Below are 72,089 nucleotides of genomic sequence, written 5' to 3'. Positions count from 1 at the left end.
CAATCAAAGCGTAGACAGTTTGAGACACTACTCCCATGGAGAAAAGTCCGCATTTCACCTGTTGTATTGAACCCCGATGCAATTTCAGTGTTTCATCAATACTCTAAATGTCCACAGATTACAGAATGATTCCAGTTGTGCTACGGAACCTACGAGTGATCTCCCAGGAATCGACCAAAGTGTAGACAGTTTGAGACATAAATCCCATTGAGAGAAGTCCGCATGGTGCCTGTTGTATTCAATCCCGATGCAATTTCTGTGTTTCATCAACACACTGAACGCATAAAGACTACAGAATGCCTCCAGATGTGCATCGGAAACTACTACTGGTCTCCCAGGTATCGATTAAAGGGTAGAGAATTTGAGACATTACTCCCAATGACAAAAGTCTTCATGGTGTCTGTTGTATTCAATCCCGATTAAATTTCTATGTTTCATCAACACTCTGAACGTCCACAGGTTACAGGAAGCTTCCAGATGTACTGCGGAAGCTACCACGGGTCTCCCAGGATTCGATCAAAGCATTGACAGTTTGAGGAATAACTCCCATGGAGAAAATTCCGCATGGTGCCTATTATATTCAATCCCGATGCAATATCTGTGTTTCATCAATACTCTAAACGTCCACAGATTACAGAATGCCCCAAGATGTGCTTCGGAAACTACTACTGGTCTCCTGGGAATCGATCAGAGCGTAGACAGTTTGAGACATTACTCCCATTGTGCAAAGTCCGCATGGTGCTGTTGTATTCAATCCCGATGCAATTTCTGTGTTTCATCAACACACTGAACGTCCAAAGATTACAGAATGCCTCAACATGTGCATCGGAAACTACTACTGGTCTCCCAGGAATCGATTAAAGGGTAGAGACTTTGAGACATTACTCCCAATGACAAAAGTCTTCATGGTGTCTGTTGTATTCAATCCCGATTACATTTCTGTGTTTCATCAACACTCTGAACGTCCACAGATTACAGGAAGCTTCCAGATGTGCTGCGGAAATTACTACTGGTCTCCCAGGAATCGATAAAATCGTTGACAGTTTGAGGAACATTTCCCATGCATGGTGCCTGTTATATTCAATCCCGATGCAATTTCTGTGTTTGATTAACGCACTCAACGTCCATAGAATACAGACTGCCTCCAGATGTTCTTCGGAAACTACTACTGGTCTCCCAGGGAACAATCAAAGCGTAGACAGTTTGAGACATTACTCCCATGGAGATTAGTCCGCATGGTGACTGTTGTATTCAATCCCAATGCAATATCTGTGTTTCATCGACACTCAGAACGTCCACAGATTACAGGAAGCTTCCAGATGTGCTGCGGAAACTACTACTGGTCTTCCAGGAATCGATCAAAGTGTAGACAGTTTGGGACATTACTCCCATGCTAAACCTTCCGCATGTTGCCTGTTGTATTCAATCCCGATGCAATATCTGTGTTTCATCAACACACTAAACGTCCACAGATTACAGAATGCCCCAAGATGTGCTTCGGAAACTTCTACTGGTCTCCTGGGAATCGATCAGAGCGTAGACAGTTTGAGACATTACTATCATTGAACAAAGTCCGCATGGTGCTGTTGTATTAAATCCCAATGCAATTTCTGAGTTTCATCAACACTGTGAAGATCCGCAGATTACAGATTGCCTCCAGATATGCTTCGGAAACTACTTCTGGTCTCCCAGTAAACGATCAAAGCGTAGACATTTTGTGACATTACTCCCATGGAGAAAAGTCCGCATTTTGCCTGTTGAATTAAACCCCGATGCAATTTCAGTGTTTCATCAATACTCTGAATGTCCATAGAATACAGAATGATTCCAGTTGTGCTACGGAACCTACTAGTGATCTCCCAGGAATCGATCAAAGTGTAGAATGTTTGAGTAATAACTCCAACTGAGAAATGTTGGCATGGTGCCTGTTATATTCAATCCCGATGCAATTTCTGTGTTTCATCAACACACTGAACGTCCATAGAATACAGAATCCCTCCAGATGTACTTCGGAAACTACTACTGGTCTCCCAGGGAACGATCAAAGCGTAGACTGTTAGAGACATTGCTCCCATGAAGAAATGTCCGCATGGTGCCTGTTGTATTCAATCCCGATGCAATTTCTGTGTATCATCAACACTCTGAAGGTCCACAGATTACAGAAAGCCTTCAGATGTGCTTCGGAAACTACTACTGGTCTCCCAGGGAACGATCAAATCGTAGACAGTTTAAGTCATTACTCTCATAGAGAAAAGTCCGCTTGGTGCCTGTTGTAATCAATGCCGATGCCATTTCTGTGTTTCATCAACGCTCTGAATGTTCACAAATTACAGATTGCCTCCAGATGTGCTTCGGAACCTACTAATGGTCTCCCAGGAGTCGACCGAAGTGTAGAATGTTTGAGACATTACTCCCGATGACAAAAGTCTTCTTGGTGTCTGTTGTATTCAATCCCGATTAAATTTCTATGTTTCACCAACACTCACAACGTTCACAGATTACAGGAAGCTTCCAGATGTGCTGCGGAAACTACTACTGGTCTCCCAGGAATCGATCAAAGCGTAGACAGTTTGGGACATAACTCCCATGTTGAAACTTCCACATGTTGCCTGTTGTATTCAATCCCGATGCAATTTCTGTGTTTCATCAACGCTCTGAACGTCTACAGATTACAGGATGCCTCCAGATGTGCTTCGGAAACTACTACTGGTCTCCCAGCAAACGATCAAAGCGTAGACAGTTAGAGACATTACTCCCATGGAGAAAAGTCCGCATGGTGCCTGTTGTATTCAATCCCGATGCAATTTCTGTGTTTCATCAACACTCTGAACGTCCACAGATTACAGGAAACCTTCAGATGTGCTTCGGAAACTACTACTGGTCTCCCAGAGAACAATCAAAGCGTAGACAGTTTGAGACACTACTCCCATGGAGAAAAGTCCGCATTTCGCCTCTTGTATTGAACCCCGATGCAATTTCAGTGTTTCATCAACACACTGAACATATAAAGACTACAGAATGCCTCCAGATGTGCATCGGAAACTACTACTGGTCTCCCAGGTATCGATTAAAAGGTAGAGAATTTGAGACATTTCTCCCAATGACAAAAGTCTTCATGGTGTCTGTTGTATTCAATCCCGATTAAATTTCTATGTTTCATCAACACTCTGAACGTCCACAGATTACAGGAAGCTTCCAGATGTGCTGCGGAAACTACCACGTGTCTCCCAGGATTCGATCAAAGCATTGACAGTTTGAGGAATAACTCCCATGGAGAAAATTCCGCATGGTGCCTATTATATTCAATCCCGATACAATTTTTGTGTTTCATCAAGGCTCTGAACGTCGACAGATTACAGGATGCCTTTAGATGTGCTTCGGAAACTACTACTGGTCTCCCAGGGAACAATCAAAGCGTAGAAAGTATGAGACATTACTCCCATGTAGAGAAGTCGGCATGGTGCCTGTTTTATTCAATCCCGATGCAATTTCATTGTTTCATTAACACTCTGAACGTCCACAGATTCAGGAAGCCTCCAGATGTGCTTCGGATTCCACTACTGGTCTCCCAGGAACCGATCAAAGCGTAGAGAGTTTTTGACATTACTCCCCATGGCAAACGATTTCATGATGCCTGTTGTATTCAATCCCGATGCAATATCTGTGTTTCATCAATACTCTAAACGTCCACAGATTACAGAATGCCCCAAGATGTGCTTCGGAAACTACTACTGGTCTCCTGGGAATCGATCAGAGCGTAGACAGTTTGGGACATTACTCCCATGCTAAAACTTCCGCATGTTGCCTTTTGTATTCAATCCCGATGCAATTTCTGTGTTTCATCAACGCTCTGAACGTCTACAGATTAGAGGATGCCTCCAGATGTGCTTCTGAAACTACTACTCGTCTCCCAGGGAACGATCAAAGCATAGACAGTTAGAGACATTACTCCCATGGAGAAAAGTCCGCATGGTGCCTGTTGTATTCAATCCCGATGCAATTTCTGTGTTTCATCAACACAGAACGTCCATAGATTACAGGAAGCCTTCAGATGTGCTTCGGAAACCACTACTGGTCTCCCAGAGAACAATCAAAGCGTAGACAGTTTGAGACATTACTCCCATGGAGAAAAGTCCGCATTTCGCCTGTTGGTTTGAACCCCGATCAATTTCAGTGTTTCATCAATACACTGAATGTCCACAGATTACAGAATGATTCCAGTTGTGCTACGGAAACTACTAGTGATCTCCCAGGAATCGACCAAAGTGTAGACAGTTTGAGACATAACTCCCATTGAGAGAAGTCCGCATGGTGCCTGTTGTATTCAATCCCGATGCAATTTCTGTGTTTCATCAACACTCAGAACGTCCAAAGATTACAGATTGCCTCCAGATGTGCTTCGGAAACTACTACTGGTCTCCCAGTAAACAATCAAAGCGTAGACAATTTGAGACATTACTCCCACGGAGAAAAGTCCGCATGGTGCCTGTTGTATTCAATCCCGATGCAAATTCTGTGTTTCATCAACACACTGAACGTATAAAGATTAAGAATGCCTCCAGATGTGCATCGGAAACTACTACTGGTCTCCCAGGAATCGATTTAAGGGTAAAAAATTTGAGACATTACTCCCAATGACAAAAGTCTTCTTGGTGTCTGTTGTATTCAATCCCGATTCAATTTCTGTGTTTCATCAACACTCAGAACGTCCACAGATTACAGGAAGCTTCCGGATGTGCTGCGGAAACTACTACAGGTTTCCCAGGAATCGATCAAAGCGTAGACAGTTTGGGACATTACTGGCATGCAAAAACTTCCGCATGGTGCCTATTATATTCAATCCCGATGCAATTTTTGTGTTTCATCAAGGCTCTGAACGTCGACAGATTACAGGATGCCTTTATATGTGCTTCGGAAACTACTACTGGTCTCCCAGGGAACAATCAAAGCGTAGAAGGTTTGAGACATTACTCCCATGTGGAGAAGTCGGCATAGTGCCTGTTTTATTCAGTCCCGGTGCAATTTCAGATTTTCATTAACACTCTGAACGTCCACAGATTACAGGAAGCCTCCAGATGTGCTTCGGATTCCACTACTGGTCTCCCAGGAATCGATCAAAGCGTAGAGAGTTTCTGACATTGCGCCCCTTGACAAACGTTTTCATGGTGCCTGTTGTATTCAATCCCGATGCAATTTCAGTGTTTCATTAACACTCTGAACGTCCACAGATTACAGGAAGACTCCAGATGTGCTCCGGATTCCACTACTGGTCTCCCACGGAACGATCAAAAACGTAGACAGTTTGAGATATTACTCCCATGGAGAAAAGTCTCCATGGTGCCTGTTGTAATCAGTGCCGATGCAATTTCTGTGTTTAATCAACGCTCTGAATGTCCACAAATTACAGAATGCCTCCAGATGTGCTTTGGAACCTACTAATGATCTCCCAGGAATCGAACAAATTATAGATAATTTGAGTAATAACTCCCACTGAGAAAAGTCCGCATGGTGCCTGTTATATTCAATCCCGATGCAATTTCTGTGTTTCATCAACACACTCAACGTCCATAGAATACAGACTGCCTCCAGATGTTCTTCGGAAACTACTACTGGTCTCCCAGGGAACAATCAAAGCGTACACAATTTGAGAAATTACTCCCATGGAGATTAGTCCGCATGGTGACTGTTGTATTCAATCCCGATGCAATATCTGTGTTTCATCAACACTCTGAACGACAGATTACGGGATGCCTCCAGATGTGATTCGGAAACTACTACTGGTCTCCCAGGGAACGATCAAAGCGTAGAAAGTTAGAGACATTACTCCCATGGAGAAAAGTCCGCATGGTGCCTGTTGTATTCAATCCCGATGCAATTTCTGTGTTTCATAAACACACTGAACGTCCATAGAATACAGAAAGCCTCCAGATGTGCTTCGGAAACTACTACTGCTCTCCCAGGAATCGATTAAAACGTAGAGATTTTGAGACATTATCCCTATGACAAAAGTCTTCTTGGTGTCTGTTGTATTCAATCCCGATTACATTTCTGTGTTTCATCAACACTCAGAACGTCCACAGGTTACAGGAAGCTTCCAGATGTTCTGCGGAAACTACTACAGGTCTCCCAGGAATCGATCAAAGCGTAGACAGTTTGGGACATTACTCCCATGCAAAAACTTCCGCATGTTGCCTGTTGTATTCAATCCCGATGCAATTTCTATGTTTCATCAATACTCTAAACGTCACCAGATTACAGAATGCCCCATGATGTGCTTCGGAAACTACTACTGGTCTCCTGGGAATCGATCAGAGCGTAGACAGTTTGAGACATTACTCCCATTGTGCAAAGTCCGCATGGTGCTGTTGTATTCAATCCCAATGCAATTTCTGAGTTTCATCAACACTGTGAAGATCCACAGATTACAGATTGCCTCCAGATGTGCTTCGGATTCCACTACTGGTCTCCCAGGAAACGATCAAAGCGTTTTTGACATTACTCCCCATGACAAACGTTTTCATGGTGCCTGTTGTATTCAATCCCGATGCAATATCTGTGATTCATCAATACTCTAAACGTCCACAGATTACAGAATGCCCCATGATGTGCTTCGGAAACTACTACTGGTCTCTTGGGAACCGATCAGAGCGTAGACAGTTTGAGACATTACTCCCATTGTGCAAAGTCCGCATGGTGCTGTTGTATTCAATCCCAATGCAATTTCTGAGTTTCATCAACACTGTGAAGATCCACAGACTACAGATTGCCTCCAGATGTGCTTCGGAAACTATTACTGGTCTCCCAGTAAACGATCAAATCGTAGACAGTTTGAGACATTACTCCCATGGAGAAAAGTCCGCATTTGGCCTGTTGTATTGAACCCCGATGCAATTTCAGTGTTTCATCAATACTCTGAATGTCCACAGATTACAGAATGATTCCAGTTGTGCTACGGAACTTACTAGTGATCTCCCAGGAATCGACAAAAGTGTACACAGTTTGAGACATAACTCCCATTGAGAAAAGTCCGCATGGTGCCTGTTGTATTCAATCCCGATGCAATTTCTGTGTTTCATCAACACACTGAACGTCCAAAGATTACAGAATGCCTCCAGATGTGCATCGGAAACTACTACTGGTCTCCCAGGGAACAATCAAAGCGTAGAAAGTTTGTGACATTACTCCCATGTGGAGAAGTCGGCATAGTGCCTGTTTTATTCAGTCCCGGTGCAATTTCAGTGTTTCATTAACACTCTGAACGTCCACAGATTACAGGAAGACTCCAGATGTGCTTCGGATTCCACTACTGGTCTCCCACGGAACGATCAAAAACGTAGACAGTTTGAGATATTACTCGCATGGAGAAAAGTCTCCATGGTGCCTGTTGTAATCAGTGCCGATGCAATTTCTGTGTTTAATCAACGCTCTGAATGTCCAGAGATTACAGAATCCCTCCAGATGTGCTTTGAAAACTACTAATGATCTCCCAGGAATCGAACAAAATATAGAAAGTTTGAGAAATAACTCGCACTGAGAAAAGTCCGCATGGTGCCGGTTATATTCAATCCCGATGCAATTTCTGTGTTTCATCAACACACTCAACGTCCATAGAATACAGACTGCCTACAGATGTTCTTCGGAAACCACTACTGGTCTCCCAGGGAACAATCAAAGCGTAGACAATTTGAGAAATTACTCCCATGGAGATTAGTTCGCATGGTGACTGTTGTATTCCATCCCGATGCAATATCTGTGTTTCATCAACACTCTGAACGTCGACAGATAACAGGATGCCTCCAGATGTGATTCGGAAACTACTACTGGTCTCCCAGGAAACGATCAAAGCGTAGAAAGTTAGAGACATTACTCCCACGGAGAATAGTCCGCATGGTGCCTGTTGTACTCAATCCCGATGCAATTTCTGCGTTTCACTAACACTCTGAACGTCCACAGATTACAGAAAGCCTTCAGATGTGCTTCGGAAACTACTACTGGTCTCCCAGGGAACGATCAAATCGTAGACAGTTTGAGACATTACTCCCATAGTGAAAAGTCAACTTGGAGCCTATTGTAATCAATGCCGATGCAATTTCTGTGTTTCATCAACACTCTGAATGTCCACAGATTACAGAATGCCTCCAGATGTGCTTCGGAACCTACTAATGGTCTCCCAGGAATCGACCAAAGTGTAGAATGTTTGAGACATTACTCCCTGTGACAATAGTTTTCTTGGTGTCTCTTGTATTCAATCTGGATTTAATTTCTGTGTTTCATCGACACTCAGGACGTCCACAGATTACAGGAAGCTTCCAGATGAGATGCGGAAACTACTACTGGTCTCCCAGGAATCGATCAAAGTGTAGACAGTTTGGGACATTACTCTCAAGCTAAAATTTCCGCATGTTGCCTGTTGTATTCAATCCCGAAGTAATTTCTGTGTTTCATCAACGCTCTGAACGTCTACAGATTAGAGGATGCCTCCAGATGTTCTTCGGAAACTACTACTCGTCTCCCAGGGAACGATCAAAGCGTAGACACTAAGAGACATTACTCCCATGGAGAAAAGTCCGCATGGTGCCTGTTGTATTCAATCCAGATGCAATTTCTGTGTTTCATCAACACACTGAACGTCCATAGACTACAGAAAGCCTCCAGATGTGCTTCGGAAACTACTACTGCTCTCCCAGGAATCGATTAAAATGTAGAGATTTTGAGACATTATCCCTATGACAAAAGTCTTTTGGTGTCTGTTGTATTCAATCCCGATTAAATTTCTGTGTTTCATCAACACTCAGAACGTCCACAGGTTACAGGAAGCTTCCAGATGTGCTGCGGAAACTACTACAGGTCTCCCAGGAATCGATCAAAGCGTAGACAGTTTGGGACATTACTCCCTTGCAAAAACTTCCGCATGTTCCCTGTTGTAATTAATCCCGATGCATTTTCTGTGTTTCATCAACATTCCGAACGTCCACAGATTACAGGAAGCCTTCAGATGTGCTTCGGAAAATACAACTGGTCTCCCAGAGAACAATCAAAGCGTAGACAGTTTGAGACATTAGTCCCATGGAGAAAAGTCCGCATTTGGCCTGTTGTATTGAACCCCGATGCAATTTCAGTGTTTCATCAATACTCTGAATGTCCACAGATTATAGAATGCCTCCAGATGTGCTTCGGAACCTACTAATGGTCTCCCAGGGAACATTGAAAGCGTAGACAGTTTCAGACAATACTCCCAGGGAGAAAAGTCCGCATGGTGCCTGGTGTATTCAATCCCGATGGAATTTCTGTGTTTCATCAACACACTGAACGTATAAAGATTACAGAATGCCTCCAGATGTGCATCGGAAACTACTACTGGTCTCCCAGGAATCGATTAAAGGGTAGAGAATTTGAGACATTACTCCCAATGACAAAAGTCTTCATGGTGTCTGTTGTATTCAATCCCGATCAAATTTCTGTGTTTCATCAACACTCTGAACGTCCACAGATTACAGGAAGCTTCCAGATGTGCTGCGGAAACTACCACTGGTCTCCCAGGAATCGATCAAAGCATTGACAGTTTGAGGAATAACTCCCATGGAGAAAATTCCGCATGGTGCCTATTATATTCAATCCCGATGCAATTTTTGTGTTTCATCGAGGCTCTGACGTCGACAGATTACAGGATGCCTTTAGATGTGCTTCGGAAACTACTACTTGTCTCTCAGGGAACAATCACAGCGTAGAAAGTTTGAGACATTACTCCCATATAGGGAAGTCGGCATGGTGCCTGTTTTATTCAATCCCGATGCAATTTCATTGTTTCATTAACACTCTGAACGTCCACAGATTACAGGAAGCCTCCAGTTGTGCTTCGGATTCCACTACTGGTCTCCTAGGAACCGATCAAAGCGTAGAGAGTTTTTGACATTACTCCCCACGACAAACGTTTTCATGGTGCCTGTTGTATTCAATCCCGATGCAATATCTGTGTTTCATCAATACTCTAAACGTCCACAGATTACAGAATGCCCCAAGATGTGCTTCGGAAACTACTACTGGTCTCCCAGTAAACAATCAAAGCGTAGACAATTTGAGACATTACTCCCATGGAGATTAGTCCGCATGGTGACTGTTGTATTCAATCCCGATGCAATATCTGTGTTTCATCAACACTCTGAACGTCGACAGATTACAGGATGCCTCCAGATGTGCTTCGGAAACTACTACTGTTCTCCCAGGGAACGATCAAAGCGTAGACAGTTAGAGACATTACTCCCACGGAGAAAAGTCCGCATGTTGCCTGTTGTATTCAATCCCGATGCAATTTCTGTGTTTCAACAACGCTCTGAACGTCGACAGATTACAGGATGCCTCCAGATGTGCTTCGGAAACTACTACTGGTCTCCCAGGGTACGGCCATGTCGTAGACAGTTAGAGATATTACTCCCATGTAGAAAAGTCCGCTTGGTGCCTGTTGTATTCAATCCAGATGCAATTTCTGTGTTTCATCAACACTCTGAACGTCCACAGATTACAGAAAGCCTTCAGATGTTCATCGGAAACTACTACTGGTCTCCACGGGAACGATCAAATCGTAGACAGTTTGAGACATTACTCCCATAGAGAAAAGTCCGCTTAGTGCCTGTTGTAATCAATGCCGATGCAATGTCTTTGTTTCACCAACACTCTGAATGTCCACAGATTATAGAATGCCTCCAGATGTGCTTCGGAACCTACTAATGGTCTCCCAGGGAACATTGAAAGCGTAGACAGTTTCAGACAATACTCCCAGGGAGAAAAGTCCGCATGGTGCCTGGTGTATTCAATCCCGATGGAATTTCTGTGTTTCATCAACACACTGAACTTATAAAGATTACAGAATGCCTCCAGATGTGCATCGGAAACTACTACTGGTCTCCCAGGAATCGATTAAAGGGTAGAGAATTTGAGACATTACTCCCAATGACAAAAGTCTTCATGGTGTCTGTTGTAATCAATCCCGATCAAATTTCTGTGTTTCATCAACACTCTGAACGTCCACAGATTACAGGAAGCTTCCAGATGTGCTGCGGAAACTACCACAGGTCTCCCAGGAATCGATCAAAGCATTGACAGTTTGAGGAATAACTCCCATGGAGGAAATTCCGCATGGTGCCTATTATATTCAATCCCGATGCAATTTTTGTGTTTCATCGAGGCTCTGACGTCGACAGATTACAGGATGCCTTTAGATGTGCTTCGGAAACTACTACTTGTCTCTCAGGGAACAATCACAACGTAGAAAGTTTGAGACATTACTCCCATATAGGGAAGTCGGCATGGTGCCTGTTTTATTCAATCCCGATGCAATTTCATTGTTTCATTAACACTCTGAACGTCCACAGATTACAGGAAGCCTCCAGTTGTGCTTCGGATTCCACTACTGGTCTCCTAGGAACCGATCAAAGCGTAGAGAGTTTATGACATTACTCCCCACGACAAACGTTTTCATGGTGCCTGTTGTATTCAATCCCGATGCAATATCTGTGTTTCATCAATACTCTAAACGTCCACAGATTACAGAATGCCCCAAGATGTGCTTCGGAAACTACTACTGGTCTCCTGCGAATCGATCAGAGCGTAGACAGTTTGAGACATTACTCCCATTGTGCAAAGTCGGCATGGTGCTGTTGTATTCAATCCCAATGCAATTTCTGAGTTTCAACAACACTGCGCAGATCCACAGATTACAGATTGCCTCCAGATGTGCTTCGGAAACTACTACTGGTCTCCCAGTAAACAATCAAAGCGTAGACAGTTTGAGAAATTACTCCCATGGAGAAAAGTCCGCATTTGGCGTGTTGTATTGAACACCGATGCAATTTCAGTGTTTCATCAATACTCTGAATGTCCACAGATTACAGAATGACTCCAGTTGTGCTACGGAACCTGTTAGTGATCTCCCAGGAATCGACTAAAATGTAGACAGTTTAAAACATAACTCCCATTGAGAGAAGTCCGCATGGTGCCTGTTGTATTCAATCCCGATGCAATTTCTGTGTTTCATCAACACTCAGAACGTCCACAGGTTACAGGAAGCTTCCAGATGTGCTGCGGAAACTACTACAGGTCTCCCAGGAATCGACCAAAGTGTAGACAGTTTGAGACATAACTCCCATTGAGAGAAGTCCGCATGGTGCCTGTTGTATTCAATCCCGATGCAATTTCTGTATTCCATCAACACTCAGAACGTCCAAAGATTACAGATTGCCTCCAGATGTGCTTCGGAAACTACTACTGGTCTCCCAGTAAACAATCAAAGCGTAGACAATTTGAGACATTACTCCCATGGAGATTAGTCCGCATGGTGACTGTTGTATTCAATCCCGATGCAATATCTGTGTTTCATCAACACTCTGAACGTCGACAGATTACAGGATGCCTCCAGATGTGCTTCGGAAACTACTACTGTTCTCCCAGGGAACGATCAAAGCGTAGACAGTTAGAGACATTACTCCCACGGAGAAAAGTCCACATGGTGCCTGTTGTACTCAATCCCGATGCAATTTCTGCGTTTCATCAACACTTTGAACATCCACAGATTACAGAAAGCCTTCAGATGTGCTTCGGAAACTACTACTGATCTCCCAGGGAACGATCAAATCGTAGACAGTTAGAGACATTACTCCCACGGAGAAAAGTCCGCATGGTGCCTGTTGTACTCAATCCCGATGCAATTTCTGTGTTTCATCAACACTCTGAGTGTCCACAGATTACAGAATGCCTCCAGATGTGCTTCAGAACCTACTAATGGTCTTACAGGAATCGACCAAATTGTAGATTATTTGAGACATTAATCCCTTTGACAAAAGTCTTCTTGGTGTCTCTTGTATTCAATCCCGATTAAATTTCTGTGTTTCATCAACACACTGAACGTCCATAGATTACAGAAAGCCTCCAGATGTGCATCGGAAACTACTACTGCTCTCCCAGGAATCGATTAAAAGGTAGAGATTTTGAGACATTACTCCCTATGACAAAAGTCTTCTTGATGTCTGTTGTATTCAATCCCGATTAAATTTCTGTGTTTCATCAACACTCAGAACGTAAACAGATTACAGGAAGCTTCCAGATGTGCTGCGGAAACTACTACAGGTCTCCCAGGAATCGATCAAAGCTTAGACAGTTTGGGACATTACTCCCATGCAAAAACTTCCGCATGTTGCCTGTTGTATTCAATCCCGATGCAATTTCTGTGTTTCAACAACGCTCTGAACGTCGACAGATTACAGGATGCCTCCAGATGTGCTTCGGAAACTACTACTGGTCTCCCAGGGTACGGCCATGGCGTAGACAGTTAGAGATATTACTCCCATGTAGAAAAGTCCGCTTGGTGCCTGTTGTATTCAATCCAGATGCAATTTCTGTGTTTCATCAACACTCTGAACGTCCACAGATTACAGAAAGCCTTCAGATGTTCATCGGAAACTACTACTGGTCTCCACGGGAACGATCAAATCGTAGACAGTTTGAGACATTACTCCCATAGAGAAAAGTCCGCTTAGTGCCTGTTGTAATCAATGCCGATGCAATGTCTTTGTTTCACCAACACTCTGAATGTCCACAGATTATAGAATGCCTCCAGATGTGCTTCGGAACCTACTAATGGTCTCCCAGGGAACATTGAAAGCGTAGACAGTTTCAGACAATACTCCCAGGGAGAAAAGTCCGCATGGTGCCTGGTGTATTCAATCCCGATGCAATTTCTGTGTTTCATTAACACTCTGAACGTCCACAGATTACATGAAGCCTCCAAATGTGCTTCAGAAACTACTACTGGTCTCCCAGGAATCGATCAATGAGTAGACAGTTTGAGACATAACTCCCAAGGAGAAAATTGCGCATGGTGCCTATTATATTCAATCCCGATGCAATTTTTGTGTTTCATCAACGCTCTGAACGTCGACAGATTACAGGATGCCTACAGATTTGCTTCGGAAACTACTACTGGTCTCCCAGGGAACAATCAAAGCGTAGACAGTTTGAGACATTACTCCTAGGGGGGAAAATCCGCATGGTGCCTTGTGTATTTAAGCCCGATGCAATTTCTGTGTTTCATCAACACTCGGAACTTCCACAAATTACATGAAGCCTCCAGATGTGCTTCGGAAACTAATACTGGTCTCCCGTGATTCGATCAAAGCATAGACAGTTTGAGACATTACTCCCATAGAGAAGAGTCCGCATTGTGCCTGCTGCATTCAATCGCGATGTAATTTCTGTGTTTCATCAACACTCAGAACGTCCACAGATTACAGGAAGTCTCCAGATGTGCTTCGGAAACTACTTCTGGTCTCAAAGGTAACGATCAAAAAGTAGACAGTTTGAGACATTACTCCCATGGAGAATATTCCGCATGGTGCCTGTTTTATTCAATACCGATGCAATTTTTGTGTTTCATCAACACTCTGAACGTCGACAGATTACATGATGCCTAAAGATGTGCTTCGGAAACTACTATTGGTCTCCCAGGGAACAATCAAAGCGTATACAGTTTGAGACATTACTCATATGGCGAAAATTCTTCATGGTTCCTGTTGCATTCAATCCAAAAGCAATATCTGTGTTTCATCAACACTCTGAACGTCAAAAGATTACAGAATGCCTCCAGATGTGCATCGGAAACTACTACTGGTCTCCCAGGAATCGATTAAAGGGTAGTCAGTTTGAGGCATTACTCCCTATGACGAAAGTCTCCTTGGTGTCTGTTGTATTCAATCCCGATTCAATTTCTGTGTTTCATCAACACTCAGAACGTCCACAGATTACAGGAAGCTTCCAGATGTGCTGTGGAAACTACTACTGGTCTCTCAAGAATCGATGAAAGCGTAGACAGTTTGAGACATTACTCTGATGTAAAGAAGTCCTCATGGTGCCTGTTGATTTCAATCCCATTGCAAATTCTGTGTTTCATTAACACTCTGAACGTCCATAGATTACATGAAACCTCCAGATGTGCTTCGGAAACTACTACTGGTCTCCCACGAATCTATCAAACCGTAGGTAATTTGGGACATTACTCCCATGCAGAAATTTCCGCATGGTGCCTGTTGTATTCAATCCCGATGCAATTTCGGTGTTTCATCAGCACTCTGAACGTCCACAGATTACATGAAGCCTCCAGATGTGCTTCGGAAACTACTACTTGTCACCCAGGAATCGATCAATGCGTAGACAGTTGGAAACATAACTCCCTTGGAGAAATTTCCGCATGGATCCTATTATATTCAATCCCGATTCAATTCTTGTGTTTCATCAACGCTCTGAACTTCGACAGGTTACAGGATGCCTCCAGATTTGCTTCGGAAACTACTACTGGTCTCCCAGGGAACAATCAAAGCGTAGACAGATTGAGACATTACTCCCAGGGAGAAAAGTCAATCCCGATGTAATTTCTGTGTTTCATCAACACTCTGAACGTCCACAGATCACAGGAAGACTCCAGATGCGCTTCGGAAACTACTTCTCGTCTTCCAGGTATCGACTAAAAAGTAGATAGTTTGAGACATTACTCCCATGAGGAATATTCCGCATGGTGCCTGTTTTATTCAATACCGATGCAATTTTTGTGTTTCATCAACACTCTGAAGGTCGACAGATTACATGATGCCTCCAGATGTGCTTCGGAAACTACTATTGGTCTCCCAGGGAACAATCAAAGCGTATACAATTTGAGACATTACTCATATGGCGAAAATTCTTTATGGTTCCTGTTGCATTCAATCCAAAAGCAATATCTGTGTTTCATCAACAATCTGAACGTCCAAAGATTACAGAATGCCTCCAGATGTGCATCGGAAACTACTTCTGGTCTCCCAGGAATCGATTAAAGGGTAGGGAGTTTGAGGCATTACTCCCTATGACGAAAGTCTCCTTGGTGTCTGTTGTATTCAATCCCGATTCAATTTCTGTGTTTCATCAACACTCAGAACGTCCACAGATTACATGAAGCCTCCAGATGTGCTTCGGAAACTACTACTTGTCACCCAGGAATCGATCAATGCGTAGACAGTTTGAAACATAACTCCCTTGGAGAAAATACCGCATGGTGCCTATTATATTCAATCCCGATGCAATTCTTGTGTTTCATCAACGCTCAAAACTTCGACAGGTTACAGGATGCCTTCAGATTTGCTTCGGAAGCTACTACTGGTCTCCCAGGGAACAATCAAAGCGTAGACGGATTGAGACATTACACCCAGGGAGAAAAGTTCGCATGGTGCCTGTTGTATTCAATCCCGATGTAATTTCTGAGTTTCATCAACGCTCTGAACGTCTACAGATCACTGGAAGACTCTACATGGGCTTCGGAAACTACTTCTGGTCTCCCAGGTATTTATCAAAAAGTAGACAGTTTGAGACATTAATCCCATGGAGAAAAGTCCGCATGGTGCCTGTTGTATTCAATCCCGATGCAATTTCTGTGTTTGATCAATACTCTGAACGTAAGCAGATTACAGGAAGCTTTCAGATGTGCTTCGGAAACTACTACTGGTCTCCCAGGATTCGACCAAAGTGTAGACAGTTTGAGAAATAACTTCCATTGGGAAAAGTCCGCATGGTGCTTGTTGTATTCAATCCCGATGCAATTTCTGTGTTTCATCAACACTCTGAACGTCCACAGATTACATGAAGCCTCCAGATGTGCTACGGAAACTAGTACTGCTCTGCCAGGAATCGATCAATGCGAAGACAGTTTGAGAAATAACTCCCGTGGAGATAATTCCGCATGGTGCCTATTATATTCAATCCGATGCAATTTTTGTGTTTCGTCAACGCTCTGAACGTCGACACATTACAGGATGCCTCCAGATGTGCTTCGGAAACTACTACTGGTCTCCCAGGGAACAATCAAAGCTTATACAGTTTGAGACATTAATCCCATGTAGAGAAGTCGGCATGGTGCCTGTTGTATTCAATCCCGATGCAATTTCTGTGTTTCGTTAACACTCTGAACGTCCATAGATTACATGAAGCCTCCAGATGTGCTTCGGAAACTACTACTGGTCTCCCAGGAAACAATCAATGCGTAGTCAGTTACAGAAATTACTCCCATTGAGAAAAGTCCGCATGGTGCCTATTATATACAAACAAGATGCAATCTTTGTGTTTAATCAACGCTCTGAACGTCGACAGATTACAGGATGCCTCCAGATGTGCTTCGGAAACTAATACTGGTCTCCCAGGGAACAATCAATGCGTAGACAGTTTGAGACATTACTCCCACAGAGAAAAGTCCGCATGGTGCCTTGTGTATTCAATCCCGATGCAATTTCTGTGTTTGATCAACACTCTGAACGTCCACAGATTACAGGAAGCTTTCAGATGTGCTTCGGAAACTACTACTGGTCTCCCAGGGACGATCAAAGCGTAGACAGTTCGAGACATTACTCCCATGGAGAAAAGTCCGCATGGTGCCTGTTGTATTCAATCCCGATGCAATTTCTGTGTTTCATCAACACTCAGAACGTCCACAGATTACAGGAAGCTTCCAGATGTGCTGCAGAAACTACTACTGGTCTCCCAGGAATCGACCAAAGCGTAGACAGTTTGAGACATTACTCCCATGTAGAGAAGTAAGCAGGGTGCCTGTTGTATTCATTCCTGATGCAATTTCTGTGTTTCATTAACACTCTGGACGTCCATAGATTACATGAAGCCTCCAGATGTGCTTCGGAAACTACTACTGGTCTCCCAGGAATCGACCAATGCGTAGACAGTTTGAGACATTACTCCCATGGAGAAAATTCAGCATGGTGCCTGTTTTATTCAATACCGATGCAATTTTTGCGTTTCATCAACACTCTGAACGTCGACAGATTACAGGATGCCTCCAGATGTGCTTCGGAATCGACTGCTGGTCTCCCAGTAAACGATCAAAGCGTACACAGTTTGAGACATTACTCCCATGGAGAAAAGTCCGCATTTCGCGTGTTGTATTGAATCCAGATGCAATTTCAGTGTTTGATCAACACCATGAATGTCCACAGATAACAGAATGATTCCAGTTGTGCATCGGAACCTACTACTGGTCTCCCAGGATTCGACCAAAGTGTAGACAGTTTGAGAAATAACTTCCATTGTGAAAAGTCCGCATGGTGCTTGTTGTATTCAATCCCGATGCAATTTCTGTGTTCATCAACACTCTGAACGTCCACAGATCACAGGAAGACTCCAGATGCGCTTCGGAAACTACTTCTGGTCTTCCAGGTATCGACCAAAAAGTAGATAGTTTGAGACATTACTCCCATGGAGAAAAGTCCGCATGGAGCCTGTTGTATGTAATCCCGATGCAATTTCTGTGTTTGATCAACACTCTGAACGTCAACAGATTACAGGAAGCCTTCAGATGTGCTTCGGAAACTACTACTGTTCTCCCAGGGACGATCAATGCGTAGACCGTTAGAGACATTACTCCCATGGAGAATATTCCGCATGGAGCCTGTTTTATTCAATACCGATGCAATTATTGTGTTTCATCAACACTCTGAACGTCGACAGATAACATGATGCCTCCAGATGCGCTTCGGAAACTACTATTGGTCTCCCAGGGAACAATCAAAGCGTATACACTTTGAGACATTACTCATATGGTGATAATTCTTCATGGTTCCTGTTGCATTCAATCCAAAAGCAATATCTGTTTTTCATCAACACTCTGAACGTCCAAAGATTACAGAATGCCTCCAGATGTCCATCGGAAACTACTACTTGTCACCCAGGAATCGATCAATGCGTAGACAGTTTGAAACATAACTCCCTTGGGGAAAATTCCGCATGGTGCCTATTATATTCAATCCCGATGCAATTCTTGTGTTTCATCAACGCTCTGAACTTCGACAGGTTACAGGATGCCTTCAGATTTGCTTCGGAAGCTACTACTGGTTTCCCAGGGAACAATCAAAGCGTAGACAGATTGAGACATTACTCCCAGGGAGAAAAGTCCGCATGGTGCCTGTTGTATTCAATCCCGATGTAATTTCTGAGTTTCATCAACACTCTGAACGTCTACAGATCACTGGAAGACTGCAGATGGGCTTCGGAAACTACTTCTGGTCTCCCAGGAATCGACCAATGCGTAGACAGTTTGAGACATTACTCCCATGGAGAAAATTCCGCATGGTGCCTGTTTTATTCAATACCGATGCAATTTTTGCGTTTCATCAACACTCTGAACGTCGACAGATTACAGGATGCCTCCAGATGTGCTTCGGAATCGACTGCTGGTCTCCCAGTAAAGGATCAAAGCGTACACAGTTTGAGACATTACTCCCATGGAGAAAAGTCCGCATTTCGCGTGTTGTATTGAATCCAGATGCAATTTCAGTGTTTGATCAACACTATGAATGTCCACAGATAACAGAATGATTCCAGTTGTGCATCGGAACCTACTACTGGTCTCCCAGGATTCGAGCAAAGTGTAGACAGTTTGAGAAATAACTTCCATTGAGAAAAGTCCGCATGGTGCTTGTTGTATTCAATCCCGATGCAATTTCTGTGTTTCATCAACACTCTGAACGTCCACAGATCACATGAAGACTCCAGATGCGCTTCGGAAACTACTTCTGGTCTTCCAGGTATCGACCAAAAAGTAGATAGTTTGAGACATTACTCCCATGGAGAAAATCCCGCATGGTGCCTGTTGTATGTAATCCCGATGCAATTTCTGTGTTTGATCAACACTCTGAACGTCAACAGATTACAGGAAGCCTTCAGATGTGCTTCGGAAACTACTACTGGTCTCCCAGGGATCAATCAAAGCTTATACAGTTTGAGACATTAATCCCATTAGAGAATTCGGCATGGTGCCTGTGGTATTCAATCCCGATGCAATATCTGTGTTTCATCAACACTCAGAACGTCCACAGATTACAGGAAGCCTCCAGATGTGCTGCAGAAACTACTACTGGTCTCCCAGGAATCGACTAAAGCGTAGACAGTTTGAGACATTACTCCCATGTAGAGAAGGAAGCAGGGTGCCTGTTGTATTCATTCCCGATGCAATTTCTGTGTTTCATTAACACTCTGGACGTCCATAGATTACATGAATCCTCCAGATGTGCTTCGGAAACTACTACTGGCATCCCAGGAATCGACCAATGCGTAGACAGTTAGAGACATTACTCCCATGGAGAATATTCCGCATGGAGCCTGTTCTATTCAATACCGATGCAATTTTTGTGTTTCATCAACACTCTGAACGTCGACAGATAACATGATGCCTCCAGATGTGCTTCGGAAACTACTCTTGGTCTCCCAGGGAACAATCAAAGCGTATACAGTTTGAGACATTACTCATATGGCGAAAATTCTTCATGGTTCCTGTTGCATTCAATCCAAAAGCAATATCTGTGTTTCATCAACACTCTGAACGTCCAAAGATTACAGAATGCCTCCAGATGTCCATCGGAAACTACTACTGGTCTCCCAGGAATCGATTAAAGGGTAGGGAGTTTGAGGCATTACTCCCTATGACGAAAGTCTCCTTGGTGTCTGTTGTATTCAATCCCGATTCAATTTCTGTGTTTCATCAACACTCAGAACGTCCACAAATTACATGAAGCCTCCAGATGTGCTTCGGAAACTACTACTTGTCACCCAGGAATCGATCAATGCGTAGACAGTTTGAAAAATAACTCCCTTGGGGTAAATTCCGCATGGTGCCTATTATATTCAATCCCGATGCAATTCTTGTGTTTCATCAACGCTCTGAACTTCGACAGGTTACAGGATGCCTTCAGATTTGCTTCGGAAGCTACTACTGGTTTCCCAGGGAACAATCAAAGCGTAGACAGATTGAGACATTACTCCCAGGGAGAAAAGTCCGCATGGTGCCTGTTGTATTCAATCCCGATGTAATTTCTGAGTTTCATCAACACTCTGAACGTCTACAGATCACTGGAAGACTCCAAAATGGGCTTCGGAAACTACTTCTGGTCTCCCAGGTATTTATCAAAAAGTAGACAGTTTGAGACATTAATCCCATGGAGAAAAGTCCGCATGGTGCCTGTTGTATTCAATCCCGATGCAATTTCTGTGTTTGATCAGTACTCTGAACGTAAGCAGATTACAGGAAGCTTTCAGAGGTGCTTCGGAAACTACTACTGGTCTCCCAGGGACGATCAAAGCGTAGACAGTTCGAGACATTACTCCCATGGAGAAAAGTCCGCATTTGGCGTGTTGTATTGAATCTAGATGCAATTTCAGTGTTTGGTCAACACCATGAATGTCCACAGATAACAGAATGATTCCAGTTGTACATCGGAACCTACTAGATGTCTCCCAGGATTCGACCAAAGTGTAGACAGTTTGAGAAATAACTTCCATTGAGAAAAGTCCGCATGGTGCTTTTTGTATTCAATCCCGATGCAATTTCTGTGTTTCATCAACACTCTGAACGTCCACAGATTACATGAAGCCTCCAGATGTGCTACGGAAACTAGTACTGCTCTGCCAGGAATCGATCAATGCGAAGACAGTTTGAGAAATAACTCCCATGGAGATAATTCCGCATGGTGCCTATTATATTCAATCCCGATGCAATTTTTGTGTTTCTTGAACGCTCTGAACGTCGACACATTACAGGATGCCTCCAGATCTGCTTCGGAAACTACTACTGGTCTCCCAGGGAACAATCAAAGCTTATACAGTTTGAGACATTAATCCCATGTAGAGAAGTCGGCATGGTGCCTGTTGTATTCAATCCCGATGCAATTTCTGTGTTTCGTTAACACTCTGAACGTCCATAGATTACACGAAGCCTCCAGATGTGCTTCGGAAACTACTACTGGACTCCCAGGGAACAATCAATGAGTAGTCAGTTTCAGAAATTACTCCCATGGAGAAAAGTCCGCATGGTGCCTATTATATTCAAACAAGATGCAATCTTTGTGTTTAATCAACGCTCTGAACGTCGACAGATTACAGGATGCCTCCAGATGTGCTTCGGAAACTAATACTTGCCTCCCAGGGAACAACCAATGCGTAGACAGTTTGAGACATTACTCCCACAGAGAAAAGTCCGCATGGTGCCTTGTGTATTCAATCCCGATGCAATTTCTGTGTTTCATCAACACTCGGAACGTCCGCAGATTATATGAAGCCTCCAGATGTGCTTCGGAAACTACTACACGTCTCCCAGGATTCGATCAAAGCATACATAGTTTGAGACTTTACTCCCATGGAGACATGTCCGCTTGGTGCCTGTTGTATTCAACCCCGACGCAATTTCTGTGTTTCATCAACACTCTGAACGTCCACAGATTACAGAATTCCTCCAGATGTGCTGTGGAAACTACTACTGGTCTCCCAGGGAACATCGAAAGCGTAGACAGTTTCAGACAATACTCCCAGGGAGATAAGTCCGCATGGTGCCTGGTGTATTCAATCCCGATGCAATTTCTGTGTTACATTAACACTCTGACGTCCACAGATTACATGAAGCCTCCAAATGTGCTTCGGAAACTACTACTGGTCTCCCAGGGAACAATCAAAGCGTAGACAGTTTGAGACATTACTCCTAGGGGGAAAAATCCGCATGGTGCCTTGTGTATTTAGCCTGATGCAATTTCTGTGTTTCATCAACACTCGGAACTTCCACAAATTACATGAAGCCTCCAGATGAGCTTCGGAAACTAACACTGGTCTCCCGTGATTCGATCAAAGCATAGACAGTTTGAGACATTACTCCCATAGAGAAGAGTCCGCATGGTGCCTGCTGCATTCAATCGCGATGTAATTTCTGTGTTTCATCAACACTCAGAACGTCCACAGATTACAGGAAGTCTCCAGATGTGCTTCGGAAACTACTTCTGGTCTCAAAGGTAACGATCAAAAAGTAGACAGTTTGAGACATTACTCCCATGGAGAGAAGTCCGCATGGTGACTGTTGTATACAATCCCGATGCAATATCTGTGTCTCATCAAAACTCTAAACGCCACAGACTACAGAATGCCCCAAGATGTGCTTCAGAAACTAGTACTGGTCTCCCAGGAATCGATCAAAGCGTAGACAGTTTGAGACATTACTCCCATTGAGCAAAGTCCGCATGGTGCTGTTGTATTCAATCCCAATGCAATTTCTGTGTTTCATCAACACTCTGAAATACCACAGATTACAGAATGCCTCCAGATGTGCTTCGGAAACTACTACTGGTCTCCCAGTAAACGATCAAAGCGTAGACAGTTTGAGACATTACTCCGATGGAGAAAAGTCCGCATTTTTCGTGTTGTATTGAATCCCGATGCAATATCAGTGTTTGATCAACACTCTGAATGTCCACAGATTACAGAAGGATTCCTGTTGTGCATCGGAACCTACTACTGGTCTCCCAGGATTCGACCAAAGTGTAGACAGTTTGAGACATAACTCCCATTGAGAAAAGTCCGCATGGTACTTGTTGTATTCAATCCCGATGCAGTTTCTGTGTTTCATCAACTCACTGAACGTCCACAGATTACATGAAGCCTCCAGATGTGCTACGGAAACTAGTACTGCTCTGCCAGGAATCGATCAATGCGATGACAGTTTGAGAAATAACTCCCATGGAGAAAATCCCGCATGGTGCCTATTATATTTAATCCCGATGCAATTTTTGTGTTTCGTCAACGCTCTGAACGTCGACAGATTACACGATGCCTCCAGATGTGCTTCGGAAACTACTACTGGTCTCCCAGGAACAATCAAAGCGTATACAGTTTAAGACATTACTCCCATGTAGAGAAGTCGGCATGGTGCCTGTTGTATTCAATCCCAATGCAATTTCTGTGTTTCATTAACACTCCGCACGTCCATAGATTACATGATGCCTCCAGATGTGCTTCGGAAACTACTACTGGTCTCCCAGGGAACAATCAATGCGTAGTCAGTTTGAGACATTACTGTCATTGAGAATAGTCCGCATGGTGCCTATTATAATCAAACAAGATGCAATCTTTGTGTTTCATCATCGCTCTGAACGTCGACTGATTAAAGGATGCCTCCAGATGTGCTTCGGAAACTAATATTGGTCTCCGAGGGAAAAATCAAAGCGTAGACAGTTTGAGACATTACTCCCATGGAGGAAAGTCAACATGGTGCCTTGTGTATTCAATCCCGATGCAATTTCTGTGTTTCATCAACACTTGGAACGTCCGCAGATTATATTAAGCCTCCAGATGTGCTTCGGAAACTACTACACGTCTCCCAGGAATCGATCAAATCATGGACAGTTTGAGACATTACTCCCATGGAGACATGTCCGCTTGGTGCCTGTTGTATTCAATCCCGATGCAATTTCTGTGTTTCATCAACACTCGGAACGTCCACAGATTACAGAATGCCTCCAGAAGTGCTGTGGAAACTACTACTGGTCTCCCAGGAATCGATCAAAGCGTAGAGAGTTTGAGACATTATTCGATGTGACAAAAGTTCTCATGGTGCCTGTTGTATTAAATCCCGATGCAATTTCTGTGTTTCATCAACACTCTAAACGTCCACATATTACAGAATGAACCAAGATGTGCTTCGGAAACTACTTCTGGTCTCCCAGGTATTTATCAAAAAGTAGACAGTTTGAGACATTAATCCCATGGAGAAAAGTCCGCATGGTGCCTGTTGTATTCAATCCCGATGCAATTTCTGTGTTTGATCAGTACTCTGAACGTAAGCAGATTACAGGAAGCTTTCAGAGGTGCTTCGGAAACTACTACTGGTCTCCCAGTGACGATCAAAGCGTAGACCGTTCGAGACATTACTCCCATGGAGAAAAGTCCGCATTTGGCGTGTTGTATTGAATCCAGATGCAATTTCAGTGTTTGGTCAACACCATGAATGTCCACAGATAACAGAATGATTCCAGTTGTACATCGGAACCTACTAGATGTCTCCCAGGATTCGACCAAAGTCTAGACAGTTTGAGAAATAACTTCCATTGAGAAAAGTCCGCATGGTGCTTTTTGTATTCAATCCCGATGCAATTTCTGTGTTTCATCAACACTCTGAACGTCCACAGATTACATGAAGCCTCCAGATGTGCTACGGAAACTAGTACTGCTCTGCCAGGAATCGATCAATGCGAAGACAGTTTGAGAAATAACTCCCATGGAGATAATTCCGCATGGTGCCTATTATATTCAATCCCGATGCAATTTTTGTGTTTCTTGAACGCTCTGAACGTCGACACATTACAGGATGCCTCCAGATCTGCTTCGGAAACTACTACTGGTCTCCCAGGGAACAATCAAAGCTTATACAGTTTGAGACATTAATCCCATGTAGAGAAGTCGGCATGGTGCCTGTTGTATTCAATCCCGATGCAATTTCTGTGTTTCGTTAACACTCTGAACGTCCATAGATTACACGAAGCCTCCAGATGTGCTTCGGAAACTACTACTGGACTCCCAGGGAACAATCAATGAGTAGTCAGTTTCAGAAATTACTCCCATGGAGAAAAGTCCGCATGGTGCCTATTATATTCAAACAAGATGCAATCTTTGTGTTTAATCAACGCTCTGAACGTCGACAGATTACAGGATGCCTCCAGATGTGCTTCGGAAACTAATACTTGCCTCCCAGGGAACAACCAATGCGTAGACAGTTTGAGACATTACTCCCACAGAGAAAAGTCCGCATGGTGCCTTGTGTATTCAATCCCGATGCAATTTCTGTGTTTCATCAACACTCGGAACGTCCGCAGATTATATGAAGCCTCCAGATGTGCTTCGGAAACTACTACACGTCTCCCAGGATTCGATCAAAGCATACATAGTTTGAGACTTTACTCCCATGGAGACATGTCCGCTTGGTGCCTGTTGTATTCAACCCCGACGCAATTTCTGTGTTTCATCAACACTCTGAACGTCCACAGATTACAGAATTCCTCCAGATGTGCTGTGGAAACTACTACTGGTCTCCCAGGGAACATCGAAAGCGTAGACAGTTTCAGACAATACTCCCAGGGAGATAAGTCCGCATGGTGCCTGGTGTATTCAATCCCGATGCAATTTCTGTGTTACATTAACACTCTGACGTCCACAGATTACATGAAGCCTCCAAATGTGCTTCGGAAACTACTACTGGTCTCCCAGGGAACAATCAAAGCGTAGACAGTTTGAGACATTACTCCTAGGGGGAAAAATCCGCATGGTGCCTTGTGTATTTAGCCTGATGCAATTTCTGTGTTTCATCAACACTCGGAACTTCCACAAATTACATGAAGCCTCCAGATGAGCTTCGGAAACTAACACTGGTCTCCCGTGATTCGATCAAAGCATAGACAGTTTGAGACATTACTCCCATAGAGAAGAGTCCGCATGGTGCCTGCTGCATTCAATCGCGATGTAATTTCTGTGTTTCATCAACACTCAGAACGTCCACAGATTACAGGAAGTCTCCAGATGTGCTTCGGAAACTACTTCTGGTCTCAAAGGTAACGATCAAAAAGTAGACAGTTTGAGACATTACTCCCATGGAGAGAAGTCCGCATGGTGACTGTTGTATACAATCCCGATGCAATATCTGTGTCTCATCAAAACTCTAAACGCCACAGACTACAGAATGCCCCAAGATGTGCTTCAGAAACTAGTACTGGTCTCCCAGGAATCGATCAAAGCGTAGACAGTTTGAGACATTACTCCCATTGAGCAAAATCCGCATGGTGCTGTTCTATTCAATCCCAATGCAATTTCTGTGTTTCATCAACACTCTGAAATACCACAGATTACAGAATGCCTCCAGATGTGCTTCGGAAACTACTACTGGTCTCCCAGTAAACGATCAAAGCGTAGACAGTTTGAGACATTACTCCGATGGAGAAAAGTCCGCATTTTTCGTGTTGTATTGAATCCCGATGCAATATCAGTGTTTGATCAACACTCTGAATGTCCACAGATTACAGAAGGATTCCTGTTGTGCATCGGAACCTACTACTGGTCTCCCAGGATTCGACCAAAATGTAGACAGTTTGAGACATAACTCCCATTGAGAAAAGTCCGCATGGTACTTGTTGTATTCAATCCCGATGCAGTTTCTGTGTTTCATCAACTCACTGAACGTCCACAGATTACATGAAGCCTCCAGATGTGCTACGGAAACTAGTACTGCTCTGCCAGGAATCGATCAATGCGATGACAGTTTGAGAAATAACTCCCATGGAGAAAATCCCGCATGGTGCCTATTATATTTAATCCCGATGCAATTTTTGTGTTTCGTCAACGCTCTGAACGTCGACAGATTACACGATGCCTCCAGATGTGCTTCGGAAACTACTACTGGTCTCCCAGGAACAATCAAAGCGTATACAGTTTAAGACATTACTCCCATGTAGAGAAGTCGGCATGGTGCCTGTTGTATTCAATCCCAATGCAATTTCTGTGTTTCATTAACACTCCGCACGTCCATAGATTACATGATGCCTCCAGATGTGCTTCGGAAACTACTACTGGTCTCCCAGGGAACAATCAATGCGTAGTCAGTTTGAGACATTACTGTCATTGAGAATAGTCCGCATGGTGCCTATTATAATCAAACAAGATGCAATCTTTGTGTTTCATCATCGCTCTGAACCTCGACTGATTAAAGGATGCCTCCAGATGTGCTTCGGAAACTAATATTGGTCTCCGAGGGAAAAATCAAAGCGTAGACAGTTTGAGACATTACTCCCATGGAGGAAAGTCAACATGGTGCCTTGTGTATTCAATCCCGATGCAATTTCTGTGTTTCATCAACACTTGGAACGTCCGCAGATTATATTAAGCCTCCAGATGTGCTTCGGAAACTACTACACGTCTCCCAGGAATCGATCAAATCATGGACAGTTTGAGACATTACTCCCATGGAGACATGTCCGCTTGGTGCCTGTTGTATTCAATCCCGATGCAATTTCTGTGTTTCATCAACACTCGGAACGTCCACAGATTACAGAATGCCTCCAGAAGTGCTGTGGAAACTACTACTGGTCTCCCAGGAATCGATCAAAGCGTAGAGAGTTTGAGACATTATTCGATGTGACAAAAGTTCTCATGGTGCCTGTTGTATTAAATCCCGATGCAATTTCTGTGTTTCATCAACACTCTAAACGTCCACATATTACAGAATGAACCAAGATGTGCTTCGGAAACTACTACTGGTCTCCCAGGAATCGATCAAAGCGTAGACAGTTTGAGACATTACTCCCATTGAGCGAAGTCCGCATGGTGCTGTTGTATTCGATCCCAATGCAATTTCTGTGTTTCATCAACACTCTGAAGGTCCACAGATTACAGAATGCCTCCAGATGTGCTTCGGAAACAACTACTGGTCTCCCAGTAAACGATCAAAGCATAGACAGTTTGAGACATTATTCCCATGGAGAAAAGTCCGCCTTTGGCGTGTCGTATTGAAACCAGATGCAATTTCAGTGTTACATCAACACTCGAATGTCCACAAATTACAGAATGAATCCAGTTGTGCTTCGGATCCTACTACTGGTCTCGCAGGAGTCGACCAAAGTGTAGACAGTTGAGACACAACTCCCATTGAGAAAAGTCCGCATGGTGCCTGTTGTATTCAATCCCGATGCAATTTCTGTGTTTCATCAACACACTGAACGTCCATAGATTACAGAATTCCTTCAGATGTGCATCGGTAATTACTACTGGTCTCCAAGGAATCGATTAGAGGTTAGAGAGTTTGAGACATTACTCCCTATGACAAAAGTCTTCTTGGTGTCTGTTGTATTCAATCCAGATTAAATTTCTGTGTTTCATCAACACTCAGAACGTCCACAGATTACAGGAAGCTTCCAGATGTGCTGTGGAAACTACTACTGGTCTCTCAAGAATCGATGAAAGCGTAGACAGTTTGAGACATTACTCTGATGTAGAGAAGTCCTCATGGTGCCTGTTGATTTCAATCCCATTGCAAATTCTGTGTTTCATTAACACTCTGAACGTCCATAGATTACATGAAACCTCCAGATGTGCTTCGGAAACTACTACTGGTCTCCCAGGAATCTATCAAACCGTAGGTAATTTGGGACATTACTCCCATGCAGAAATTTCCGCATGGTGCCTGTTGTATTCAATCCCGATGCAATTTCGGTGTTTCATCAGCACTCTGAACGTCCACAGAATACATGAAGCCTCCAGATGTGCTTCGGAAACTACTACTTGTCACCCAGGAATCGATCAATGCGTAGACAGTTTGAAACATAACTCCCTTGGAGAAAATTCCGCATGGTGCCTATTATATTCAATCCCGATGCAATTCTTGTGTTTCATCAACGCTCTGAACTTCGACAGGTTACAGGATGCCTTCAGATTTGCTTCGGAAGCTACTACTGGTCTCCCAGGGAACAATCAAAGCGTAGACAGATTGAGACATTACTCCCAGGGAGAAAAGTCCACATGGTGCCTGTTGTATTCAATCCCGATGTAATTTCTGGGTTTCATCAACACTCTGAACGTCTACAGATCACTGGAAGACTCCAGATGAGCTTCGGAAACTACTTCTGGTGTCCCAGTTATCGATCAAAAAGTAGACAGGTTGAGACATTACTCCCATGGAGAAAAGTCCGCATTGTGCCTGTTGTATTCAATCCCGATGCAATTTCTGTGTTTGATCAACACTCTGAACGTCCACAGATTACAGGAAGCTTTCAGATGTGCTTCATAAAGTACTACTGGTCTCCCAGGGAACAATCAAAGCGTAGACAGATTGAGACATTACTCCCAGGGAGAAAAGTCCGCATGGTGCCTGTTGTATTCAATCCCGATGTAATTTCTGGGTTTCATCAACACTCTGAACGTCTACAGATCACTGGAAGACTCCAGATGAGCTTCGGAAACTACTTCTGGTGTCCCAGTTATCGATCAAAAAGTAGACAGGTTGAGACATTACTCCCATGGAGAAAAGTCCGCATTGTGCCTGTTGTATTCAATCCCGATGCAATTTCTGTGTTTGATCAACACTCTGAACGTACACAGTTTACAGGAAGCTTTCAGATGTGCTTCGGAAACTACTACTGGTCTCCCAGGGACGATCAAAGCGTAGACAGTTCGAGACATTACTCCCATGGAGAAAAGTCCGCATGGTGCCTGTTATATTCAATCCCGATGCAATTTCTGTGTTTCATCAACACTCAGAACGTCCACAGATTACAGGAAGCTTCCAGATGTGCTGCAGAAACTACTACTGGTCTCCCAGGAATCGACCAAAGCGTAGACAGTTTGAGACATTACTCCCATGTAGAGAAGTAAGCAGGGTGCCTGTTGTATTCATTCCCGATGCAATTTCTGTGTTTCATTAACACTCTGGACGTCCATAGATTACATGAAGCCTCCAGATGTGCTTCGGAAACTACTACTGGTCTCCCAGGAATCGACCAATGCGTGACAGTTTGAGACATTACTCCCATGGGCAAAATTCCGCATGGTGCCTGTTTTATTCAATACCGATGCAATTTTTGCGTTTCATCAACACTCTGAACGTCGACAGATTACATGATGCCTCCAGATGTGCTTCGGAAACTACTATTGGTCTCCCAGGGAACAATCAAAGCGTATACAGTTTGAGACATTACTCATATGGAGAAAATACTTCATGGTGCCTGTTGCATTCAATCCCAAAGCAATATCTGTGTTTCATCAACACTCTGAACGTCCAAAATTACAGAATGCCTACAGATGTGCATCGGAAACTACTACTGGTCTCCCAGGAATCGTTTAAAGGGTAGGGAGTTTGAGGCATTACTCCCTATGACGAAAGTCTCCTTGGTGTCTGTTGTATTAAATCCCGATTCAATTTCTGTGTTTCATCAACACTCAGAACGTCCACAGATTACATGAAACCTCCAGATGTGCTTCGGAAACTACTACTTGTCACCCAGGAATCGATCAATGCGTAGACAGTTTGAAACATAACTCCCTTGGGGAAAATTCCGCATGGTGCCTATTATATTCAATCCCGATGCAATTCTTGTGTTTCATCAACGCTCTGAACTTCGACAGGTTACAGGATGCCTTCAGATTTGCTTCGGAAGCTACTACTGGTCTCCCAGGGAACAATCAAAGCGTAGACGGATTGAGACATTACTCCCAGGGAGAAAAGTCCGCATGGTGCCTGTTGTATTCAATCCCGATGCAATTTCTGAGTTTCATCAACACTCTGAACGTCGACAGATTACAGGATGCCTCCAGATGTGCTTCGGAATCGACTACTGGTCTCCCAGTAAACGATCAAAGCGTACACAGTTTGAGACATTACTCCCATGGTGAAAAGTCCGCATTTGGCGTGTTGTATTGAATCCAGATGCATTTTCAGTGTTTGATCAACACCATGAATGTCCACAGATAACAGAATGATTCCAGTTGTGCATCGGAACCTACTACTGGTCTCCCAGGATTCGACCAAAGTGTAGACAGTTTGAGAAATAACTTCCATTGAGAAAAGTCCGCATGGTGCTTGTTGTATTCAATCCCGATGCAATTTCTGTGTTTCATCATCACTCTGAACGTCCACAGATCACAGGAAGACTAAAGATGCGCTTCGGAAACTACTTCTGGTCTTCAAGGTATCGACCAAATGTAGATAGTTTCAGACATTACTCCCATGGAGAAAAGTCCGCATGGTGTCTGTTGTATGTAATCCCGATGCAATTTCTGTGTTTGATCAACACTCTGAACGTCAACAGATTACAGGAAGCCTTCAGATGTGCTTCGGAAACTACTACTGTTCTCCCAGGGACGATCAATGCGTAGACGGTTAGAGACATTACTCCCATGGAGAAAAGTCCGCATGGTGCCTGTTGTATTCAATCCCGATGCAATTTCTGTGTTTCATCAACACTCAGAACGTCCACAGACTACAGGAAGCTTCCAGATGTGCTGCAGAAACTACTACTGCTCTCCCAGGAATCGACTAAAGGATAGACAGTTTGAGACATTACTTCCATATAGAGAAGGAAGCAGGGTGCCTGTTGTATTCATTCCCGATGCAATTTCTGTGTTTCATTAACACTCTGGACGTCCATAGATTACATGAAGCCTCCAAATGTGCTTCGGAAACTACTACTGGTCTCCCAGGGAACAATCAAAGCGTAGACAGTTTGAGACATTACTCCTAGGGGGAAAAATCCGCATGGTGCCTTGTGTATTTAAGCCTGATGCAATTTCTGTGTTTCATCAACACTCGGAACTTCCACAAATTACATGAAGCCTCCAGATGTGCTTCGGAAACTAATACTGGTCTCCCGTGATTCGATCAAAGCATAGACAGTTTGAGACATTACTCCCATAGAGAAGAGTCCGCATGGTGCCTGCTGCATTCAATCGCGATGTAATTTCTGTGTTTCATCAACACTCAGAACGTCCACAGATTACAGGAAGTCTCCAGATGTGCTTCGGAAACTACTTCTGGTCTCAAAGGTAACGATCAAAAAGTAGACAGTTTGAGACATTACTCCCATGGAGAGAAGTCCGCATGGTGACTGTTGTATACAATCCCGATGCAATATCTGTGTCTCATCAAAACTCTAAATGCCACAGACTACAGAATGCCCCAAGATGTGCTTCAGAAACTAGTACTGGTCTCCCAGGAATCGATCAAAGCGTAGACAGTTTGAGACATTACTCCGATGGACAAAAGTCCGCATTTTTCGTGTTGTATTGAATCCAGATGCAATTTCAGTGTTTGATCAACACTCTGAATGTCAACAGATTACAGAAGGATTCCTGTTGTGCATCGGAACCTACTACTGGTCTCCCAGGATTCGACCAAAGTGTAGACAGTTTGAGACATAACTCCCATTGAGAAAAGTCCGCATGATACTTGTTGTATTCAATCCCGATGCAGTTTCTGTGTTTCATCAACACACTGAACGTCCACAGATTACATGAAGCCTCCAGATGTGCTACGGAAACTAGTACTGCTCTGCCAGGAATCGATCAATGCGAAGACAGTTTGAGAAATAACTCCCATGGAGAAAATCCCGCATGGTGCCTATTATATTTAATCCCGATGCAATTTTTGTGTTTCGTCAACGCTCTGAACGTCGACAGATTACACGATGCCTCCAGATGTGCTTCGGAAACTACTACTGGTCTCCCAGGAACAATCAAAGCGTATACAGTTTAAGACATTACTCCCATGTAGAGAAGTCGGCATGGTGCCTGTTGTATTCAATCCCGATGCAATTTCTGTGTTTCATTAACACACCGCACGTCCATAGATTACATGATGCCTCCAGATGTGCTTCGGAAACTACTACTGGTCTCCCAGGGAACAATCAATGCGTAGTCAGTTTGGGACATTACTCTAATTGAGAAAAGTCCGCATGGTGCCTATTATAATCAAACAAGATGCAATCTTTGTGTTTCATCATCGCTCTGAACTTCGACTGATTAAAGGATGCCTCCAGATGTGCTTCGGAAACTAATATTGGTCTCCCAGGGAACAATCAAAGCGTAAACAGTTTGAGACATTACTTCCATGGAGAAAAGTCAACATGGTGCCTTGTGTATTCAATCCCGATGCAATTTCTGTGTTTCATCAACACTTGGAACGTCCGCAGATTATATTAAGCCTCCAGATGTGCTTCGGAAACTACTACACGTCTCCCAGGAATCGATCAAATCATGGACAGTTTGAGACCTTACTCCCATGGAGACATGTCCGCTTGGTGCCTGTTGTATTCAATCCCGATGCAATTTCTGTGTTTCATCAACACTCGGAACGTCCACAGATTACAGAATGCCTCCAGAAGTGCTGTTGAAACTACTACTGGTCTCCCAGGAATCGATCAAAGCGTAGTGAGTTTGAGACATTATTCGATGTGACAAAAGTTCTCATGGTGCCTGTTGTATTAAATCCCGATGCAATATCTGTGTTTCATCAACACTCTAAACGTCCACATATTACAGAATGAACCAAGATGTGCTTCGGAAACTACTACTGGTCTCCCAGGAATCGATCAATGCGTAGACAGTTTGAGACATTACTCCCATTGAGCAAAGTCCGCATGGTGCTGTTGTATTCAATACCAATGCAATTTCTGTGTTTCATCAACACTCTGAAGGTCCACAGATTACAGAATGCCTCCAGATGTGCTTCGGAAGCAACTACTGGTCTCCCAGTAAACGATCAAAGCATAGACAGTTTGAGACATTATTCCCATGGAGAAAAGTCCGCCTTTGGCGTGTCGTATTGAAACCAGATGCAATTTCAGTGTTACATCAACACTCGAATGTCCACAAATTACAGAATGATTCCAGTTGTGCTTCGGATCCTACTACTGGTCCCGCAGGAGTCGACCAAAGTGTAGACAGTTGAGACACAACTCCCATTGAGAAAAGTCCGCATGGTGCCTGTTGTATTCAATCCCGATGCAATTTCTGTGTTTCATCAACACACTGAACGTCCATAGATTACAGAATTCCTTCAGATGTGCATCGGTAATTACTACTGGTCTCCAAGGAATCGATTAGAGGTTAGAGAGTTTGAGACATTACTCCCTATGACAAAAGTCTTCTTGGTGTCTGTTGTATTCAATCCAGATTAAATTTCTGTGTTTCATCAACACTCAGATCGTCCACAGATTACAGGAAGCTTCCAGATGTGCTGTGGAAACTACTACTGGTCTCTCAAGAATCGATGAAAGCGTAGACTGTTTGAGACATTACTCTGATGTAGAGAAGTCCTCATGGTGCCTGTTGATTTCAATCCCATTGCAAATTCTGTGTTTCATTAACACTCGAAACGTCCATAGATTACATGAAGCCTCCAGATGTGCTTCGGAAACTACTACTGGTCTCCCAGGAATCTATCACAGCGTAGACAGTTTGGGACATTACTCCCATGCAGAAATTTCCGCATGGTGCCTGTTGTATTCAATCCCGATGCAATTTCGGTGTTTCATCAGCACTCTGAACGTCCACAGATTACATGAAGCTTCCAGATGTGCTTCGGAAACTACTACTTGTCACCCAGGAATCGATCAATGCGTAGACAGTTTGAAACATAACTCCCTTGGAGAAAATTCCGCATGGTTCCTATTATATTCAATCCCGATGCAATTCTTGTGTTTCATCAACGCTCTGAACTTCGACAGGTTACAGGATGCCTCCAGATTTGCTTCGGAAACTACTACTGGTCTCCCAGGGAACAATCAAAGCGTAGACAGATTGAGACATTACTCCCAGGGAGAAAAGTCAATCCAAATGTAATTTCTGTGTTTCATCAACACTCTGAACGTCCACAGATCACAGGAAGACTCCAGATGCGCTTCGGAAACTACTTCTGGTCTTCCAGGTATCGACCAAAAAGTAGATAGTTTGAGACATTACTCCCATGGAGAATATTCCGCATGGTGCCTGTTGTATTCAATCCCGATGTAATTTCTGGGTTTCATCAACACTCTGAACGTCTACAGATCACTGGAAGACTCCAGATGAGCTTCGGAAACTACTTCTGGTCTCCCAGGTATCGATCAAAAAGTAGACAGTTTGAGACATTACTCTCATGGAGAAAAGTCCGCATGGTGCCTGTTGTATTCAATCCCGATGCAATTTCTGTGTTTGATCAACACTCTGAACGTCCACAGATTACAGGAAGCTTTCAGATGTGCTTCGGAAACTACTACTGGTCTCCCAGGGACGATCAAAGCGTAGACAGTTCGAGACATTACTCCCATGGAGAAAAGTCCGCATGGTGCCTGTTGTATTCAATCCCGATGCAATTTCTGTGTTTCATCAACACTCAGAACGTCCACAGATTACAGGAAGCTTCCAGATGTGCTGCAGAAACTACTACTGGTCTCCCAGGAATCGACCAAAGCGTAGACAATTTGAGACATTACTCCCATGTAGAGAAGTAAGCAGGGTGCCTGTTGTATTCATTCCCGATGCATTTTCTGTGTTTCATTAACACTCTGGACGTCCATAGATTACATGAAGCCTCCAGATGTGCTTCGGAAACTACTACTGGTCTCCCAGGAATCGACCAATGCGTAGACAGTTTGAGACATTACTCCCATGGGGAAAATTCCGCATGGTGCCTGTTTTATTCAATACCGATGCAATTTTTGCGTTTCATCAACACTCTGAACGTCGACAGATTACATGATGCCTCCAGATGTCCTTCGGAAACTACTATTGGTCTCCCAGGGAACAATCAAAGCGTATACAGTTTGAGACATTACTCATATGGAGAAAATACTTCATGGTGCCTGTTGCATTCAATCCCAAAGCAATATCTGTGTTTCATCAACACTCTGAACGTCCAAAATTACAGAATGCCTACAGATGTGGTCTCCCAGGAATCGATTAAAGGGTAGGGAGTTTGAGGCATTACTCCCTATGAGGAATGCCTTCTTGGTGTCTGTTGTATTCAATCCCGATTAAATTTCTGTGTTTCATCAACACTCAGAACGTCCACAGATTACAGGATGCCTCCAGATGTGCTTCGGAATCGACTACTGGTCTCCCAGTAAACGATCAAAGCGTACACAGTTTGAGACATTACTCCCATGGAGAAAAGTCCGCATTTGGCGTGTTGTATTGAATCCAGATGCAATTTCAGTGTTTGATCAACACCATGAATGTCCACAGATAACAGAATGATTCCAGTTGTGCATCGGAACCTACTACTGGTCTCCCAGGATTCGACCAAAGTGTAGACAGTTGGAGAAATAACTTCCATTGAGAAAAGTCCGCATAGTGCTTGTTGTATTCAATCCCGATGCAATTTCTGTGTTTCATCAACACTCAGAACGTCCACAGACTACAGGAAGCTTCCAGATGTGCTGCAGAAACTACTACTGGTCTCCCAGGAATCGACTAAAGCGTAGACAGTTTGAGACATTACTCCCATATAGAGAAGGAAGCAGGGTGCCTGTTGTATTCATTCCCGATGCAATTTCTGTGTTTCATTAACACCTTGGACGTCCATAGATTACATGAATCCTCCAGATGTGCTTCGGAAACTACTACTGGTATCCCAGGAATCGACCAATGCGTAGACAGTTAGAGACATTACTCCCATGGAGAATATTCCGCATGGAGCCTGTTTTATTCAATACCGGTGCAATTTTTGTGTTTCATCAACACTCTGAACGTCGACAGATTACATGATGCCTCCAGATGTGCTTCTGAAACTAATATTGGTCTCCCAGGGAACAATCAAAGCGTATACAGTTTGAGACATTACTCATATGGCGAAAATTCTTCATGGTTCCTGTTGCATTCAATCCAAAAGCAATATCTGTGTTTCATCAACACTCTGAACGTCCAAAGATTACAGAATGCCTAAAGATGTCCATCGGAAACTACTACTGGTCTCCCAGGAATCGATTAAAGGGTAGGGAGTTTGAGGCATTACTCCCTATGACGAAAGTCTCCTTGGTGTCTGTTGTATTCAATCCCGATTCAATTTCTGTGTTTCATCAACACTCAGAACGTCCACAGATTACATGAAGCCTCCAGATGTGCTTCGGAAACTACTACTTGTCACCCAAGAATCGATCAATGCGTAGACAGTTTGAAACATAACTCCCTTGGGGAAAATTCCGCATGGTGCCCATTATATTCAATCCCGATGCAATTTTTGTGTTTCATCAACGCTCTGAACGTCGACAGATTACAGGATGCCTCCAGATGTGCTTCGGAATCGACTACTGGTCTCCCAGTAAACGATCAAAGCGTACACAGTTTGAGACATTACTCCCATGGAGAAAAGTCCGCATTTCGCGTGTTGTATTGAATCCAGATGCAATTTCAGTGTTTGATCAACACCATGAATGTCCACAGATAACAGAATGATTCCAGTTGTGCATCGGAACCTACTACTGGTCTCCCAGGATTCGACCAAAGTGTAGACAGTTTGAGAAATAACTTCCATTGAGAAAAGTCCGCATGGTGCTTGTTGTATTCAATCCCGATGCAATTTCTGTGTTTCATCAACACTCTGAACGTCCACAGATCACAGGAAGACTAAAGATGCGCTTCGGAAACTACTTCTGGTCTTCCAGGTATCGACCAAATGTAGATAGTTTGAGACATTACTCCCATGGAGAAAAGTCCGCATGGTGCCTGTTGTATGTAATCCCGATGCAATTTCTGTGTTTCATTAACACTCTGGAGGTCCACAGATTACATGAAGCCTCCAGATGTGCTTCGGAAACTACTACACGTCTCCCAGGAATCGATCAATGCGTAGACAGTTTGAAACATAACTCCCTTGGGGAAAATTCCGCATGGTGCCTATTATATACAATCCCAATGCAATTCTTGTGTTTCATCAACGCTCTGAACTTCGACAGGTTACAGGATGCCTTCAGATTAGCTTCGGAAGCTACTACTGGTCTCCCAGGGAACAATCAAAGCGTAGACGGATTGAGACATTACTCCCAGGGAGAAAAGTCCGCATGGTGCCTGTTGTATTCAATCCCGATGTAATTTCTGAGTTTCATCAACACTCTGAACGTCTACAGATCACTGGAAGACTCCAGATGGGCTTCGGAAACTACTTCTGGTCTCCCAGGTATTTATCAAAAAGTAGACAGTTTGAGACATTAATCCCATGGAGAAAAGTCCGCATAGTGCCTGTTGTATTCAATCACGATGCAATTTCTGTGTTTGATCATTACTCTGAACGTAAGCAGATTACAGGAAGCTTTCAGATGTGCTTCGGAAACTACTACTGGTCTCCCAGGGACGATCAAAGCGTAGACAGTTCGAGACATTACTCCCATGGAGAAAAGTCCGCATTTGGCGTGTTGTATTGAATCCAGATGCAATTTCAGTGTTTGGTCAACACCATGAATGTCCACAGATAACAGAATGATTCCAGTTGTGCATCGGAACCTACTACTGGTCTCCCAGGATTCGACCAAAGTGTAGACAGTTTGAGAAATAACTTCCATTGAGAAAAGTCCGCATGGTGCTTGTTGTATTCAAACCCGATGCAATTTCTGTGTTTCATCAACACTCTGAACGGCCACAGATTACATGAAGCCTCCAGATGTGCTACGGAAACTAATACTGCTCTGCCAGGAATCGATCAATGCGAAGACAGTTTGAGAAATAACTCCCATGGAGATAATTCCGCATGGTGCCTATTATATTCAATCCCGATGCAATTTTTGTGTTTCGTCAACGCTCTGAACGTCGACACATTACAGGATGCCTCCAGATGTGCTTCGGAAACTACTACTGGTCTCCCAGGGAACAATCAAAGATTATACAGTTTGAGACATTAATCCCATGTAGAGAATTCGGCATGGTGCCTGTTGTATTCAATCCCGATGCAATTTCTGTGTTTCGTTAACACTCTGAACGTCCATAGATTACATGAAGCCTCCAGATGTGCTTCGGAAACTACTACTGGTCTCCCAGGGAACAATCAATGCGTAGTCAGTTTCAGAAATTACTCCCATGGAGTAAAGTCCGCATGGTCCCTATTATATTCAAACAAGATGCAATCTTTGTGTTTAATCAACGCTCTGAACGTCGACAGATTACAGGATGCCTCCAGATGTGCTTCGGAAACTAATACTGGTCTCCCAGGGAACAATCAATGCGTAGACAGCTTGAGACATTACTCCCACAGAGAAAAGTCCGCATGGTGCCTTGTGTATTCAATCCCGATGCAATTTCTGTGTTTCATCAACACTCTGAACGTCCGCAGATTATATGAAGCCTCCAGATGTGCTTCGGAAACTACTACACGTCTCCCAGGATTCGATCAAAGCATAGATAGTTTGAGACTTTACTCCCATGGAGACATGTCCGCTTGGTGCCTGTTGTATTCAACCCCGACGCAATTTCTGTGTATCATCAACACTCTGAACATCCACTGATTACAGAATTCCTCCAGATGTGCTGTGGAAACTACTACTGGTCTCCCAGGAATCGATCAAAGCGTAGAGAGTTTGAGACAGTATTCTATGTGACAAAAGTTTTCATGGTGCCTGTTGTATTAAATCCCAATGCAATTTCTGTGTTTCATCTACACTCTGAAGGTCCACAGATTGCAGAATGCCTCTAGATGTGCTTCGGAAACTACTAGTGGTCTCCCAGGGAAGAATCAAAGCGTAGACAGTTTGAGACATTACTCCCATGGAGAAAAGTCCGAATGGTGACTGTTGTATTCAATCCCGATGCAATATCTGTGTTTCATCAACACTCTAAACGTCCACAGATTACAGAATGCCCCAAGATGTGCTTCTGAAATACTATTGGTCTCCCAGGAATCGAGCAAAGCATAGACAGTTTGAGACATTACTCCCATTGAGCAAAGTCCGCATGGTGCAGTTGTATTCAATCCTAATGCAATTTCTGTGTTTCATCAACACTCTGAAGGTCCACAGATTACAGAATACCTCCCGATGTGCTTCGGAAACTACTTCTGGTCTCCCAGTAAACGATCAAAGCATAGACATTTTGAGACATTATTCCCATGGAGAAAAGTCCGCCTTTGGCGTGTTGTATTGAATCCAGATGCAATTTCAGGGTTTCATCAACACTCGAATGTCCACAGATTACAGAATGCCTCCAGATGTGCTTCGGAAACTACTAGTGGTCTCCCAGGGAAGAATCAAAGCGTAGACAGTTTGAGACATTACTCCCATTGAGAAAAGTCCGCATGGTGCCTGTTGTATTCAATCTCGATGCAATTTCTGTGTTTCATCAACACACTGAACGTCCATAGATTACAGAATGCCACCAGATACGCATCGGTAACTACTACTGGTCTCCCAGGAATCGATTAAAGTGTAGAGAGTTTGAAACATTACTCCCTATGACAAAAGTCTTCTTGGTGTCTGTTGTATTCAATCCCGATTAAATTTCTGTGTTTCATCAAATCTCAGAACGTCCACAGATTACAGGAAGCTTCCAGATGTGATGCGGAAACTACTACTGGTCTCTCAAGAATCGGTGAAAACGTAGACAGTTTGAGACATTACTCCGATGTAGAGAAGTCCTCATGGTGCCTGTTAATTTCAATCCCGTTGCAAATTCTGTGTTTCATTAACACTCGAAACGTCCATAGATTACATGAAGCCTCCAGATGTGCTTCGGAAACTACTACTGGTCTCCCAGGAATCTATCACAGCGTAGACAGTTTGGGACATTACTCCCATGCAGAAATTTCCGCATGGTGCCTGTTGTATTTAATCCCGATGCAATTTCGGTGTTTCATCAACACTCTGAACGTCCACAGATTACATGAAGCCTCCAGATGAGCTTCGGAAACTAGTACTGGTCACCCAGGAATCGATCAATGCGTAGACAGTTTGAGACATAACTCCCATGGAGATAATTCCGCATAGTGCATGTTGTATTCAATCCCGATGTAGTTTCTGTGTTTCATCAACACTCTGAGCGTCCACAGATTACAGGAAGACTCCAGATGCGCTTCGGACACTACTTCTGGTCTCCCAGGTATCGATCAAAATGTAGACAGTTTGAGACATTACTCCCAATTAGAAAATTCCGCATGGTGCCTGTTTTATTCAATACCGATGCAATTTTTGTGTTTCATCAACACTCTGAACGTCGGCAGATTACATGATGCCTCCAGATGTGCTTCGGAAACTACTACTGGTCTCCCAATAAACAATCAAAGCGTAGTCAGTTTAAGACATTTCTCCCATGGAGAAAAGTCCGCATGGTGCCTGTTATATTCAATCCCGATGCAATTTTTGTGTTTCATCAACGCTTTGAACGTCGACTGATTACAGGATGCCTCCAGATGTGCTTCGGAAACTACTACTGGTCTCCCGGGGAACAATCAAAGCGTAGACAGTTTGAGACATTACTCATATGGAGAAAATTCTTCATGGTGCCTGTTGCATTCAATCCCAAAGCAATATCTGTATTTCATCAACACTCTGAACGTCCGCAGATTACAGAAAGCCTCCAGATGTGCATCGGAAACCACTACTGGTCTCCCACGATTCGATCAAAGCATAGACAGTTTGAGACATTACTCCCATGGAGAAATGTCCACTTGGTGCCTGTTGTATACAATCCTGATGCAATTTCTGTGTTTCATCGACACTCTGAACGTCCACAGATTACAGAATGCCTCCAGATGTGCTGTGGAAACTACTACTGCTCTCCCAGGAATCGATCAAAGCGTAGAGAGTTTGAGACATTATTCTCTATGACAAAATTTTCATGGTGCCTGTTGTATTTAATCCCGATGCAATTTCACTGTTTCATTAACACTCTGAACGTCCACAGACTACAGGAAGCCTCTAGATGTGCTTCGGATTCCACTGCTGGTCTCCCAGGGAACGAGCAAAGCGTAGACAGTTTGAGACATTACTCTCATGGAGAAAAGTCTGCATGGTGCCTGTTCTAATCAATGCCGATGCAATTTATGTGATTCATCAACACTCTGAATGTCCACAGATTACAGAATACCTCCAATTGTGCTTCGGAACCTACTAATGGTCTCCCAGGAATCGACCAAAGTGCAGAATGTTTGAGACATAACTCCCATTGAGAAAAGTCCGTATTCAATCCCAATGCAATTTCTGTGTTTCATCAACACGCTTAATGTCCATAGAGTACAGAATGCACCCAGATGTTCTTCGGAAACTTCTAGTGGTCTCCCAGGGCACAATCAAAGCGTAGACAGTTTGAGACATTACTCCCATGGAGAAAAGTCCGCATGGTGCCTGTTGATTTCAATCCCGTTGCAATTTCTGCGTTTCATTAACACTCTGAACGTCCATAGATTACATGAAGCATCCAGATGTTCTTCGAAAAGTACTACTGGTCTCCCAGGTATCTATCAAAGCGTAGACAGTTTGGGATATTACTCCCATGCAGAAATTTCCGCATGGTGCCTGTTGTATTCAATCCCGACGCAATTTCGGTGTTTCATCAACACTCTGAACGTCCACAGATTACATGAAGCCTCCAGATGTGCTTCGGAAACTACTACTGGTCTCCCAGGAATCGATCAATGCGTAGACAGTTTGAGACATAACTCCCATGGCGAAAATTCCGCATGGTGCCTATCATACTCGGAACGTCCACAGATTACATGAAGCCTCCATATGTGCTTCGGAAACTACTACCGGTCTCCCAGGATTCGATCAAAGCATAGACAGTTTGACATTACTCCCATAGAGAACAGTCCGCATGGTGCCGGTTGTATTCAATCCCGATGTAATTTCTATGTTTCATCAACACTCTGAACGTCCACAGATTAGAGGAAAACTCCAGATGTGCTTCGGAAACTACTTCTGGTCTCTCAGGTATCGATGAAAGCGTAGACAGTTTGAGACATTACCCCCATGGAGAAAAGTCTTCATGGTGCCTGTTGCATTCAATCCCAAAGCAATATCTGTGTTTCATCAACACTCTGAACGTCCACAGATTACAGAATGCCTCCAGATGTGCTGTGGAACTACTACTGGTCTCCCAGGAATCGATCAAAGGATAGACAGTTTGAGACATTACTCGTATAGAGAAGAGTCCGCATGCTGCCTGTTGTATTCAATCCCGATGTAATTTCTGTGATTCATCAACACTCTGAATGTCCACAGATTACAAGAAGCCTCCAGATGTGTTTCGGAAACTACTTCTGGTCTCCCAGGTATCGATCAAAGCGTAGACAGTTTGAGACATTACTCCCATGGAGAAATGTCCGCATGGTGCCTGTTGTATTCAATCCCGATGCAATTTCTGTGTTTCATCAACACCCTGAAAATCTACAGATTACAGGAAGCCTTCAGATGTGCTTCGGAAACCACTACTGGTCCCCAGGGACGATCGAAGCGTAGATAGTTAGAGACATTACTCCCATGGAGAAAAGTCCGCATGGTGCTGTTGTATTCAATCCCGATGTAATTTCTGTGTTTCATAAACACTCAGAACGTCCACAGATTACAGGAAGCTTCCAGATGTGCTCTGGAAACTACTACTGGTCTCCCAGCAGTCGATCAAAGCGTAGACAGTTTGAGACATTACTCCCATGTGGAGAAGTCCTTATGGTGCCTGTTGTAATCAATCCCGATGCAATTTCTGTGTATCATTAACACTCTGAACGTCCATAGGTTACATGAAGCCTCCAGATGTGCTTCGGAAACTACTACTGGTCTCCAAGGAATCTATCAAAGCGTAGACAGTTTGGGACACTACTCCCATGCAGAAATTTCCGCATGGTGCCTGTTGTATTCAATCCCGATGCAATTTCTACATCTACATCTACATCCATACTCCGCAAGCCACCTGACGGTGTATGGCGGAGGGTACCCTGAGTACCTCTATCGGTTCTCCCTTCTATTCCAGTCTCGTATTGTACGTGGAAAGAAGGATTGTCGGTATGCTTCTGTGTGGGTTCTAATCTCTCTGATTTTATCCTCATGGTCTCTTCGCGAGATATACGTAGGAGGGAGTAATATACTGCTTGACTCTTCGGTGAAGGTATGTTCTCGAAACCTTAACAAAAGCTCGTACCGAGCTACTGAGCGTCTCTCCTGCAGAGTCTTCCATTGGAGTTTATCTATCATCTGCGTAACGCTTTCGAAGTTACTAAATGATCCTGTAACGAAGCGCGCTGCTCTCCGTTGGAACTTCTCTATCTCTTCTATCAACCCTACCTGGTGCGGTTCCCACACTGTTGAGCAGTATTCAAGCATTGGGCGAACAAGCGTACTGTAACCTACTTCCTTTGTTGTCGGATTGCATTTCCTGAGGATTCTTCCAATGAATCTCAGTCTGGCATCTGCTTTACCGACGATCAACTTTATATGATCATTCCATTTTAAATCACTCTTAATGAGTACTCCCAAATAATTTATGGAATTATTTCTTCCAGTTGCTGACCTGCTATTTTGTAGCTAAATGATAAGGGACCTATCTTTCTTTGTATTCGCATCACATTACACTTGTCTACATTGAGATTCAATTGCCATTCCGTGAACCATCCGTCAATTCGCTGCAGATCCTCCTGCATTTCAGTACAATTTTCCATTGTTGCAACCTCTCGATACACCACAGCATCATCTGCAAAAAGCCTCAGTGAACTTCCGATGTCATCCACCAGGTCATTTATGTATATTGTGAATACCAACGGTCCTATGACACTCCCCTGCGGCACACCTGAAATCACTCTTACTTTGGAAGACTTCTCTCCATTGAGAATGACATGCTGCGTTCTGTTATCTAGGAACTCCTCAATCCAATCACACAATTGATCTGATAGTCCGTATGCTCTTACTTTGTTCATTAAACGACTGTGGGGAACTGTGTCAATCGCCTTGCGGAAGTCAGGAAACACGGCATCTACCTGTGAACCCGTGTCTAAGGCCCTCTGAGTCTCGTGGACGAATAGCGCGAGCTGGGTTTCACACGACCGTCTTTTTCGAAACCCATGCTGCTTCCTACAGAGTAGATTTCTAGTCTCCAGAAAAGACATTATATTCGAACATAATACGTGTTCCAAAATTCTACAACTGATCGACGTTAGAGATATAGGTCTATAGTTCTGCACGTCTGTTCGACGTCCCTTCTTGAAAACGGGGATGACCTGTGCCCTTTTCCAATCCTTTGGAACGCTTCGCTCTTCTAGAGACCTACGGTACACCGCTGCAAGAAGGGGGGGCAAGTTCCTTCGCGTACTCTGTGTAAAATCGAACTGGTATTCCATCAGGACCAGCGGCCTTTCCTCTTTTGAGCGATTTTAATTGTTTCTCTATCCCTCTGTCGTCTACTTCGATATCTACCATTTTGTCAACTGTGCGACAATCTAGAGAAGGAAGCACAGTGCAGTCTTCCTCTGTGAAACAGCTTTGGAAGAACACATTTCGTAATTCGGCCTTTAGTCTGTCATCCTCTGTTTCAGTACCATTTTGGTCACAGAGTGTCTGGACATTTTGTATTGATCCACCTACCGCTTTGACATAGGACGAAAATTTCTTACGATTTTCTGCCAAGTCAGTACATAGAACTTTACTTTCGAATTCATTGAAAGCCTCTCGCATAGCCCTCCTCACACTGCATTTCGCTTCAAGTAATTTTTGCTTGTCTGCAAGGCTTTGGCTATGTTTATGTTTGCTGTGAAGTTCCCTTTGCTTCCGCAGCAGTTTTCTAACTCGGTTGTTGTACCACGGTGACTCTTTCCCATCTCTTACGATCTTGCTTGGCACATACTCATCTAACGCATATTGTACCATGGTTTTGAACTTTGTCCACTGATCCTCAACACTATCTGCACTTGAGACAAAACTTTTGTGTTGAGCCGTCAGGTACTCTGTAATCTGCTTTTTGTCACTTTTGCTAAACAGAAAAATCTTCCTACCTTTTTTAATATTTCTATTTACGGCTGAAATCATCGATGCAGTAACCGCTTTATGATCGCTGATTCCCTGTTCTGCATTAACTGATTCAAATAGTTAGGGTCTGTTTGTCACCAGAAGTTCTAATATATTATCGCCACGAGTCGGTTTTCTGTTTAACTGCTCAAGGTAGTTTTCAGATAAAGCACTTAAAAATATTTCACTGGATTCTTTGTCCCTGCCACCCGTTATGAACGTTTGAGTCTCCCAGTCTATATCCGGCAAATTAAAATCTCCACCCAGAACTATAACATGGTGGGGAAATCTACACGAAATATTTTCCAAATTATTCTTCAGGTGCTGAGCCACAACAGCTGCTGAGCCCGGGGGCCTATAGAGACAACCAATTACCATGTCTGAGCCTGCTTTAACCGTGACCTTCACCCAAATCATTTCACAATTCGAATCTCCGTCAATTTCCTTCGTTACTACTGCACTTCTTATCGCTATAAACACGCCTCCCCCTTCACTGTCCAGCCTATCTCTGCGGTATACATTCCAATCCGAGTTTAGGATTTCATTACTGTTTACGTCTGGTTTCAGCCAACTTTTTGTTCCTAGTACTATGTGGGCGTTGTGACCGTTTATTAATGAGAGCAGTTCTGGGACCTTTCTATCGACGCTCCTGCAGTTTACTATAAGCACATTAATATTGTTATTCCTTGTTGCATTTTGCCTACTCCTGCCTTGCCGCGTCTCAGGAGGCGTCTTGCCGGGCCTAGGGAGGGAGTTCTCTAACCTAAAAAAACCCCATGTGCACTCCACACGTACTCCTCTACCCTCGTAGCCGCTTACGGCGTGTAGTGCACGCCTGACCTATTCAGGGGGACCCTACATTTCTCCACCAGATAGCGGAGGTCGAGAAATTTGCACCCCAGCTCTCCGCAGAATCGTCTGAGCCTCTGGTTTAAGCCTTCCAGTCGGCTCCAAACCAGAGGACCGCGATCGGTTCTGGGAACGATACTACAAATAGTTAGCTCTGATTCCACCCCGCGAGCGAGGCTTTCCGCCTTCATCAACTCCGCCAACCGCCTGTACGAACTGAGGATGACCTCTGAACCCAGACGGCAGGAGTCATTGGTGCCGACATGAGCAACAATTTGCAGTCGGGTGCACCCAGTGCTCTCTATCGCCGCCGGTAGGGCCTCCTCCACATCTCGAATGAGACCCCCCGGCAAGCAGACAGAGTGAACACTGGCCTTCTTCCCCGACCTTTCCGCTATTTCCCTAAGGGGCTCGATCACCCGCCTAATGTTGGAGCTCCCAATAACTAATAAACCCCTCCCCCCGTGTACCTGCTCGGACCTTGCTGAAGGAGCGGCCACATGTCCACTCACAGGCAGAGCGGGCGATGCCACACGGCCAGCCTCCACATTGACCCTCGGCCTCGTGCGCCGCGAACGCCGCTGAACCCGCCACTCCCCTTCGGGAGAGGGTGACCAAACCGCGCACGTTGATGAAAGACAAAAATTGCATCGGGATTGAATATAACAGGCACCATGGGTACTTTTCTCCATGGGAGAAATGTCTCAAACTCACTACGCTTTGATTGTTCACTGGGAGACCAGTAGTAGTTTCCGAAGCACATCTGGTGGCATTATGTAATCGGTCTCCCAGGGAACGATCACATCGTAGACAGTTTGAGAAATTACTCCCATGGAGAAAAGTCCGCATGGTGCATTGTGTATTCAATCCCGATGCAATTTCTGTGTTTCATCAACACTCGGAACGGTCACAGATTACATGAAGCCTCCAGATGTGCTTCGGAAACTACTACTGGTCTCCCAGGATTGGATCAAAGCATAGACTGTTTGAGACATTACTCCCATACATAAAAGTCCGCATGGTGCCTGTTGTATTCAATCACGATGTAATTTCTGTGTTTCATCAACACTCTGAACGTCCACAGATTACAGGAGGACTACAGATGTGCTTCGGAAACAACTTCTTGTCCAGCAGGTATCGATCAAAGCGTAGACAGTTTGATACATTACTCCCATGGAGAGAAGTCCGCATAGTGCCTGTTGTATTTAATCCCGATGAAATTTCTGTGTTTCATCAACGCTCTGAACGTCCACAGATTACAGGAAGCCTCCGGATGTGGTTCGGAAACTACCACTGGTCTCCCAGGAACCGATCAAACCGTAGACTTTTTTTCAGACTTTACTCATATGGAGAAAAGTCAGCATTAGCCTTTTGTTTTCAATCCCGATGCAATATCTGTGTTTCATCAACATTATAAACGTCCACAGATTACATGAAGCCTCCAGAAGTCCTTCGGAAGCTACTACTGGTGTCCCGGGGAACGATCAAAGCGTAGACAGTTTGAGACATTACTCCCATGTAGAGAAGTCGGCATTGTGCCTGTTGTATTCAATCCCGATGCAATTTCTGTGTTTCATTTACGCTCTGAACGTCCATAGATTACATGAAGCCTCCAGATGTGCTTCGGAAACTACTGCTGGTCTAACAGGAATCGACCAAATTGTAGACAGTTTGAGACATAACTCCCATTGAGAAAAGTCCGCATGGTGCCCGTCGTATTCAATCCCGATACGATTTCTGTGTTTCATCAACACACTGAACGTCCATAGATTACAGAATGCCGCCAGATGTGCATCGGAAACTACTACTGGTCTCCCGGGAATCGATTAAAGTGTAGAGAGTTTGAGACATTACTCCCTATGACAAAAGTCTTCTTGGTGTCTGTTGTAATCTATCCCGATTAAATTTCTGTGTTTCATCAATACTCAGAACGTCTACAGATTACAGGATGCTTCCAGATGTGCTGCGGAAACTACTACTGGTCTCCCAGGAATCGATCAAAGCTAAGACAGTTTGAGACATTACTCCCATGTAGAGAAGTCCGCATGGTGCCTGTTGTATTCAATAACGATGCAATTTCTGTGTTTCATTAACACTGTGAACGTCCAAAGATTACGTGAAGCCTCCAGATGTGCTTCGGAAACTACAACTGGTCTCCCAGGAATCGATTAATGCGTAGACAGTTTGAGACATATCTCCCATGGAGAAAATTCCGCATGGTGCCTGTTTTACTCAATCCCGATGCAATTTTTGTGTTTCATCAACACTCTGAACGTCTACAGAATACTGGATGCCTCCAGATGTGATTCGGAAACTACTACTGGTCTCCCAGGAATCGATTAATGCGTAGACAGTTTGAGACATTTCTTCCATGGAGAAAAGTCCGCATGGTGCCTGTTATATTCAATCCCGATGCAATTTTTGTGTTTAATCAACGGTCTGAACGGCAACAGATTACAGGATTCCTCCAGATGTGCTTCGGAAACTACTACTGCACTCACAGTATTCGAACAAGGCATAGAAACTTTGAGACATTACTCCCATAGAGAAAAGTCCGCATGGTGACGGTTGTATTCAATCCCGATGTAATTTTTGTGTTACACCAACCCTCTGAATGTCCACAGATTACAGGAAGCCTCCGGATGTGCTTCGGAAAATACTACTGGTCTCCCAGGAATCGATCAAAGCGTAGACTGTTTTTCAGACATTACTCCCATGGAGAAAAGCCGGCATTTGGCCATTTGTTTTCAATCCCGAAGCAGTTTCTGTGTTTCTTTAATATTCTAAACGTCCACAGATTACAGGAAGCCTCCGGATGTGCTTCGGAAACTACTACTGGTCTCCCAGGGAACAATCAAAGCGTAGTCAGTTTGAGACATTACTCCCATGGAGATTAGTCCGCATAGTGCCTGTTGTATTCAATCCCGATGAAATTTCTGTGTTTCATCAACGCTCTGAACGTCCACAGACTGCAGGAAGCCTCCGGATGTGCTTCTTAAACTTCTACTGGTCTCCCAGCTTACGATCAAAGCGTAGACAGTTTGACACATTAATCCCTTTGAGAAAAGTCCGCATGGTGCCTGTTGCATTCAATTCCGATGTAATTTCTGTGTTTCATCAACACTCTGAACGTCCACAGATTACAGGAAGCCTGCGGATGTGCTTCGGAAACTATTACTGGTCTCTCAGGAATCGATCAAAGCGTAGACTGTTTTTCAGACATTACTCCCATGGAGAAAAGCCGTATTTGGCCCTTTGTTTTCAATCCCGATGCAATTTCTGTGTTTCATCAATATTCTAATCGTCCACAGATTACAGGAAGCCTACGCATGTGCTTTGGAAACTACTACTGGTCCCCCAGCAATCGATCAAAGCGTAGACAATTTGAGACATTACACCCATGGAGAAAAGTCCGCATGGTTCATTGTGTATTCAATCCCGATGCAATTTCTGTGTCTCGTCAACACTCGGAACGGTCACAGATTACATGAAGCTTCCAGATGTGCTTCGGAAACTACTACTGGTCTCCCAGGATTCGATCAAAAGCATAGACTGTTTGAGACATTACTCCCATACATAAAAGCCCGCATGGTGCCTGTTGTATTCAATCCCGATGTAATTTCTGTGTTTCATCAACGCTCTGATCGTCCACATATTACAGGAAGCCTCCGGATGTGCTTCTTAAACTACTACTGGTCTCCCAGCTTACGATCAAAGCGTAGACAGTTTGACACATTACTCCCATGTAGAGAAGTCCGCATGGAGCCTGTTGTATTCAATCCCGATGAAATTTCTGTGTTTCATCGACGCTCTGAACGGACACAGATTACATGAAGCCTCCAGAACTCCTTCGGAAACTACTACTGGTGTCCCAGGGAACGATCAAAGCGTAGACAGTTTGAGACATTACTCCCATTGAGAAAAGTCCGCATGGTGCCTGTTGTATTCAATCCCGATACAATTTCTGTGTTTCATCAACACACTGAACGTCCATAGTTTACAGAATGCCCCCAGATGTGCATCGGAAACTACTACTGGTCTCCCTGGAATCGATTAAAGTGTAGAGAGTTTGAGACATTACTCCCAAGTAGAGAAGTCCGCATGGTGCCTGTTATATTCAATCCCGATGCAATTTCTATGTTTCATTAACACTCTGATCGTCAAGAGATTACATGAAGCCTCCAGATGTGCTTCTTAAACTACTACTGCTCTCCCAGGAATCGACTAATGCGTAGACAGTTTGAGACATATCTCCCATGGAGAAAATTCCGCATGGTGCCCCTTTTACTCAATCCCGATGAAATTTTCGTGTTTCATCAACACTCTGAACGTCGACAGATTACTGGATGCCTCCAGATGTGCTTCGGAAACTACTACTGCTCTCCCAGTATTCGATCAAGGCATAGAAACTTTGAGACATTACTCCCATAGAGAAAAATCCGCATGGTGACGGTTGTATTCAATCCCGATGTAATTTTTATGTTATACCAACACCCTGAATGTCCACAGATTACAGGAAGCCTCCGGATGTGCTTCGGAAAATACTACTGGTCTCCCAGGAATCGATCAAAGCGTAGACTGTTTTTCAGACATTACACCCATGGAGAAAAGTCGGCATTTGGCCCTTTGTTTTCAATCCCGAAGCAATTTCTGTGTTTCATCAATATTCTAAACGTCCACACATTACAGGAAGCTTCCGGATGTGCTTCGGAAACTACTACTGGTCCCCAGGAATCGATCAAAGCGTAGACAGTTTGAGACATTACTCCCATGGAAAAAATTCCGCAAGGTGCTGTTGTATTCAATCCCGATGAAATTTCTGTGTTTCATCAAGACTCTGAACGTCCACAGATTACAGGAAGCCTCCAGATGTGCTTCGGAAACTACTACTGGTCTCCCAGGATTCGATCAGAACATAGACTGTTGGAGACATTACTCCCATAGATAAAAGTCCGCATGGGGCCTGTTGTATTCAATCCCGATGTAATATCTGTGTTTCATCAACACTCTGAACGTCACAGATTACAGGAAGACTACAGATGTGGTTCGGAAACTACTTCATGTCTACAAGGAATCGATCAAAGTGTAGACAGTTTGAGACATTACTCCCATGGAGAAAAGTCCGCATGGTGCCTGTTGCATTCAATCCCAAAGCAATACCTGTGTTTCATCAACACTCTGAACGTCCACAGATTACAGGATGCCTCCGGATGTGCTTCGGAAACTACCACTGGTCTCCCAGGAATCGATCAAAGCGTAGACTGTTTTTCAGACTTTACTCAAATGGAGAAAAGTCAGCATTTGGCACTTAGTTTTGAATCCCGATGCAATATCTGTGTTTCATCAACACTCTGAACGTCCATAGATTACAGAATGCCTCCAGATGTGCTTTGGAAACTACTACTGGTTTCCCAGGAATCGATTAATACGTAGGCAGTTTGAGACATATCTCCCATGGAGAAAATTCCACATGGTGACGGTTGTATTCAATCCCGATGTATTTTTTGTGTTACACCAACACTCTGAACGTCCACAGATTACAGGAAGCCTCCGGATGTGCTTCGGAAAATACTACTGGTCTCCCAGGAATCGATCAAAGCGTAGACTGTTTTTCAGACATTACTCCCATGGAGAAAAGTCGGCATTTGTCCCTTTGTTTTCAATCCCGTAGCAATTTCTGTGTTTCATCAATATTCTAACCGTCCACAGATTAGAGGAAGCCTCCGGATGTGCTTCGGAAACTACTACTGGTGACGCAGGGAACAATCAAAGCGTAGTCAGTTTGAGACATTACTCCCTTGGAGAGAAGTCCGCAAAGTGCCTGTTGTATTAAATCCCGATGAAATTTCTGTGTTTCATCGACGCTCTGAACGTCCACAGATTTGAGGAAGCCTCCGGATGTGCTTCCTAAACTACTACTGCTCTCCCAGGGTACGATCAAAGCGTAGACAGTTTGACACATTTCTCCCATTGAGAAAATTCCGCATGGTGCCTGTTGCATTCAATCCCAAAGCAATATCTGTGTTTCATCAACACTCTGAACGTCCACAGATTACAGGAAGATTCCGGATGTGCTTCGGAAACTACCACTGGGCTCCCAGGAATCGATCAAATCGTGGACTGTTTTTCAGACATTACTCAAATGGAGAAAAGTCAGTATTTAGCCATTTGTGTTCAATCCCGATGCTATATCTGTGTTTCATGAATATTATAAACGTCCACAGATTACATGAAGCCTCCAGAAGTCCTTCGGAAACTACTACTTGTGTCCCAGGGAACGATCAAAGCGTAGACAGTTTGAGACATTACTCCAATGTAGAGAAGTCGTCATTGTGCCTGTTGTATTCAATCCCGATGCAATTTCTGTGTTTCATTAACGCTCTGAACGTCCATAGATTACACGAAGCCTCCAGATGTGATTCGGAAACTACTACTGGTCGAACAGGAATCGACCAAATTGTACACAGTTTGAGACATAACTCCCATTGAGAAAAGTCCGCATGATGCCTGTTGTATTCAATCCCGATACAATTTCTGTGTTTCATCAACACACTGAACGTCCATAGTTTACGGAATGCCCCCAGATGTGCATCAGAAACTACTACTGGTCTCCCAGGAATCGATTAAAATGTAGAGAGGTTGAGACATAACTCCCTATGACAAAAGTCTTATTGGTCTCTGTTGTAATCAATCCCGATTAAATATCTGTGTTTGATCAACACTCAGAACTTCTACAGATTACAGGATGCTTCCAGATGTGCTGCGGAAACTACTACTGGTCTCCCAGGAATCTATCAAAGCTTAGACAGTTTGAGACATTACTCCCAAGTAGAGAAGTCCGCATGGTGACGGTTGTATTCAATCCCGATGTAATTTTTGTGTTATACCAACACTCTGAACGTCCACAGATTACAGGAAGTATTCGGATGTGCTTCGGAAAATACTACTGGTCTCCCAGGAATCGATGAAAGCGTATAGTGTTTTTCAGACATTACACCCATGGAGAAAAGTCGGCATTAGGACCTTTGTTTTCAATCCCGAATTAATTTCTGTGTTTCATCAATATTCTAAACGTCCACAGATTACAGGAAGCCTCCGGATGTGCTTCGGAATCTACTACTGGTCTCCCAGGGAACAATCAAAGCGTAGTCAGTTTGAGATATTACTCCCATGGAGAGAAGTCGGCATAGTGCCTGTTGTATTCAATCCTGAAGAAATTTCTGTGTTTCATCAACGCTCTGAACGTCCACAGATTACAGGAAGCCTCCGGATGTGATTCTTAAACTACTCCTGGTCTCCCAGCTTACGATCAAAGCGTAGACAGTTTGACACATTACTCCCATTGAGAAAAGTCCGCATGGTGCCTGTTGCATTCAATCCCGAAGCAATATGTGTGTTTCATCAACACTCAGAACGTCCACAGATTACATGAAGCGTCCGGATGTGCGTCGGAAACTACCACTGGTCTCCCAGGAATCGATCAAACCGTAGACTGGTTTTCAGACATTACTCAAATGGAGAAAAGTCAGCATTTGGCCCTTTGTTTTCAATCCCGATGCAATATCTGTGTTTCATCAATATTTTACACGTCCACAGATTACATGAAGCCTCCAGAAGTCCTTCGGAAACTACTACTTGTGTCCCAGGGAACGATCAAAGCGTAGACAGTTTGAGACATAACACCCATTGAGAAAAGTCGGCATGATGCCTGTTGTATTCAATCCCGATACAATTTCTGTGTTTCATCAACACACTGAACGTCCATAGTTTACGGAATGCCCCCAGATGTGCATCAGAAACTACTACTGGTCTCCCAGGAATCGATTAAAATGTAGAGAGGTTGAGACATTACTCCCTATGACAAAAGTCTTCTTGGTCTCTGTTGTAATCAATGCCGATTAAATATCTGTGTTTGATCAACACTCAGAACTTCTACAGATTACAGGATGCTTCCAGATGTGCTGCGGAAACTACTACTGGTCTCCCAGGAATCGATCAAAGCTTAGACAGTTTGAGACATTACTCCCAAGTAGAGAAGTCCGCATGGTGACGGTTGTATTCAATCCCGATGTAATTTTTGTGTTATACCAACACTCTGAACGTCCACAGATTACAGGAAGTATTCGGATGTGCTTCGGAAAATACTACTGGTCTCCCAGGAATCGATGAAAGCGTATAGTGTTTTTCAGACATTACACCCATGGAGAAAAGTCGGCATTAGGCCCTTTGTATTCAATCCCGAAGCAATTTCTGTGTTTCATCAATATTCTAAACGTCCACAGATTACAGGAAGCCTCCGGATGTGCTTCGGAATCTACTACTGGTCTCCCAGGGAACAATCAAAGCGTAGTCAGTTTGAGATATTACTCCCATGGAGAGAAGTCGGCATAGTGCCAGTTGTATTCAATCCTGAAGAAATTTCTGTGTTTCATCAACGGTCTGAACGTCCACAGATTACAGGAAGCCTCCGGATGTGATTCTTAAATTACTACTGGTCTCCCAGCTTACGATCAAAGCGTAGACAGTTTGACACATTACTCCCATTGAGAAAAGTCCGCATGGTGCCTGTTGCATTCAATCCCGAAGCAATATGTGTGTTTCATCAACACTCAGAACGTCCACAGATTACATGAAGCGTCCGGATGTGCGTCGGAAACTACCACTGGTCTCCCAGGAATCGATCAAACCGTAGACTGGTTTTCAGACATTACTCAAATGGAGAAAAGTCAGCATTTGGCCCTTTGTTTTCAATCCCGATGCAATATCTGTGTTTCATCAATATTTTACACGTCCACAGATTACATGAAGCTTCCAGAAGTCCTTCGGAAACTACTACTGGTGTCCCAGGGAACGATCAAAGCGTAGACAGTTTGAGACATTACTCCCATGGAAAAAATTGAGCATGGTACCTGTTGTATTCAATCCCGATGTAATATCTGTTATTCAATAACACTCTGTACGTCCACAGATTACAGGATGCCTCCAGATGTGCTTCTTTAACACTTACTTGTCTCTCGGGGAACAATCAAACCGTAGACAGTTTGAGATATTACTACCATGAAGAAAAGTCCGCATGGTGACTGTTATATACAATCCCGATGCAATTTTTGGTTTCATCAACGCCCTGAACGTCCACAGATTACATGAAGCCTCCAGAAGTCCTTCGGAAACTACTACTGGTGTCCCAGGGAACGATCAATACGTAGACAGTTTGAGACATAACTCCCATGGAAAAAATTCAGCATGGTGCCTGTTTTACTCAATCCCGATGCACTTTTTGTGTTTCATCAACACTCTGAACGTCGACAGAATACTGGATGCCTACAGATGTGCTTCGGAAACTACTACTGGTCTCCCAGGGAACAATCAAAGCGTAGTCAGTTTGAGACATTACTCCCATAGACTAAAGTCCGCATGGTGACTAATGCATTCAATACCGATGCAAGATCTGTGTTTCATTAACATGCTGTATGTCCACAGATTACAGGAAGACTCCAGATGTGCCTCAAAAACTACTTCTGGTCTCCCAGGAACCGATCAAAGCGTAGACTGTTTTTCAGACATTACTCCCATGGAGAAAAATCAGCATTTGGCCCTTTGTTTTCACTCCCGATGCAATTTCTGTGTTTCAACAATATTCTAAACCTCCACAGATTACAGGAAGCCTACGGATGTGCTTCGGAAACTACTACTGGTCCCCAAGGAATCGATCAAAGCGTAGACAGTTTGAGACATTACTCCCATGAAGAAAATCCCGCATGGTGCCTGTCGTATTCAATCCCCATGCAATTTCTGTGTTTCATCAACACACGGAACGTCCTCAGATTACATGAAACCTCCAGATGTGCTTCAGAAACTACTACTGGTCTCCCATCAATCGATCAAAGCGTAGACAGTTTGATACATTACTCCCATGGAGAAAAGACCGCAAGGTGCCTGTTGTATTCAATCCCGATGCAAATTTTGTGTTTCATCAACGTTCTGAACGTCGACAGATTACAGGATGCCTCCAGACGTGCTTCGGGAACTACTACTGGTCTCCCAGGGATACAATCAAATCGTAGACAGTTTGAGACATTACTCCCAATTGAGAAAAGTCCGCATGGTGCCTGTTGTATTTATTCCCGATGTAATTTCTGTGTTTCATCAACACTCCGAACGTCCAAAGATTACTGGAAGACTCCAGATGTGCTTCGGAAACTACTTCTGGTCTCCCAGGTATCGATCAAAGCGTAGACAATTTAACACATTACTCCCGAGGAGAGAAGTCCGCATGATGCCTGTTGTATTCAATCCCGATGCAATTTCTGTGCATCATCAACACTCTGAACGTCCACAGTTTACAGGAAGTCTTCGGATGTGCTTCGGAAACTACTACTGTTTTCCCAGGGAACGATCAAATCGTAGACAATTACACACGTTACTCCCGTGGGGAAAAGTCCGCATGGTGACTGTTGTATTCAATCTCGATATAATTTCTGCGTTTCATCAACACTCTGAAAGTCCACAGGTTACAGAATGATTCCAGATGTGCTTCGGAAACTTCAACTGGTCTCCCAGGAATCGATCAAAGCGTAGACAGTTTAAGACATTACTCCCATGCAGAAAATTTCGAGTGGTGCCTGTTGTATTCAATCACGATACAATGTCTGAGCCTCATCAACACTCTGAACGTCCACAGATTACAGGAAGCCTTCAGATGTGCTTCGAAAACTACTACTGGCCTCCCAGGTGTCGCTCAAAGCGTACAGTGTTTGAGACATTACTCCCTATGACAAAAGTCTTATTGGTGCCTGTTCTTTGTTTCATTAACACTCAGAACGTCCACAGATCACAGGAAGCCTCCGGATGTGCTTCGGAATCTTCTACTGATCTCCCAGGGAACGATCGAAGCGTAGACAATTTGAGACATAACTCCCGTGGAGAAAAGTCCTCTTTTGGCTTGTTGTATTCATTCCCGATTTAATTTCTGTGTTTCATCAACACTCGGAACGTCCTCAGATTACATGAAGCCTCCAGATGCGCTTCGGAAACTGCTACTGGTCTCCCAGGGAACGATCAAAGGATACACAGTTTGAGACAGTACTCACATGGAAAAAAGTCCGTATTTATCCTGTTGTATTCAACCCGATGCAATATCTGTGGTTCATCAACACACTGAGTGTCCACAGATTGCAGAATGCCTCCAGATGTGCTTCGGATACTACTACTGCTCTCCCAGGAATCAATCAAACGTAGACATTTTGAGACATTACCCCCAATGAGCAAAGTCTGCATGGTGGCTGTTGTATTCAATACCGATGCAATTTCTGTGTTTGAGCAACACTCTGAACGTAAACAGATTACATAATGCTTTCAGATGTGCTTCGCAAAGTACTACTGGTCTCCCAGGAATCGATCAAAGCGTAGACAGTTAGAGACATTACTCCCATTGAGCAAAGACCGCATGGTGTCTGTTGCATTCCATTCCGATGCAATTTCTGTTCTTCATCAAACCTCTGAACGTCCACAAATTACGGGAAGCCTTCAGATGTGTGTCGGAAACCACTACTGGTTTCCCAGGGAATGATCAAAGCGTAGACAGAATGAGATTTTCATTCGGCAGCTTAGAGTGCGCCGATATGAAACTTCCTGGCAGATTAAAACTGTGTTCCCGACCGAGACTCGAACTCGGGACCTTTGCATTTCGTGGGCAAGTGCTCAACCATCACAGTTACCGAAGCACTACTCACGGCCGGTAGTCACAGCTTTACTTCTGCCAGTATCTCGTCTATTACCTTCCAAAGTTTACAGAAGATCTAATTCTGGAAACATCCCCCAGGCTGTGGCTAAGCCATGTCTCCGCTATATCCTTGCTTTTAGGAGTTCTAGACCTGCAAGTTTTGCTTTAAATCTTCTGTAAAGTTTGGAAGGTAGGAGACGAGATACTGGCAGAAGTAAAGATGTGGGTATCGGGCGTGAATCGTGCTTCGGTAGCTCAGTTGGTAGAGCACTTGCCCGCGAAAGGCAAAGTTGCCGATTTCGTGTCTCGGTCGAGCACACAGTTTTAATCTGCCAGGAAGTTTCAAAGCGTAGACAGTTTGAGACACTATTCCCGTTTAGAAAAGGCCGCATGGTGCCTGTTGTATTCAATCCCGATGCAATTTCTGTGTTTCATCAACACTCTGAAGGTGCACAGATTACGGAATGGCTCCTGATGTACTTCGGAAACTACTACTGGTCTCCCAGGAATCGATCAGAGTGTGGACAGTTTGAGACAATACGACCATTGAGAAAAGTCCACATGGTGCCTGTTGTATAGCATCCCGATGCAATTTCTGTGCATCATCAACACTCTGAACGTCCACAGATTACAGGAAGTCTTCAGATGTGCCTCGGAAACTACTACTGTTCTACCAGGGAACGATCAAATGGTAGACATTTTCACACATTACTCCCGTGGAGAAAAGTCCGCATGGTGCCTGTTGTATTCAATCCCGATGCAATATCTGTGTTTCATCAACACTCTGAATGTCCACAGATTACAGAATGCCTCCATATGTGCTACGGAAACTATCACTGGTCTCCCAGGAATCGATCAAAGCGTAGACAGTTTAAGACATTACCCCCATGCAGAAAATTCCGAGTTATGCCTGTTGTATTCAATCACGATGCAATTTCTGTGCCACATCAACACTCTGAACGCCCACAGATTACAGGAAGCCTTCAGATATGCTTCGAAAACTACTACTGGTCTCCTAGGGAGCGATCAAAGCGTAGACAGTTTGAGCCATTACTCCCTATGACAAAAGTCCGCATGATGCCTGTTTTATTCAATCCCGACGCAATTTCTGAGATTCATCAACACTCTGAACGTCCACAGATTACAGGAAGCCTCCAGACGTGCTTTCTGAAACTAAACTGGTCGACCAGGGAACGATCAAATCTTAGACAGTTCAAGACATTACTCCCTATGACAAAAGTCCGCATGGTGCCTGTTGTATTCAATCCTGGTGCAATTTCTGTGTTTCATCAATAGTCTGAAAGTCCAAAGATCACACGAAGCGTCCAGATGTTCTACGGAAACTATTACTGGTCTCTCAGGGAACGATCAAAGCGTAGACAGTCTTACACATTACTCTCGTGGTGAAAAGTCCGCATTTGGCTTGTTGTATTCAATCCAGATGCAATTTCTGTGCCACATCAACACTCTGAACGTCCACAGGTTACAGAATGCCTCCAGATGTGCTTCGGAAACTACTACTGGTCTCCCAGGAATCGATCAGATCGTAGACATTCTTAGAAAATACACCCATTGAGAAAAGTCCGCATGGTGCCTGTTGTATTCAATCCCGATGCAATTTCTGTGTTTCATCAACACACTGGACGTTCACAGATAACAGGAAACCTTCACATGTGCTTCGGAAACTACTACTAGTCTCCCAGGGTACGATCAAAGCGTAGACAGTTTGAGACATTACTCGCTATGACAAAAGTCCGCATGGTGCCTATTTTATTCAATACCGGTGAAATTTCTGTGTTTTATTAATACTGTGAACGTCCACAGATTAAAGGAAGCCTCCAAATGTGCTTCGGAAACTACTACTGGTCTCTCAGGGAAAGATCAAAGCGTAGACAGTTTGAGACATTACTCCCATGAAGAAAAGTAAGCATGGTACCAGTTGTATTCAATACCGATGCAACAACTGTGTTTCATCAACACTCTGTACGTCCACAGATTACATGCTTTCAGATGTGCTTCCTAATGTACTACTGGTCTCCCAGGAATCGATCAAAGCGTAGACAATTAGAGACATTACTCATATTGAATAAAGACCGTATGGTGTCTGTTGCATTCAATCCCGATTCAATTTCTGTGCTTCATCAACACTCTGAACGTCCACGTATTACAGGAAGCCTTCAGATGTGCTTCGGAAACTACTACGGGTTTCCCAGGGAATGATCAAAGCGTAGACCGTTTGAGACATAACTCCCTATGACACGAGTCGGCATTGTGCCTGTTGTATTCAATCCCGATGGAATTTCTGTGTTTCATCAACACTCTGAAGGTCCACTGATTACAGGATCCTCCAGATGTGCTTCGGAAACTACTACTGGTCTCCCAGGAATCGATCAGAGCGTAGACAGTTTGTGACAATACACACATTGAGAAATGTCCGCATGGAGACTGCTGTATTCAATCCCGATGCAATTTCTGTGTTTCATCAACAGTCCGAACGTCCACAGATTACAGGATGCCTTCAGAAGTGCTTCGGAAACTACTACTGGTCTCCCAGGGAACGATCAAAGAGTAGACAGTTTGAGACATTACTCCCTTGGAGAGGAGTCCACATGGTGTTTTTTGAATTCAAACCCGATGGAGTTTCTTTGTTTCATCAACACTCTGAAGGTCCACAGATTACGCAATACCTCCTGATGTGCTTCGGAAACTACTACTGGTCTCCCACGAATGGATCAAAGCGTAGACAGATTGAGACATTACTCCCATGAAGAAAAGTCCTAATGGTGCCTGTTGTATTAAATCCCGATGCAATTTCTGTGTTTCATCAACACTTTGTAGGTCCACAGATTAGAGAATGCCTCCTGATGTGCTTCGGAAACTACTACTCGTCTCCAGGGGAACGATCAAAGAGTAGACGGTTTGTGACATTACTCCAATTGAGAAAAGTCCGCATGGTGCCTGTTGTATTCATTACCGATGCAATTTCTGTGTTTCATCAACACTCTGAACGTCCACAGATTATAGGTAGCCTCCAGATCTGCTTCAGAAACTACAACTTGACTCCCACTGATCGATCAAAGCGTAGACAGTTCGAGACATTACTCCCATGGAGAAAAGTCCGCATGATGCCTGTTGTATTCAATGCCGATGCAATTTCTGTGTTTCATCAACACTCTGAACGTCCACAGATTACAGGATGGCTCCAGATGTGCTTTGGAAACTACTGCTTTAGTCTCAGATAACGATCAAAGATTAGACAGTTTGAGACATTACTCCCATGGAGAAAAGTGCGCATGGTGAATGTTGTATGCAATGGGGATGCAATTACTTTGTTTCATCAACACTCTGAACGTCCACAGATTACAGGAAGTCTTCAGATGTGCTTCGGAAACTAGTACCGGTTTCCAAGGGAACGATCAAAGCGTAGAAATTTGAAACATTACTCCCATGGAGAAAAGTCCGCATGGTGACTGTTGTATGCAATCCCGATGCAATATCTGTGTTTCATCAACACTCTGAATGTCTACAGACTATATAATGCTTTCAGATGTGCTTCGGAAACTACTACTGGTCCAACAGGAATCGATCAAAGCGTAGACAGTTAGAGACGCTACTCCCATTGAGCAAAGAGCGCATGGTGTCTGTTGCATTCAATCCCGATGAAATTTCTGTGCTTCATCAACACTCTGAACGTCCACAGATTACAGAAAACCTCCAGATGTGCTTCATAAACTACTACTGGTCTCCCAGGAATCGATCAAAGCGTAGACAATTTGATACATTACTCCCATGGAGAGAAGTCCGCATGGTGCCTGTTGTATTCAATCCCGATGCAATTTCTGTGTTTCGTCAACACTCTGAACGTCCACAGATTACAGGAAGCCTCCAGATGTGCTTCTTAAACTACTACTGGTCTCCCTGGGTACGATCAAAGCGTAGGCAGTTTGAGACATTACTCCCTTGGAGAGGAGTCCACAAGGTGTTTTTTGTATTCAAACCCGATGGAATTTCCGTTTTTCATCATCACTCTGAAGGTCCACAGATTACGGAATACCTCCTGATGTGCTTCGGAAACTACTACTGGTCTCCCAGTAATCGATCAGAGTGTTGACAGTTTGCAACAATACACCCATTGAGAAAAGTCCGCATGGTGCCTGTTGTATCGCATCCCGATGCAATTTCTGTGTTTCATCAACACTCTGAACGTCCACAGATTACAGGAAGTCTTCAGATGTTCTTCGGAAACTACTACTGTTCTCCCAAGGAACGATCAAATCGTAGACAATTTAACAAATTACACCCGAGGAGAAAAGTCCGCATGATGCCTGTTGTATTCAATCGCAACGGACAAAAGTCCACATGGTGCCTGTTGTAATCAATCCCGATGCAATTTCTGTGTTTGATCAACACTCTGAACGTCAACAGGATACAGAAATCCTCATGATGTGCTTCAGAAACTACTACTGGTCTCCCATGGAACGATCAAGTCGTAGACACATTAACACATTACTCCCGTGAAGAAAAGTCCGCATTTAGCCTGTTGTATACAATCCCGATGCAATTATTGTGCATCATTAACACTCTGAGAGTCCACAGATTACAGGAAGCTTCCAGATCTGCTTCAGAAACTACAACTGTTCTCCCAGGAATGGATCAAAGCGTAGACAGATTGAGACATTATTCCCATGGAGAAAAGTCCTAATGGTGCCTGTTGTATTCAATCCCGATGCAATTTCTGCGTTTCATCAACACTCTGAAGGTCCAAAGATTTCAGAATGCCTCCAGATGTGCTTCGGAAACTACTACTGGTCTCCCAGGAAACGATCAAAGCGTAGACAGTTTGAGACATTACTCCTTATGACAAAAGTCCGCATGCTGCATGTTGTATTAAATCCCGATGCAATTTCTGTGTTTCATAAACACTCTGAAATTCCACAGATTACAGGAAGTCTGCAGATGTGCTTTGGAAACTACTACTTTACTCTCAGATAACGCTCGAAACGTAGTCAGTTTGAGACATTACTCCCATGGAGAAGAGTCCGCATGGTATCTGTTGTATTCTATCCCGATGGATCGTCTACACATTACAGAATGCTTTCAGATGTGCTTCGGAAACTACTACTGGTCCAACAGGAATCGATCGAAGCGTAGACAGTTAGAGACGCTACTCCCATTGAGCAAAGAGTGCATGGTGTCAGTTGCATTCAATCCCTATGAAATTTTTGTGCTTCAACACTCTGAACGTCCACAGATTACAGGAAGCCTTCCAATGAGCTTCGGAAACTACTACTGGTCTCCCAGGGTACGATGAAAGCGTAGACAGTTTGAGACATTGCTCCCTATGACAAATGTCCGCATTATGCGTGTTGTATACAATCTCGATGCAATTTCTGTGATTCATCAACACTCTGAACGTTCACAGATTACAGAAAACCTCCTAAGGCGCTTCTTAAACTACTACTGGTCTCCCAGTGTACGATTAAAACGTAGAAAGTTTAGACATTACTCCCTTGGAGAGAAGTCCTCATGGTACAACTGTTCTCCCAGGAATGGATCAAAGCGTAGACAGATTGAGACATTACTCCCATGGAGAAAAGTCCTAATGGTGCCTGTTGTTTTCAATCCCGATGCAATTTGTGCGTTTCATCAACACTCTGAAGGTCCAAAGATTTCAGAATGTCTCCAGATGTGCTTCGGAAACTACTACTGGTCTCCCAGGAAACGATCAAAGCGTAGACAGTTTGAGACATTACTCCCTATGACACGAGTCCGCATTGTGCCTGTAGTATTCAATCCCAATGGAATTTCTGTGTTTCATCAACACTCTGAAGGTACACTGATTACACAATCCTCCAGATGTGCTTTGAAAACTACTCCTGGTCTCCCAGGAATCGATCAGAGCGTAGACAGTTTGAGACAATACACCCATTGAGAGAAGGCTGCATGTTGCCTGTAGTATTCAATCCCGATGCAATTTCTGTGTTTCATCAACACTCCGAACGTCCACAGATTACAGGAAGATTTCAGATGTGCTTCGGAAGCTACTACTGGTCTCCTAGGGAACGATCAAAGAGTAGACAGTTTGAGACATTACTCCCATGGAGAAAAGTCCGTATTTGGCCTGTTGTATTCAACACGATGCAATATCTGTGTTTCATCAACACACTGAGTGTCCACAGATTGCAGAATGCCTCCAGATGTGCTTCGGATACTACTACTGGTCTCCCAGGAATCAATCAAAGCGTAGACATTTTGAGACATTACCCCAATGAGCAAAGTCTGCATCATGCATGTTGTATTCAATACCGATGCAATTTCTGTGTTTGATCAACACTCTGAACGTAAACGGATTACATAAAGCTTTCAGATGTGCTTCGGAAAGTACTACTGGTCTCCCAGGAATCGATCAAAGCGTAGACAGTTAGAGACATTACTCCCATTGAGCAAAGACCGCATGGTGTCTGTTGCATTCCATTCCGATGAAATTTCTGTGTTTCATCAACCCTCTGAACGTCCACAAATTACGGGAAGCTTTCAGATGTGCGTCGGAAACCACTACTGGTTTCCCAGGGAATGATCAAAGCGTAGACAGAATGAGATTAACATTCGGCAGCTTAGTGTGCGCTGATATGAAACTTCCTGGCAGATTAAAACTGTGTTCCCGACCGAGACTCGAACTTGGGACCTTTGCATTTCATGGGCAAGTGCTCTACCATCACAGTTACCGAAGCACGACTCACGGCTGTTACTCACAGCTTTACTTCTGCCAGTATCTCGTCTCTTACCTTCCAGACTTTACAGAAGCTGTAATTCTGGAAACATCCCCCAGGCTGTGGCTAAGCCATGTCTCCGCTATATCTTTTCTTTTAGCAGTGCTGGACCTGCAAGTATCGTATTAAATCTTGCCCGCGAAAGGCAAAGGTGCCGATTTCGTGTCTCGGTCGGGCACACAGTTTCAATCTGTCAGGAAGTTTCAAAGCGTCGACAGTTTGAGACATTATTCCCGTTTAGAAAAGGCCGTATGGTGCCTGTTGTATTCAATCCCGATGCCATTTCTGTGTTTCATCAACACTCTGTACGTCCACAGATTACATGCTTTCAGATGTGCTTCGGAAAGTACTACTGGTCTCCGAGGAATCGATCAAAGCGTAGACAATTAGAGACCTTACTCCCATTGAATAAAGACTGTATGGTGTCTGTTGCATTCAATCCCGATTCAATTTCTGTGCTTCATCAACACTCTCAACGTCCACGTATTACAGGAAGCCTTCAGATGTGCTTCGGAAACTACCACGGATTTCCCAGGGAGTGATCAAAGCGTAGACAGTTTGAGACATTACTCCCTTGGAGAGGAGTCCACATGGTTTTTCTTGTATTCAAACCCTATGGAATTTCTTTGTTTCATCAACACTCTGAAGGTCCACAGATTACGCAATACCTCCTGATGTGCTTCGGAAACTACTACTGGTCTCCCAGGAATCGATCAGAGTGTAGACAGTTTGAGACAATACATCCATTGAGAAAAGTCCACATGTGCCTGTTGTATCGCATCCCGATGCAATTTCTGTGTTCCATCAACACTCTGAACGTCCACAGATTACAGGAAGTCTTCAGATGTGCTTCTTAAACTACTACAGTTCTCCCAGGGAACGATCACGTCGTAGACACATTAACACATTACTCCCGTGAGGAAAAGTCCGCATTTGGCCTGTTGTATTCAATCCCGATCCAATAATTGTGCATCATTAACACTCTGAGGGTCCACAGATAACAGGAAGCTTCCAGATGTGCTTCTAAAACTACAACTGTTCTCCCAGGAATGGATCAAAGCGTAGACAGATTGAGACATTACTCCCATGGAGAAAAGTCCTAATGGTGTCTGTTGTATTCAATCCCGATGGAATTTCTGCGTTTCATCAACACTCGGAAGGTCCACAGATTAGAGAATGCCTCCTGATGTGCTTCGGAACTACTACTGGTCTCCAGGGGAACGATCAAAGAGTAGACGGTTTGTGACATTACTCCCATGGAGATAAGTCCGCATGGTGCCTGTTGTATTCAATGCCGATGCTATCTCGGTGTTTCATCAACACTCTGAACATCCACAGATTATAGGTAGACTCCAGATCTGCTTCAGAAACTACAACTTGACTCCCAGGGATCGATCAAATCGTAGACAGTTCGAGACATTACTCCCATGGAGAAAAGTCCGCATGGTGCCTGTTGTATTCAATGCCGATCCAATTTCTGTGTTTCATCAACACTCTGAACGTCCACAGATTACAGGATGACTCCAGATGTGCTTCGGGAACTACGGCTTTACTCTCAGATAACGATCAAAGATTAGACAGTTGGAGACATTACTCACATGGAGAAAAGTGCGCATGGTGAATGTTGTATGCAAAATCAGATGCAATTTCTGTGTTTCATCAACACTCTGAACGTCCACAGATTACAGGAAGCGTACTAATGTGCTTCGGAAACTACTAATGGTCTCCCAGGGAACGATCAAAACGTAGACAGTTTGAGACGTCAATCCCATGGAGAAAAGTCCGTATGGTGCGCGTTGTATTCAGTCTCGATGCAATTTCTGTGTTTCATCAACACTCTGAACGTCCACAGATTATATAATGCTTTCAGATATGCTTCGGAAACTACTACTGGTCCAACAGGAATCGATCAAAGCGTAGATAGTTAGAGACGCTACTACCATTGAGCAAAGAGCGCATGGTGTCTGTTGCATTCAATCCCGATGAAATTTCTGTGCTTCATCAACACTCTGAACGTCCACAGATTACAGAATGCCACCAGATGTGCTTCGGAAACTACTACTGGTCTCCCAGGGAACGATCAAAATCGTAGACAGTTTGAGACATTACTCCCTATAACAATAGTCCACATGGTGCATGTTGTATTCAATCCCGATGCAATTTCTGTGTTTCATCAACACTCTGATCGTCCACAGATTACAGGAAGCCTTCAGATGTGCTTCGGAAACTACTACTGGTCTACCAGGGAAAGATAAAATCGTAGACAGTTTGAGACATTACTCCCTGTGACAAAAGTCCGCATGGTGCCTGTTGTATTCAATCACGGTGTAATTTCTGTTTTTCATCAATACTTTGAACGTCCACAGATTACATGAAGCCTACAGATGTGCTTTGTAAGTTGCTACTGGTCTCTCAGGGAACAATCAAAGCGTAGACAGAATGAGATTTTCACTCGGCAGCCGAGTGTGCGCTGATATGAAACTTCCTGGCAGATTAAAACTGTGTTCTCGACCGAGACTCGAACTCGGGACCTTTGCCTTTCGTAAGCAAGTGCTCTACCATCACAGTTACCGAAGCACAACTCACGGCCGGTACTCACAGCTTTTCTTTTGCCAGTATCTCTTCTCCTACATTCCAAACTTTACAGAAATTATAATTATTGAAACATCCCCCAGGCTGTGGCTAAGCCATGTCTCCGCTATATCTTTTCTTTCAGGAATATTAGATCTGCAAGTTTCGCATTAAAGCTTCTGTAAAGTTTGGAAGGTAGGAGACGAGATACTGGCAGAAGTAAAGATGTTGGTACCAGGCGTGAATCGTGCTTCGGTAGCTCAGTTGCTAGAGCACTTGCCCACGATAGGCAAAGGTCCCGATTTCGAATCTCGGGCGGGCACACAGTTTTAATCTGCCAGGAAGTTTCAAAGCGTAGACAGTTTGAGACGTTATTCCCGTGGAGAAAAGTCCGCATGGTGCCTGTTGTATTCAATCCCGATGCAATTTCTGTGTTTCATGAACACTCTGAACGACCACAGATTGCAGAATGCCTCCATATGTGCTACGGAAACTATCACTGGTCTCCCAGGAATCGATCAAAGCGTAGACACGTTGAGTCATTACTCCCATGCAGAAATTTCCGCATGGGGTCTGTTGTATTCAATCCCGATGCAATTTCTGTGTTTCATCAACACTCTCAAGATCCACAGATTACGGAATGCCTCCTGATGTGCGTCGGAAACTACTACTGGTCTCCCAGGAATCGATCAGAATGTGGACAGATTGAGACAATACACCCATTGAGAAAAGTCCGCATGGTGCCTGTTGTATCGCATCCCGATGCAATTTCTGTGTTTCATCAACACTCTGAACGTCCACAGATTACAGGAAGCATCCAGGAGTGCATCAGAAACTACTACTGGTCTCCAAGGGAAAGATCAAAGAGTAGACAGTTTGCGACATTACACCCATGGAGAAAAGACCTCATGGTGCAAGTTGTATTCAATCCCGATTGAATTTTTGTGTTTCATCAACACTCTGAACGTCCACAGACTACAGAATGCCTCCAGATGTGCTTCGGAAACCAATACTGGTCTCCCAGGAACGAAGAAATAATAAAAGTTTTGAGACATTACTCCCATGGAGAACATTTCGCATGGTGCCTGTTGTATTCAATGCTGATGCAATTTCTGTGTTTCATCAACACTCTGAACGTCCACAGTTTCCAGGAAGCCTCGAGATGTGCTTCGGGAACTGGTACTGGTCTCCCAAGAACGATCAAAGCGTGGACGGTTTGAGACATTACTCCTATGGAGGAAAGTAGGCTTGGTGCCTGTTGTATTCAAAGCCGATGAAATTTCTGTGTTTCATCAACACTCTGAACGTCCAGAGATTACAGGAAGCCTCTGGATGTGCTTCAGAAACTACTACTGGTCTCCCAGGGAACGATCAAAACGTAGATAGTTTGAGACATTACTCATTATGACAAAAGTTCGCATGGTGCCTTTTCTATTCAATCCCGATTCTATTTCTGTGTTTCATCATCACTCTGAACGTCCAGAGATTACAGGAAGCCTCTGGATGTGCTTCGGAAACTACTATTCGTCTCCCAGGGAACGATCAAAGAGTAGATAGTTTGAGACATTACTCCCTATGACAAAAGTTCGCATGGTGCCTTTTGTATTCAATCCCGCTAATATTTCTGGGCTTCATCAACACTCTGAAAGTCCACAGATTATAGAATGCCTCCAGATGTGCTTCGGAAACTACTACTGGTCTCCCAGGAATCGATAAAATCGTAGACAGTTTGGGACATTACTCCCAAGGAAGAAAGAACGCATGGTGCCTGTTTATTCAATGTCGATGCAATTTCTGTGTTTCATCAACACTCAGAGCGTCCACAGATTACAGGAAGCCTCCAGACGTGCTTTCTGAAACTAAACTGGTCTACCAGGGAACGATCAAAGCGTAGACAGTTCGAGACATTACTCCCTATGACAAAAGTCAGCATGGTGTCTGTTGTATTCAATCCTGGTGCAATTTCTGTGTTTCATCAATACTCTGAACGTCCACAGATTACACGAAGCCTCCAGATATTCTACGGGAACTACTACTGGTCTCTCAGGGAACGATCAAAGCGTAGACAGTTTGAGACATTACTCCCATGGAGAAATGTCCGCACAGTGACTGTTGTATTCAATCCCGATGTAATATCTGTGTTTCATGAACACTTTGAACGTCCACAGATTACATAATGATTTCAGATGTGCTTCGGAAACTACTACTGGTTTCCAAGGAATCGATCAAAGCGTAGACAGTTTGAGACATTACTCCCATTGTGCAAAGTCCGCATGGTGCTGTTGTATTCAATCCCGATGCAATTTCTGTGTTTCATCAACACACTGAACGTCCAAAGGTTACAGAATGCCTCCACATGTGCATCGGAAACTACTACTGGTCTCCCAGGAATCGATTAAAGGGTAGAGACTTTGAGACATTACTCCCAATGACAAAAGTCTTTATGGTGTCTGTTGTATTCAATCCCGATTACATTTCTGTGTTTCATCAACACTCTGAACGTCCACAGATTACAGGAAGTCTTCAGATGTGCTCCGTAAACTACTATAGTTCTCGCTGGGAACGATCAAGTCGTAGACACATTAACACATTACTCCCGTGAGGAAAAGTCCGCATTTGGCCTGTCGTATTCAATCCCGATGCAATAATTGTGCATCATTAACACTCTGAGGGTCCACAGATAACAGGAAGCTTCCAGATGTGCTTCTAAAACTACAACTGTTCTCCCAGGAATGGATCAAAGCGTAGACAGATTGAGACATTACTCCCATGGAAAAAAGTCCTAATGGTGCCTGTTGTATTCAATCCTGATGCAATTTCTGCGTTTCATCAACACTCGGAAGGTCCACAGATTAGAGAATGCCTCCTGATGTGCTTCGGAACTACTACTGGTCTCCAGGGGAACGATCAAAGAGTAGACGGTTTGTGACATTACTCCCATGGAGAAAAGTCCGCATGGTGCCTGTTGTATTGAATTCCGATGCAATCTCGGTGTTTCATCAACACTCTGAACATCCACAGATTATAGGTAGCCTCCAGATCTGCTTCAGAAACTACAACTTGACTCCCAGGGATCGATCAAATCGTAGACAGTTCGAGACATTACTCTCATGGAGAAAAGTCCACATTGGTGCCTGTTGTATTCAATGCCGATCCAATTCCTGTGTTTCATCAACACTCTGAACGTCCACAGATTACAGGATGGCTCCAGATGTGCTTCGGGAACTACTGCTTTACTCTCAGATAACGATCAAAGAATAGACAGTTTGAGACATTACTCACATGGAGAAAAGTGCGCATGGTGAATGTTGTATGCAATGGAGATGCAATTTCTGTGTTTCATCAACACTCTGAACGTCCACAGATTACAGGAAGCGTACTAATGTGCTTCGGGAACTACTACTGGTCTCCCACTGAACGATCAAAACGTAGACAGTTTGAGACGTCAATCCCATGAAGAAAAGTCCGTATGGTGCGCGTTGTATTCAGTCTCGATGCAATTTCTGTGTTTCATCAACACTCTGAACGTCCACAGATTACATGCTTTCAGATGTGCTTCGGAAAGTACTACTGGTCTCCCAGGAATCGATCAAAGCGTAGACAATTAGAGACCTTACTCCCATTGAATAAAGACCGTATGGTGTTTGTTGCATTCAATCCCGATTCAATTTCTGTGCTTCATCAACACTCTGAACGTCAAAGTATTACAGGAAGCCTTAAGATGTGCTTCGGAAACTACTACGGGTTTCCCAGGGAGTGATCAAAATCGTAGACAGTTTGAGACATTACTCCCTATAACAAAAGTCCGCATGGTGCATGTTGTATTCAATCCCGATGCAATTTCTGTGTTTCATCAACACTCTGAACGTC

The sequence above is a fragment of the Schistocerca gregaria genome, chromosome 4, assembly GCF_023897955.1.
Source record: "Schistocerca gregaria isolate iqSchGreg1 chromosome 4, iqSchGreg1.2, whole genome shotgun sequence".
Lineage (NCBI taxonomy): Eukaryota > Metazoa > Arthropoda > Insecta > Orthoptera > Acrididae > Schistocerca > Schistocerca gregaria.
Note: the sequence above shows the minus strand (reverse complement) of the source record.